The 68,747-nt window shown below is 54.9% G+C and overlaps 4 protein-coding genes across 8 annotated transcripts in view; 2 read left to right on the top strand and 2 right to left on the bottom strand.

Moving 5' to 3' along the window:
- Positions 1 to 18,898: 18,898 nt before the first annotated feature.
- CCDC27 (coiled-coil domain containing 27) lies at positions 18,899 to 33,203 on the top strand. Its single transcript, XM_029227066.1, has 12 exons — positions 18,899 to 19,084; positions 19,619 to 19,751; positions 20,760 to 20,870; positions 21,439 to 21,596; positions 24,413 to 24,592; positions 25,172 to 25,267; positions 25,547 to 25,880; positions 26,097 to 26,227; positions 28,697 to 28,774; positions 29,018 to 29,230; positions 31,443 to 31,547; positions 33,078 to 33,203. Exons 1-12 carry the CDS (start codon positions 18,899 to 18,901, stop codon positions 33,201 to 33,203), a joined length of 1,851 nt encoding a protein of 616 aa, XP_029082899.1.
- A 1,247-nt stretch (positions 33,204 to 34,450) lies between these two features.
- Positions 34,451 to 38,564, top strand: SMIM1 (small integral membrane protein 1 (Vel blood group)). Its single transcript, XM_029229471.1, has 4 exons — positions 34,451 to 34,500; positions 34,835 to 34,961; positions 36,674 to 36,801; positions 37,105 to 38,564. The coding sequence occupies exons 3-4, from the start codon at positions 36,692 to 36,694 to the stop codon at positions 37,229 to 37,231; spliced, it is 237 nt and encodes a 78-aa protein (XP_029085304.1). The 5' UTR covers positions 34,451 to 34,500; positions 34,835 to 34,961; positions 36,674 to 36,691; the 3' UTR covers positions 37,232 to 38,564.
- Positions 38,565 to 39,361: 797 nt separating this feature from the next.
- Positions 39,362 to 53,279, bottom strand: LRRC47 (leucine rich repeat containing 47). Its single transcript, XM_029229470.1, has 7 exons — positions 52,644 to 53,279; positions 44,503 to 44,961; positions 43,674 to 43,790; positions 42,943 to 43,058; positions 42,376 to 42,478; positions 42,030 to 42,119; positions 39,362 to 41,878 (listed from the first exon to the last, which is right to left on the bottom strand). Exons 1-7 carry the CDS (start codon positions 53,256 to 53,258, stop codon positions 41,630 to 41,632), a joined length of 1,749 nt encoding a protein of 582 aa, XP_029085303.1. The 5' UTR covers positions 53,259 to 53,279; the 3' UTR covers positions 39,362 to 41,629.
- Positions 53,280 to 57,903: 4,624 nt separating this feature from the next.
- The window catches only part of CEP104 (centrosomal protein 104), a 55,499-nt gene continuing 44,655 nt past the window's right edge, over positions 57,904 to 68,747 (bottom strand). For 4 of the 5 annotated variants that reach the window (XM_029228794.1, XM_029228795.1, XM_029228797.1 and 1 more), the window contains 7 exons: positions 67,152 to 67,188; positions 66,887 to 66,953; positions 65,971 to 66,079; positions 64,254 to 64,392; positions 64,017 to 64,084; positions 61,056 to 61,146; positions 57,904 to 60,190 (listed from right to left, as the gene is read on the bottom strand). In XM_029228794.1, coding sequence (XP_029084627.1) covers positions 60,075 to 60,190; positions 61,056 to 61,146; positions 64,017 to 64,084; positions 64,254 to 64,392; positions 65,971 to 66,079; positions 66,887 to 66,953; positions 67,152 to 67,188 — 627 coding nt within the window. In that variant the 3' untranslated portion in view covers positions 57,904 to 60,074. Of the gene's footprint in view, positions 60,191 to 61,055; positions 61,147 to 64,016; positions 64,085 to 64,253; positions 64,393 to 65,970; positions 66,080 to 66,886; positions 66,954 to 67,151; positions 67,189 to 68,747 lie in introns of those variants that run through there. The other variant, XR_003794461.1, reaches the window with a different exon arrangement.

The following is a 68,747-nucleotide window of genomic DNA, read 5'->3' as shown; positions in this document are numbered from 1 at the left end:
AAACGTAGCAGGACAAGGCGAGATGGAGCCCCGCCCACCTCCCTGGCCCCAGTTTCCTGGGTGGGGCTCTGGGTGCCCCTTCTCCCCGCACCTCTCAGCCCCTTCCCCAGAGCCGACAACCTCATGTGACAGTGAGCTGTCCCTGCCCCACTGCGGTGACAGGAATCCGCATCACCGACGCCAGCACCTCAGGACTGGACGGGAACAAAGACTCGGGAAGCTTAATTAGAAAGAGACTGCCACCGACGCCACAGCAGGGCCCTGAAACAAGCCCTTTGAGGGATGAGCACGGTAACGCTAGTGTGTTCAGTGCAAGGCGATTTTAATATCTTTGTTGAAAAAAACCCTTTTTTAAAAAAGTAGGGTACTTTTAAAATACACACTTATGTTCAAATATATAAAAACATCTCCCATAGGCTGACGCGTAATTTTTGAAAGATAACCTGGGTTCAGAGCAGACCTGGCACTTTGCAAGGCCCTGGGCTCTGGGGACACTCCCCCGAGTAGCCACCAGGGAGCAGAGGAGGCCACGGCCCCTCGGGAGGAAACAGCATCATCTCCTCTCCCCGTGGGCACCCAAAGAGGAAGGCTATATATTCAGGCAAGAATTTAAAAAAATGATTCTTTAATATCACATTTCCTAAGAATAGTGCTGCCTTATATATTGTGCACCAACTCACAGATGCTTCAAGAAAGTGGTTTGGTTTTTAAAGACGGCTACAACTGCCCCAAGGGGAACCTGCAGCCCCGAGTGCGTGGCACACGGTCTCAGATGCTGAACCAGCCTTCGCTCTGCTCACCACACAGAAGAGGAGCTGCTCAGGGCGGGAGCTGCAGCTTCCGGCCAGTTTACGAGGCCCAATTCCTGCCCTGCGTTCTTCCCAGGCCCCCCGTGTAGGAGACCCTGCCAGAAGGGCGTCCCTCACTCACCAGGCCCAGGCTCCAAACAGAGCAGCAATGCCAACCTCTGCCTCCTGGCTCTGACATCATGCCCTAAGCAATCCCGTTACCCCAGTAACGAAACACACTCGGTCTCCAAAGGATAATGTCACCAAAGGTCCCATCTCTCTCAGCATCGGGTACGTGGGGACGGGCTGTCAGATCTCAGGCAGGGTCCCGGGTTCGAGCCGCGCCGTGGCTCATGGTGCTTCTGTCTTGACCACACGGGCCTCGATTGCTTCATGCCGAAGGTCCATGGCTGACCGGCTCCACCAGGACTGCTGTGAGGCTGCGGCCACCTGGAGTGTCCCGACGAGCAGCTCTTCGGTGACTGCAGGAGCTTCTTTCCTTGGACAGAGTGTGTTTAAACAGAGTTAGGGCGAAAACCTAGACCCCAAGCAGGGACACGACATTCCTTCTTTGTTTGGGGCCATGGGGACATGGAGAGGTCACGGGCCTCCTGGGTTTGTGCGCCGGGGAGGCCCGCAGACTCTACTTGACACACCCCTCCCCCGGGGTCATCTGGTCTCCCTCCCCAGCCACTTTCTTCAAGGACACGTGAAATTCGCCGGATCCCAGGAATTTGGAGTAACTATCGTGTTACAGGCTTCAGAGCTAAAACATTTCTTATGGCACTCCCGGCAACGGGGTATATTCACATAACCCTAAAGGGACACCTACAGGACGGTATCTAAAATACATGCAGTGCCAATGATTATTTAAAACAAACAACTTTGGGGACTTCCCTGTGGTCCACCAGTAAAGAATCCGCCTTCCAATGCGGGGGATGCGGGTTTGATCCCTGGTTGGGGAACTGAGATCTCACGTGCCGCGGGGCAACTAGGCGGCATAAGGATGGAGGGGGGATGAGGGCCGAGAGCACAGACGACTCACGGGCTTCACTCCAACAGGACGAGAGATGGGCCATATAGCTCAGGGCCAAGCAGAACAGGACTTCTTGAGAGCCAGCAGTGCAACACAGCACGACAAGCCCCCCCCGTGCCGGAGCCCCAGACGTGCTGTCCCAGGCGGGCTCTGGTCTCCCACACGCGCGGCTCCCGCACACCTGCTCAGCCAGCCGGATGGGGAGCAGACGTCACCTTCAGTCCTGGCCCAAACACGCACACGGGTGAGCCTCGTGCGTGTCACCTACCACGTACGTTTCCAGTGAGGCCTGGAGAGACCAGGACCCCGACCACAACCATGGGCTGACCCTCTGGCCCCCCTCCCTGCCCCATCTCCTGCGGTTCAGGGTGACACAGCTGAGCCTGGGCCCCCCAGGGTGCCTCGCTGTCGCTGCCTCAGTCCCTGACCGGGCCCTTCTTCCCGCCCTCCCTCTGACGTCTGACCAGCTCTTACTGTGTGCTTCCGCTGCACTGGTGGCCCCGATGTCCCCACCTCCCTCGGGACTGCCCGAGGGTACTCACACCCTCAGGCAGTCCCCGGCCCTGGGACCTGCCACAACCCACAGAACGCCGCAGAAATGGTGCCAGCTCAGGGCCCAAGCCTTGAGAGGCCCGGCTGCTTCCACTCTTGTGCCCTCGGGGGCCCTGAGATGCCGTCAGAAGTGGGGTCACCTGCCAGGGAGACCCGAGGAGGGGCTGCCCTGGGACCACACAGAAGAGAACCCACGTGGGGCTTCCCTGGTGGCGCAGTGGTTGAGAGTCCGCCTGCCGATGCAGGGGACGCGGGTTCGTGCCCCGGTCCGGGAAGATCCCACATGCCGCGGAGCGGCTGGGCCCGTGAGCCATGGCCGCTGAGCCTGTGCGTCCGGAGCCTGTGCTCCGCAACGGGAGAGGCCACAACAGTGAGAGGCCCGCATACCGCAAAAAAAAAAAAAAAAAAGAGAGAACCCACGTGATTGCAAGACAGTTGCCGGCAGGCCACCAGCCAGCTGACTGCATTCGCTGGGGAGCCCACGGGGAAGACCAGCAGAAGGGGCCCCGCTCAGGGGCGAGCGGCGCGTATCGCTGCTTCAGAGCATCCTAGGCCCCCGCCCCCGCCCCCGCCTGCCTGGGATGCCGCCCACAGCGCCTCTGCGCGCCCTGCCGGCTGCCCTTTCCCTCGGACACGGGCCTCTGCCCCCTCAGAGGCTGCACACGGCCTGTCTCACGCGGCGGGGGCTGGAGGAACGTTTACTGAAAGAACGAATCTCTCAGTTCACAGGTGTGAACTGCTTCTGGCTCGACACCTCTTAACAGAGCCTCTGGGGAGCAGCTGACGAGTTCAGTGAGGTCGCCCGGCTCAACCGCGACCCCTCGAAACCGTTTTTATGCATCATGGCCCGCATCACTTTACTCGCCCTCAAATTGGGGACTGGGGGCTGTGGCGTCCTGTACAGGGTCACCAACCGGGGCTACAGCCCAGATGCTGGGGGGAGGACCTTGCGAGGAAAGCCGCACTCTCACCCGGGCAGGGTGTGCTCCCCGGGGCAAACACGGATTCTCCAGGCAATGCGCTGACGCCGATGGCCACGTCAATGGCCACGTCATGCACGGCAACGCTGTAGAAAATCCTACCTGAACACAAGGGGGAGCCACCCCTGGCATCCGGATCGTGGCTACGGGCGCTCCCCACCGTGGGTCCCCGACCTGACGTCCTCAGGAAACCCGGAGAGGCTCCTGGGTACAGACTGCTGACGGTGGTGACCTGATGGACCCTCCCCGGGGCATGGCCATCTCGGACCTTCTTGTGCAGGAACTGGAGAGCCGGGGCAGAGGACCTGGAAGGCAAGGATGGACACCAGGCAGCCCCGTCCCCACTGCCCATCTACCGGAGAAGTGCATCTGGCCAGCTGGGCTCTGGGCCACGGCCCTCAAAACCTTCCCAAACACGTACATTCTGATGGGCTATTAACAACCCTGTCCATGGGGTGCAGCGAGGCGGCAGGCAGCACGCCAGCCACTTTACTTAAATCCCAACCCCATCCTTTTCGCATCCCGATGTTCCAAACCCTGTGTGGTCTCCGGGATGAGATACAGGCTGCTGACTTCAGTAGCTGCCCCCATTTCAGATCGTGAGCTCCTGGGAGCAAAGGCCTTTCTGCTTCTCCCCCAGTTACACCAGCACCCTGCCATCTGCCCATCCAAGCAGGGCAGCCTCTCGCAGAGCACGCCCTTCCCTGGAGACCGCAAGCGGGAAAGCAAGGGTCACAGCACGGAGAGTGGAAGGCCACAGACTGAAACCCCAGCCTGCTTTTCTCTACAGCCACAGACCACCCTGGGCCGGGCAGCTGTCATCCAGAGCCTTATTCCTGGTGAGCGAAGTCGGGCACACTGTTTTAACAGGACAGGACAAGGCAGGGGAAAAATTACATCCACCTCAAAATTGGTAAAAGCAGATGTAATTTCTATCAGTATTTCTCAAACTTGAATAAGATACAGACAGCTTGAAAAAGAAATTCTCACGAATTCCCAACATTGACAACTTATTTTAAATATAACCTACATAACATAAAACCAGGCACTAATTCCTCTTTTTTCAAAAAATATTTTTAAAATTTATTTATTCTTTTTTTTGGCTGCATTGGCTCTTCGTTGCTGCGCACGGGCTTTCTCTAGTTGAGGCGAGCGGGGGCTACTCTTTGTTGCGGCGCGCAGGCTTCTCATGGCGGTGGCTTCTCTTGTTGTGGAGCACGGGCTCTAGGTGCACGGGCTTCAGTAGTTGTGGTACGTGGGCTTCAGTAGTTGTGGCTTGCGGGCTCTAGAGTGCAGGCTCAGTAGTTGTGGTGCACGGGCTTAGTTGCTCCGCAGCATGTGGGATCTTCCTGGACAAGGGCTCAAACCCATGTCCCCTGAGTTGACAGGCGGATTCTCAACCATTGTGCCACCAAGGAAACCCCACTAATTCCTCTTATATAATGGTTAAATTAAAACTATTCTATAAACTAAACATAATATTACAAAACCAACTAAATCCAAATAAACATCTCTCTGATGTGCAGATGCTCTGCCCCTGCAGAGTGGCTGTCATTCTGCCGGCGTCCACAGGGGATTTCAATGGACGAACTCCTGACTGAGGCCTCTGACTCCCTGCTGCTTTTCTCCATTCAAACTGCTGCAGTTGCTTCCCTGGGGCCGAGGGCACCACTTACAACAGAATCCCAAGAAAATGAAAGTCTATTTTTTTTTTTTTTTCCTGCGGTACGTGGGCCCTCACTGTTGTGGCCTCTCCCGTTGCGGAGCACAGGCTCCGGATGCGCAGGCTCAGCGGCCATGGCTCACGGGCCCAGCCACTCCGCGGCATGTGGGATCCTCCCGGACCGGGGCACGAACCCGCATCCCCTGCATCGGCAGGCGGACTCTCAACCACTGCACCACCGGGGAAGCCCAAAGTCTATGTCTTGATGCCAGCATGTTGATGGACTCGACAGCCTGGACACTGAGATTATGTGTCATTATTGGCTACGAAGTGGTCGCCCAGAGCAATGACAAGAACTAACATTCATGCCTGAGCACTTACTGTTAAGGGGGCGCTGCTGACACAGGGACCAACTTCCTTTTCTGTAATGCGGCCGAGGGTGAGAAAGGCACCCAGGGTCACACAACTCTCAGGGGACCGAGCCAGGGTGGGACCCTGGCAGAGTGGCTTGAATCTGTGGCCCCTATGAATGACCAAATGTGGTCTCATTTTCTGAGATCACCAAAGTGCAAATGCCGAATGATGAACCTTTGAGGACGATGCCAGGCCTCAAAGAGAAGCACCCAGCATGAGATGCACAGCGGCCCATTGTGTAGGTGAACATTCCTGTCCCCAGAATGGGCCAGGAAGTCAGTCCCAGGGGTGGGAGCACTTCTGGCAGAAGCATTGTCTGTGGCCTTAAGCAAGGATCCCTGAAACGTTCCTAAAACTTCTTTTCCACAAGCAACTGTCAGCCTGTAGTTCCTGAATAAAAGCTTATGACTTCAGAGCCTTAACTCAGCTCCTTTTGTAGAATACTGAAATATTCAGCTTAGGAAGTTACAGTGACCTTGCTTCTATCTTAAGAGACAAGGGTTGGCAAACCAGAGCTGGTCTCTGTTTTGGACAGCCTGGGGCGCTGAGAATGCTTTTCACGTTAAAAAGAAATTAGTGCCTATTCTACACAAACACTTCCAGAAAAAGTGAAGAGGGGAACACACCCAACTCATTCCATGGGGCAAGCATTACCCTGAAACCAAAACCAGTTATAGATATTACCAAAAAACAACAACAACTATAGAGGAATACCTCTCATGAATGTAGACAAAAATTCTTTAAAAATTTAGCAAATGGAATCCAAAAATGTATAAAAAAGGGTAATACAGCAGGATCCAGTGGGCTTATCCCGGGAATGCAAGGCTGGTTTGACATTAGATCCATCATGCATGATCTCAACTGATGCAGAAAACGCCCTTGACAAAATTCAGCATCCAGTCCTGATAAAAACTCTCAGCAAAGTGGGAACAGAAGGCAATTATCTCAACCTGACAGAGCTTACAGCTGGCACCACACTCATGGTGAAAGGCAGAATGCTTCAGCCCTAAGACTGGGCACAAAAGGAGGCTCTCATCACTCCTATCCTACATCACATGGCAGGTCCTTGCTAGTGCAATTAGACAAGAAAAAGAAGGCATACTGGCTAGAAAGGAGGAAAACTGTCTCTATTCACAAACAACACGGTTGTCAACACAGAAAATCACAAAGAATCCACAACAAAGGAAGGGAAACAAGTGAGTTTAGTAAGATCACAGAATTCAAGGTCAGTTATACAAAAATCAATTGTACTTCTATATACTAGCGATGAAAAACTGAAAATGGAAAATAAAAAAGTACCATCTGCAACAGCACCAAAAAGTCTAACAAAACACGCATAAGATCTGAGCACTGAAAAGTACACAACAGTGATGAAAGTAATCAAAGACGACATAGATACATGCAGAGATAGGTCATGACCCAATATCATGAAGATGTCAACTCTCCCCAGACTGATCTACAAATTTGACGCAATTCCAATCAAAATGCTAACAGGATTTTTGCTGTAGAAACCAGCAAGGTGATTCTAAAATTTACATGGAATGGGAAAGGATCTAGAATAAGCAAAACAACGTTGAAAGTGAACAAGTTGGAGGGCTCAGGCTACCTCATTTCACTCCAACTTACTGGACAGCTGTAGCAATCAAGATACTGTGGTGTTGGGGAAGGAATAGGCAAATGGATCAAAGGACCAGAAGAGAGATGAATTTTTGACGAAAGTACAGAGACAACTCTGGGGAGAAAGGAGTCACTTCCAGAGCATCCCAGCATCCTGTCGCCAGTTTGCCATCAAGGTGACTACGGTGGCAGAGCCTTCCCAACCAGGTGTCCCGACCCCAGATCGTGGGCAGCCTCCTGCTTCTTTGCCTTCCTGGATGCGGCGGAGGTGAGTTCTGAGGTCACTCCACCCAGAGCAGCAGTCATTAATCCTTCCAATGATTGTTCTTTATGCAAGTCTCCTGATGCTTAGAATACCTGCTTTCTACACTAACCCCCGAACGACACAAAGACCAAAAATGATTGGGAGTCTGGAAGAGATACTTGCAAATGCATGTTCATGGCAGCATTATTCACAAGAACCGAGATGTGGAATCAACCCAAGTGCCCACTGATGGACGCCATTTGGATAAACAAAATGTGGTCCATCCATACAATGGGATATTATCCAGCCCTGAAAAGGAACGAATATCTGATCACAACTTGAACACAAGCAGCCCCTCTCTATTTAAAGAGCTTTCTGGAAAGCCAATGACTCCTTCTGCGTGGCTGGGAAGTGCCTTAGCTGGGTTAACCCGGGCCAGGCATAAAACCAGGGCTCTGTTTACAGAAAGCAGCTGCCCTGTGGTGATCAGGTCCTATTTCTAGATTTTGAATGCAGGATGCATCCACGGGTCACAGCTGAGTAAAAATAAAGGTGAAGACAAAATATCTCGGGTCGGGGGCTAATCTCCAAGGGGGCAGAGATCTCATTTTCACCCCACTGTCCCTAGATCCCAAACAAGCCTGGGTTTTTTTTTAACTGGCTGACCTTGAGTATTTACTGAATTAAAGTTTGAAAATAAGCTGGAATGTTCTCAGTGTTTAACTGCACTTTTCATCAGAAAGTCTTAAAAGCCAGAAATGATATTCATTCATTCGACCAAATACTCCTACATGCCAGGCATGTTTTAAGTGCCCCGAGGCTGGGTAATGACGTCTGGAGAGCATCCTGCACTGAATATTGCTGACAGGGGGTAGTTGTTATGGGTTGAATCCTTTCTTCTAAAAAATTCACATGTTGAAGTCCTAACCCCCAGGACCTGTGAATGTGATCTTATTAGGAAATAGGGTCGTTGCAGATGTAAATGGTTGAGTTAAGATGAAGTTACACTGGAGTAGGGTGGGTCTCTAGTCCAACAACACTGGTGTCCTTAGAAAAGGGGAAAATTTGGACACAGACACACACACTGGGAAACGCTGTGTGAAGGGGAAGCAGAGATGGGGATGATGCTTCTAAGAAGCCAAGGAGGGCCAAGGAGGGCCAAGAATCGCCAACAAACCACCAGAGCCTAGGAGAGAGGCCTGGAAGCGTCCCCTCCACAGCCTCAGAAGGAACCAGCCCTACCGACGTCTTGATCGTGGACTTCTGGTCTCCAGAACTGAGACAGAATAACTCTCTGCTGTGTAAGCCCAGTCTGTGGTGCTGTGATGTGGCAGCCCCAGGAAACCAGTACAGTAATACCCGCCACTGGGGATTCTGGCTCCATCCTAGAGCTCTGACACCTTCTTAATGGTCCTCTATCATGAGAAGCGCAGGCCTCAAGGATCTGACCTCTGTTGCTCTTGAGTAAGCCAACCTCGCTTTCACCCTCAGCTGATGAACTGCTTGCTCTGCGGGGGACACTCTTCTCCACACTTCTGCTTTCTGCCTCTATGAGTTTGACGACACTAGGGACCTCCTATAAGTGCAATCATGCGGTATTCCTCCTTCTGTGACTGACTCACTTCACTCAGCGTCATGTCTTCATAGTTCACCTATGTTGTAGCAGGTGTCAGAACTTCCTTCCTCTTTAAGGCTGAACAATATTCCATTGTATGGATGGACCACATTTTGCTTATTCATTCGTTTGTCAGTGGACACTTGGGTTGCTTCTACCTTTTGGCTGTTGTGAGTAAAGCTGCCATGAGACGGGCATGCAAATATCTTCTGCACATTTTCGTCCCTCCCAAAGTGATGAGGATTTTCTTTGAACTCTACATTAACAAAGAGCCAATCCTGTTGTCCATCTTTTCCTATGACCTCTGGGTTGCAGAGAGAAAGGACCGAGTGGATCTGGTTTTTCATCGTATCTCCGCTGGGAGCGCTGAGCCTGGCACACGGGAGATATACTTTGCTGTCATGGGAGAGGAAGGATGACAGGAAACTTGCTGAGGGCTCGCAGAGATTAGGGAAAATATGATGTGTTAAGCACTTTGCTGATCTCGCACATTTTATTGGTGGATTTTTGGTGTGAATCTGTAAAAATGAAATTGCTTATTACTGCATCATGTGAAAATGTCTGCATGGATTCTCAGTAAACGTGAAGGCCGTGTCTAGGATACACTGACTTACGATACAGGCCACGCAGCAGGGATGAATTATATTTCTGGAGGCACCAGAAGAGAGGCAGGGAGCCCTTCTCAAGAGAGTCTGAATAGTTTACAAGAGGCGTGGACCGCTGCCAGTGGTGAAACCTAGGCTTCATGTGGCCACCCCAGGAGCGTGACAGTTTATGCCACCTCCGTGTAGAGTCCGGGGCAGAGAGAAAGCCAGAAGACACAGAGCAGAGAAGAAGATAATCCAGCAGCGGTTAGGAAGTGAAAAACTGCTTGGAGAACAGGAAGCACCCGGACCTGGTGAATGGGAATCAGCTCCCCAGGCAACTCTCAAGCAGAGAGCCAGGGAGGGGCCATTATGCTCATCTTCCTGAAAAGCCCACTTGCCCCCTATCCACCTGGCCTAAGCCCTCCCATCCTTCAGGACTCTCCTTCCGCGTGCCTCCTACAGGAAGCTCTTCAGGATCCTCCTTGCCCTGCTCACCCCCAAGACGGTGGGAGGCCCCTCTTAGGGGTGAGCGTGGACTCTCAGGCCCACCCCCATCACAGCTCTGTTCACGCCCTGCTGGGTCCAAGGGATCTGGTTCCCCAAGATGGCCGATCTTCATTTGTTTCCTGGGGCCACCATAATAAAGTACTACAGACTGGGGGGCTTAAACAACAGGAATTTATTCCCTCACAGTTCCGGAGGCCAGGAGTCGAAAATCAAGGTAGGGCTTTGCTCCCTCTGAAGCCGGAGGGTCCTCCCTTGCTTCTCCTTAGCTTCTGCTGCCAATAGTTAGCGTACCCTGTGGTCACATCACTCCAACCCTTTGTCTTCATGTGGCCTCTTCCCTCTGCACCTGTGTCTAAATTCCCTTTTTTATAAGGACACCAATCTCATGGGGCTAGGGCCCACCCTAATGGCCTCATTTTAACATGACCACCTCTCTAAAGACCCCATCTCCAAATCAGGTCACTTTCTGAGGTCCTGAGGGTTAAAGACTTTTAACATATCTTTCTGGGGGGGGACACAACTCAGCCCAGAACAGTAGGTCTGCATTTCCCCACCCACTTTGTGATCAGGCATGGCCAGCTGACCGGCCTCTGTCTGTAAGATGTGAGCCTCAGGAAGAGGCATCACTTCCAGGCCAAAACGTTGCTTGCTGACATGAGACCTCAGAGTCCCTCGTTCCTGCGTCTGTGATCCAGATGCCAGTGACAGAGGCAGAGCCTCCAGCATCCTGGGTCCCTGACTAACTGCGATGGACAGAGACTCTCCTGGACCAAACAGGCTCCTCCGAGCCCTCTTCTCGACTAGGCTCCACCTTGGCCTCTCATGTCCATCCTTTTTGAGCCCAGTTTTAGCAAAAATCCTGCTAAGTTCAGTTTAGCCAGAATCCCCTGACCCTTGGCATCTGATCAAATTCCGCTTTCCCTGGCCTTTCCTGTCTGAGCCCTCGTATTTGAGTCCTTAGCCTGCCTTTAGCAAGAGTCCTATTAGGCCAGTTTAGTAAGAATCCCCCTACTGTTTTTTTTTTTTTAAGTCTTTATTGAATTTGTTACAATATCGCTTCTGTTTTATGTTTTGGATTTTTGGCCACGAGGCATGTGGCATCTTAACTCCCTGACCAGGGATCGAACCTGCACCCCTGCACTGGAAGGCGAAGTTTTAACCACTGGACCACCAGGGAAGTCCCAGAATCTCCCTACTCTTGATGTCTCCTCCTAGGAATTTTCCATCCACTGACCTCCTCACTCTGCCATTGGCTATAAATCCCCTGCTGTCTTTGCCATATTGGGGGTTGAACTCAATCTCTCTCTCTTACTGCAATAGTCTTGAATAAAGTCTTCCTTATTGTTTTAACAAGTGTAGGAGTAATTTTTCTTTAACACAATCAGTGGTGTGCCTGCAAGGCCCTACACCGGACAGCTAGCACAAGTAAGAAAAAAAAGTTTGTGTGTTCAGCCCCTGAGATGGGAGTTTGCTGACTGTCACAGCATAACTTGGTCTATCTCAATGATTCCATAGTGTCCTTGGGGTCTAGGACCGTGCCTGGCACTTGGAAGACATTCAATAAGTGAGAATAAATGAAAAAACCAAAGGTGCCAAAGAGATAGAGAGGCAAACGTAAAACTAATTTGCTTTATGACCTCCTTGGTATCCAAATTGCTAACAATCATCTTGATGAAGGCTGCATTAATGACTATTATTACATAGGTCAGCATGATTTATCTTTATTAATCACCACTTTTGGTCACATCCTTAATTACTTAGGCAATCCAAATCCCTCTAAGACAGACAAAAAGATGGTGGTGATGGTGATGATGGTGATGATGGTGACGGTGATGGTGATGGTGATGGTGGTGATGGTGGTGATGGTGATGGTGAGCATGATGAAAATAATGATCATAAATAACAATAGCTAATCTTTACTGACTATATGCCATGCACTATGCTAACTCTTTACATATATTTCCTAAATAAATCCTCACAACTCTATGAGATAGGTAAAATTTTTTTTTTTTTTTTTTTTTTTTTTTGCGGTTCGCGGGCCTCTCACTGCTGTGGCCTCTCCCGTTGCTGAGCACAGGTTCCGGACGCGCAGGCTCAGTGGCCATGGCTCACAGGCCCAGCCTCCCCGCGGCATGTGGAATCTTCCCAGACCGGGGCACGAACCCATGTCCCCTGCATCGGCAGGCGGGCTCTCAACCACTGTGCCACCAGGGAAGCCCCGAGGTAGGTATAATTTTTATCTCCATTTTAGAGATGAGCAAATTGGCCCAGGGAGGGGAAGTAACTTGCCCAAGGGCATGCAGCTACTAATAACATTGGAGCTGGGATGTGAACTCAAGCAGTCAGGCTCCAGAGCTGCATTCTAACTGCCTTGCTGTACTGCCTTGGACCCAATCAAAACAGAACCTGGTATATATATGAGGGATAAAAAACAAGTTCCTACTGTAGAGCACAGGGAATTATATTCAATATCCTGTGACAAACCACAGTGGAAAAGAATATGGAAAAGAATATATATGATAACTGAGTCGCTTTGCTGTACAGCAGAAATTAACACAACATTGTCAATCAACCATACTTCAATAAAAATTTTTAAAAAGTCTATGCTACTATAGGGTAGCTCATAATATTATATTTTTAAATATTATAAACCATGTTAACGAAAGCATGATCTTAGTAAATTAAATGCTTAATGATATAAAAAACAATAACAAAATCCAACAACAGCAGAAACCAGAATGTGGTGCATCACACTGGTAACTATTGGACATCCTGTCCAGAAGCCACCCAATTGGATGAAGGGCAATGTAGGCAGGGCTGTTCAGAATATGGACCCCACAGTCAGGTGACCAGGGTGTGGATCCCAGCTCCGCCCCTTACTCACTGTGTGACATTGGGCAGGTTCTGTAAACTCTCTCTTCTTCAGTGTCTTCATCTGTAAAATGGGATCGTACTAGTACCTACATCATTGAGAAATATATGAGTTAATGTATATAAAGCACAATTAAAAATTAACCTAGGAATCCTAGGTGTGAAGCAAAGATAAATGCTTCCTCATCAATTTCAATAGCAAACAGCCTGAGTCACCAGAACCCCTGAGACATACTTACCTAAGGGCTCAGCATGTTTACAATGTCTGCCCCACACTGACTCTTTTTCTTCAAAGGTAAATGGGAGCAGAAGGATTCCTTGCTGATGAAGGTAGCCTAGCTGCTAGGCCACCATGCCCCTCGAAGCCAACACCTGTCAACAGGGGAAGAAGGAAAACAAGTATATTCTGCATGGCTCCCTGCAGCTGCCCACTCATTTGATATCTCTCAGGATTATACTGTGAAGTATTTTTCAGCATTCAATATTTAAAAAATTCTTCCCATGGGATTTTATTCCCAGAAAAAGAAATCTCTTGCAGGTGATTTGTTACCTCTACATCTATGAAGGCAACACACTCTATTTCCCAGATGTCACATTAAAAATCTGTCTCCACTCAGAACTGGCCACCAGTGTTATCTTTTAGCTAGTATTTGGTCCAAAAAAGAAAATAAAGAGAAGGTGCTTTGATGCCAGTCATTTCCTTGAGGAAGCACTTTCTCCTTTAAGGTTTTGAAAAGCAGTATTCAGACCAAGCTCAGCTAGTCCTTCCCACACTGTATCCAATGAAACATTTCTGCCTGGGTCCCCACAGCCCTGTGAGCTTGGGATGGCGGGTTGGGTGCTTGGGTCCTATTCATGGCCTAGTGCAGTGTTTGCTTGGTGATCACCTGATAGGCAGTAATGTTGATGGATGGACAAAGTTCCTTCCTACAAACCTGAGTCTCCATCACCATCTATGTTGTGTTAAACATTTACTTGCATTTTGCTTGGGTTCAAATGGAGGTACCCCCCTATCACACCCACAGGCTCTCCCTCCTGCCAGGAGCCCTTGCTTCTCCCATCTCAGCAGCTCTGGCCATTCTGGTGACTTTCCCAGGATCCCTCTTGTCTTAGTCTGCTCGGGCTGATATAACAAAATACCACTGGCTGGGCGGCTTCATCAGTAGACATTTATTCCTCACAGTTCTGGAGGCTGGAAGTCTGAGATGAGGGTGCCAGCTTGGTTGGGTTCTGGCTCAAAGACGCCACCTTCTCGCTGTGTCCTCACATGGCCTTTCCTCAGCATGTATGCTGAAAAGAGATCTCTCATCCTTTCCTTCTAAGGGCGCTAATCCCATCATGGGCCCCACACTTCATGATCTCATCTAACCCTAATCACCTCCCAAAGGCCCTTCCCCCCAATACCACCATATTGGGGGTTAGGACTTTGACATATGAATTTTAGGGGGACACAGACATTCAGTCCATAACACCTGCTCGTGCTGGCCCATAGGCGGGCACACCAGGTGAGGGCCTTTCCACAAGGTCCTCCCTGCTGTTGGGCACCATGACTTATTCTTCAGTAGATTTGCTGGAGGTCCGTCTATGAGACCCTGGAGAGATGTCCCAAATGGACCCAGGGGGCTCTGTTTCAGAATGGAGGAAGGAGCTCCTGTAAGAGGGACCCTCCTACACCTCCCACAGAAAACAGCTACAAACTAGAGTAAAAAATGCAAAATATAACTACTGAGCATGCCTGAGGATAAAAACAGAAATATTTTGGAGGGGGGTAAAAATGTGGAGGAAGCGACTGGCATGGGTGAGTTCGCCTTTTGGTTGCTTTTCTCTGAGGACAAGCACAGCTGCAGTGTAGGGTGGGGTGATGAAACGTCTGACGGGAAGGTCCCTCTCTGTGGTCCCTCTGGCTGAAGTAACCAGGGGAAAGAGCCAGGGAAAGCACGGCCATTGGACAGCAAAGGAGGAATGCCAGGAAGGAGAGCCAGATGAGGGCACCCTCAAACCCTGTGTATAAACACTGTCCAAGCCTCTAGCTGCCCTTCAAACTACACCTGCCTGGGACAGACAGAACAATCTGCACTGAGGTTGGAGCTGCTGTCCACTGCAGGTAAGACAGACTTGCAGTCTTAGTTTAGCCATGTGAGTCACCACTAATATGAAACCATCAACACTCTTCAGAGGAATATAACAGAACTCAGAGTCTCCACAGCATAACATTCACAACGTCTGGGATACAAACTAAAATTACTCTACCAGGAAAACGCGACCCACTCTGAAGGGAAGAAATTAACAGAGGGCAACCTCAAGATGACGCTGACATTGGAATTGTCAGACAAAGACTTAAAGCAGCTGTTATAATTATGCTTGGTTAGGCAAGTACTCTCCTAATGAATGAGGCAATAGGAGACCTCAGCTTATAAATAGAAAATATTGAAAAAAACAAATGGAAACTTTAGAACTGAAAAATATATATTTGATAAAAAACCTTTTAAATCACTGGGATTTAAAAATCCTGGAGTTTAATAGCAGACTCAAGATGAGAGAGGTAAGAGGAAGTGAGGTTGAAGACAGGTCATTAGAAATTACCTAGTCTGATGAAGAAGAAAAAAGATTTTAAAAAGTGAGAACCTCAGGAACTTGTGGGGCAATGTTAAAAGAGCTAAGATATGGGTAATTGGAGTCTCCAAAGAAGAAGAGAGAAAGGGACTGAAATAATTATTTAAAGAAATAATGACTGAAAACTTTTCAGTTTGGTAGAAAACATATATTTGTAGATTTAAGAGGTTAACAAAATCCAAAACAATGAACACGCACACACAAAATCATGCCTAGACACACCAGAGTCACACTGAAGCCAAAGATAAAAATAAAAACCTTGAAATTCACCTAGAGAAAAATTAAACATTACTTACAAGGGAACGACAATTTGCATAACCACAGTACCCTCATAGGAATTATAGGGACCAGAATCCAGAACACCTTTACGTGCTGAAAGAAAAGCCACTTGTCAACCAAGAATTCTATGTTCACAAAAATATCCTTCAAGAATCAAGGCAAAATAAATATATACCTAGAAGAAGGAAAACTGAGAGGATTTGTTTCCACTAGACCTGCATTGCAAGAGATGATCAATGAAGTTTTTCAGGCTGAAGGGAAATATATGTGTAAATACAAAAGACTATTTCTCCTCTTAATTTCTTTGAAATACTGTTAGAAGGAAAATTTATAACATTGTCTTATGAGACATACAGTATAAGTAGATGTAAAACTTATGACAACTATAGTTTAAAATATGGTGGAAGAGGGGTAAGGATCCAATTGGGTGCAAGATTTCTATATTTTTACATAAAGTGGTACAATATCAACTTTACTAAACTGTGAAAAGTAAGGATGTGTATTGTGAAACCTAGAGCAACTTCTAAGATATAACGCAAAGAGGTATATCTGAATGTTCAGCAGGTAAATTAAAATGGAATTCTATAAAATATTCAACAAATACAAAAAATAAAGAAAGAGGGATAGAGAACAAGAAACATGTGGGCAAAGAGAAAACAAATAATAAAATGGTAGGCCTAATCTAACCACATCAATAATTACGTTAAATATTAATGGGCTGAACACTGCAATTAAAGGAGATTATCAGAGTGAATAATAAGACAAGACCCAACCATATGTTATTTATAAAAGATATAGTTTGAATATGACACAAGTAAATTGAAAATGAATGGATGGAAAAAAATACCATACAATGGGAGCATAACAAGGTAAGAGTGACTATGTTAATATCAGTGAAATAGACTTTAAGGCCAAAAATATAAAAGAGAGAGACCTTTCATAAAGATAAAAGAATTGACTCATGAGGACGACATGACAGTTTTAAATGTGTATGTGCCCAATAATAGATCCCTTAAACACATAAAGCAAAATTTACAGAACTGAAGGGGGAAATGGTTCCATACCATAGTTGGAATATTTCAATACCCCTTTCTCAGCAGATGAAGGGGGAAAAGTCAGTAAGACAAAGAGGACCTTGGGAATTCCCTGGCAGTCCAGTGGTTAGGACTGGCCACTTTCACAGCAGGGGCCACAGGTTCGATCCTTGGTCTGGGAACTAAAATCCCGCTAGCTGCTAGCTGCAAGGTGCGGCCAAAAAAACGAAAAAAAAAAGGAAAAGACAAAGAGGATCTGACCAAGACCCTCGATCACCTTTACCAAATTGCTGTATGTAAAACACTACATCCAACAAATGAAGCAGGGTGGGATCGGAGGCTGCCTCTGACCCAGGGCTGAACCACTCAACAGACAGACTTGAGACCCTAGTACTGCAGAGGTATCAAAACATATGAAGAAGAAATTAGGAAAGAATTTAATAGATCCCAAAGAAAGCATTAATATAACCATCTGGGAATGATCAGTATTTGATTTTCTTACATTTATTTTGTGATGCAGGATCACCCTTGTACTGTCTTTATCTCTAGTGACATGGGATATGAGGCACCAAAATCTTTGCAGTGTTGCCCCTCTCTCGCTCTCATTCACCCGTTTGTTCATATAGGTCCCTCCAGGATGACACACGGTCCCCTGCCGGCCCCCATAGCCTCTGATTGTAAGAGGGACCCTCTCCTTTTAGACTCAAGGTCACAGACAGGAGTGGAAACCCAGATGGCATTTTCATCCTTCTGTGTGATGCAGAACTGAGAACTTCACACCTGGAAACATCCCTCAAGTGGACTGGAGAAAAAGCAGCACAGGTGACACTGAAATAGGTGGGAGACTTCAACTCAAAACAATACTCCAATTTCCCTTGAAACTCTGAGCTGGGCCAGACTAGCGAATGGTTATGGGAGAGGAGGCCATGCAGAGCTGTAGAGGACACACAGGGTGACCCAGAGGGGACTGGACTCTGGGAAGGCACCTTGGTTCCCTTGAAAGAAAGTGAGGCTGCTTCAAAACACAGCTCTACATGCTGCCTGCAGGGGCTGGCATTTTCCATTCCCCCTGAAGGATGGGCTGAAAGAATATGAGCTCAAACTACAGTTATTATTTTAAATTGAGATAAAAATCACCATTTTAAAATGTGCAATTCAATGGCATTTAGTCCATCTGCAGCGATGTGCCACCATCACCCCTATCCAGTTTCAGAACATTTTCATACCCCCACAGAAGGAGCCCCGGGAGCCATGTGTAGTCACTCCCCGTTCCTCCCTCCCTCCTGCCCTAGGAAATCAACGTGTTCTGTCTCGGTAGATTTGCACATTCTGGACATTTCAAATAAATGGAATCACACACTATGTGGCCTTCTGTGTCTGGCTTCTTTCACTGAAGAGAATGTTTTCGACACCAAACTGCAGTTTGAGAAACATGAAGTGGCCAAAAAGAAAATTTTTCAAGTAGCAGCCTGGATGCAGAGAAACATCGACACCATTTCTTTGTGTCCTTTGCAAGCCTGAGGCCTGTGTGTCCAAGAATCGGATGGTGGGAATTTAGCAAAATCACAGTAAGTCTCTCTCCTCTATCCCAATTCCATTTTTAAAAAAGAAGTACATACAGTATTCAGGTGTTAAGAAATATGTCTAAAGTGTGGACTTTAATTGAAAAGGTTAAATTTTCACATCAGAGCCACTGACACAGTGTCAGATTGTTAAATAAGGTGAAATACTAATGATGGGGAAAAAAGAAAACAGAAGAATGGGCTGCTAATGCCTCGGGGCACTTCTCCTGCGCTTGTAACATTCTGTATGTACAGCGAAGAAGCTTCTGGTTCCCCTTCCCAGCCGAAAACTAAGACAGATGACAGGCGCTGTTTCTAGGTTTCTATGGAGACATCTGTGATGTCATAGACTGCTCCCAGGACCCCTTAGGATTTGGAGCTTGGGAAGCTGGTCTTCTCAAGCCTTCTGGCCTGTGCTTGGACCTGCACATCCATGACTGGGGCTGTGTTCCCCTCGACACCCTGCTCCAGACCCGGAGGATAGGTCCAAGTCATCATTCAGGTGGCCAAACTTGGCCCTCTGCTCCACGTTCCCGATGTTACCGATCAGAGCCAGCACGCCCAAGAAGAAAAGCCTGGTGCCCAACTGGATAGAGAAGGGCCTGATCGTCCTACGGCAAGTGGCCAGCCGGAACGAACAGACCCCAGAATGGAAACTTCGCCAAAAAGAGCGCTCCCTCAGCAAGTCAGCTCAGGCCATCAACCGCTACTACAGGAAGATGGTATGGAGTCTCAGGAGAAAGGATGGCCCGGCCACACGCAGGTCATCAGTAGATGACCTGCTTCTCCCACTGGAAGAAAGGCCTTGAGGGTGGGGTCTAATAAGAGCATCCCAAATCAGCTTGGCTGATGGATTACAATGGGTGGATTCTGGGAGTGGATGGAGACTGGGAGAGAAGATGCAGTGTCTGCTATGAGCCTTCCTTAGGGAAGTCTTGAGAAGGAGGGAATGGGGAGGAGAGAAAATAAGGAAGAGAAAGCGCGGGCGGGAAGGTTCAGGCAGGTACCACGCGCTGGGGGAGACTGGAGAGCCACCACACTCCCCAGGGCCCTCCTAAGTGGACTTGACTCTGGGCTCAGCCGACTGCAACTTCTAAAGCAAGGTCCCCACGGCCCTCATCAAGCAGCCAGTTTTCCGGGTGGGGACAGCCCACTGTGGTCGGCACACACGGCAGGCCCTGGTGCTCCGCCAGAAGATGGGAGAGGGGCTTCCCGGGTCCCTCTTCTCCTGCTGGTCTCATTTTCCTGCTCCTCAGAGAGATTTCAACAAGGACACCAGCCCCCAGGACAGCGGCTTCCTGTCTGAAATGGAGGAGCTTTGGCACAAGTTTCTCACACGTCCGGGCTGTCCCCAGTTCAGCACCAGGTCCACGTCCATGACCCACTATGGTGAGCGTGCCCAGCGGGGCCCCACGTGGGCAGCCCCCCCTCCACCCAACCACCCAACCCACCCATCGGAGTCCGGGACCCGGGTCCTGGCACACAGCAGCCTGCGGAGGTGGCCAGAGGGGACGTGTGCAGTGGCCACAACTGCTGCTTCTGAAATTGGCTCTCAGCTGAGGCCAGAGTGGGAGGGGGGAGGGAGGGAAGGAAAGGCCTGTATTTCTGGTCTCCCAGCCCTCTTGCTTCTTCTATGGTCTCACTCACCAAGATTCAATAGAGTTGGGACAGGGGAGGAGAAGGTTGAAGGTTCTGGAAGCTTCAGGAAAGAGGTCCATAGGGCCAAAGGCAGCTCATTAGGGACCAAGCCCTGAAAGGAGCCTTAGCAAGACTCTTGTCTAAGCCTACGTTGCTCTGATATGGATAAGAGGCTCCGAGAGGGCAGCTAAGGTCCCAGCCGTCACCCGAGTGACATCGGTCAGGCCAGGTGTCATCCCAGACCTCCAGCTCCAGGACCTAGGCTACTCCCATTTCCCCACACACGGCATTTTCCTTAGTGGTGTTGACATCGAGGCCGAGTGCCTGCAGCCAGCAACTGGGGTCCTGTCTGTGGATCTCAGGCGGCAGTCAGGCAAAAGTAGGGCCCCGCCCACCCGTCCAGGCTCTAAGCTTCCCTTTCTCAGTGCCAGGGCCTCAGAGAGCAGCCAGCACTCCGGGACTTAGAGGAGGAGCCACTTTTACAGGAGGGAACGGGGCTGCCCTCCAGGGAAGGGAATGCACCAAACTGCAGAGATTAAGTTGCACCTGATCAATTTCAGGTGGACACACCAGTGGTGGTTAGGGGGACAGAATTACGTTTCAATTCAGTTGCAGAGTCCAATCCTATGCATCCGCTGAGAAAACCACCTTGAACCCTCCCCAGCATTTAAAAGGAAAGGAAATACTAGTCTCTGTCCTGAAGGTCTTGGGAAGACTTGGCCTTAGCCGTCATCTGTTGGCACGTTTACCATCCTGCAGGTTCAGCCACGACTCTCGATCTCCCCGAGGACAGGTGCATCAGCTCTGAGACCTGGAAGGTGACTGAGGACCTGCTCTCTGGTCAGGAGGGCTTGGACATGAAGGTGGACGGTGAGGACGGGCCTGCTGGGCACGTGTGACCCATGGGGTTCTCTCCTCGGACCCCAGCCCTGAGGTCCTCTGCCTTCACCTGCAGGGACCCCTGCTCCCCGCAGAGCCACCCGATCATGCCCCATGGAACTCCCTTCCTAGGACCGCCTGCCTGGCCCTATGTACCTTACACAGGCTCCTGGGATGCATCCCTCCTTGATTAGAGGGACCCACATGCACTGTTCCTACAGACAAACACTTTTGTTTATCCAGAGGTGAAATCCACCCCCAGACGTCTCCTTTGCCTGAATTCAAGGAAACTCCTCAAAAGTGTCCCCTGTGCACAGGGCAGAGTCAGGATGTCCCCTCTTGTCCTGACCCCCAGGCTCTGGGAATCTTGAAGGGTGCTTTGATGCCTCTCATACACACTGGGCTGAGTGTAGGGGACGGACAAGGATGTAGAGGAGCCCAGCTGGGCAGGGAAAGGTTTCAGGGGGAATCTTGAAAGGGGGATGTTATGGAAGATCCGGGGCAACTCAGCTGGGGAAGAGTCTGACCGACCCCCCCGCCCCGCCCCGCCTCTTGACAGGCTGCCGGCTTCCCTTTAGTAAGAGTGCCTGCGAGTTCAATTACCTTCGGAAGAAGAGTGAAGCCCAGGTGTTGAGCCCGGCCCCCAGCAACCCGGTCCTAGGGCAGAGCTACCCAAGGAAGTGGGTACCTTGGTACATCTCCGTCATCCACGAGAAGGTACGGCCGAGCGCGGAGCCTGGGCACGGATCCTGGTCCTGGCACCCCGGCTCCACCTCCTGCCCGAGAGGATGCCCGACCCTGGGGGCTCTTGTTCTAGTATCTGTTTGGCTGTGTAAGCAGGTCCCAGACATGGCCTGAACTGACATCCAGACCCCCTCCCATGGCTTCTACGAATCAGATGTTTGACCAGCCTAGGTCCTGCCCATCTTCATCCCTGTGGGGGGGGCAGTTCAGGCTGGCCTGGACGTCACCCACTCTTACACAGCTCCCCCCGTGAGTCAAGACCTTCAACATCCATATATTCTTTAAAATAGTAATAACCAGCTTGATGGGCAATGATCTCCCTACGGGTTGACTCATCGTGGTATCATTTTTTCATACATGTTTATGAGAGGGACTGGCCCATAATTTACCCGCCTTGTCATTCCCTGTTTGCTTTTGGTGTCAGAGTTTTCTGGCCTCATAACAACAACAACAAAAGTTGGAAAGTTTTCGCTCTTTTTCAATTTTCTGGAAGAGTTTGCCTACGGTTGGTGTTACTGCTTTGTTAAATTCTGAAGAATTCATCGTTGAAGCCGTCTGTACCTGGCAATTTCTTACAGGGTTGGTTTTTAAAATAACAAATTCAATTCCTTTTAAGATATTCCAACTTCCTTTTCTCTCGTTTCAGTTTTGGTAAGCGATGTTTTTCTAGGAATGTGCCCATTTCATGTAAATTTTCAAATCTGTGAGCCTAACTCTGTGCACGAGTCTCTTAGTATTATTCCTCCCAAGTCTGGAGAAGATTCCGCAGAACATTTTTGTTCCTGACATCGTTAACTTGTGCCTTCTCTCTTTTTCTCTCCACCAGTCTTATCAATGTTAAAAGTCTTCTTTTAGGGGATTCCCTGGTGGCGCAGTGGTTGGGAGTCTGCCTGCCGATGCAGTGGACACGGGTTCGTGCCCCGGTCTGGGAAGATCCCACATGCCGCGGGGCGGCTGGGCCCGTGAGCCATGGCCGCTGAGCCTGCGCGTCCGGAGCCTGTGCTCCGCATCGGGAGAGGCCATAGCAGTGAGAGGCCCGCGTACCGCAAAAAAAAAGAAAAAAAAAATCTTCTCTTAGAATCAGCTTCATGGGTTGTTTTTTTTTTAACGTTTTTGTTTTAAGCTCGTGAAACTCTAGTGACAATTATGGAAATGTCACACAAAATACTGGGTAGTTGGTGGGCACACAGTGGGGACACACGAGCCATGATAGTGTGGGTTCATGAGTATTCATTTTAGCTTTATTCCCGAAACTGTACCTCTAATTTTATGATAGATTTTACAATTTGTTTTCTTTAGAGTTCACAATTTAAAAAGCATCCATACCATTGGAACAAGCAATTCCACTTTTGGAAAATAGCCTGAGGATATAATCAGATAGCGTCTCACAGGTATACATAAAAGGATGCTCTTTGCAGTGCTGCTAGGAGAAGGAATTCCAGCGGAAGGGCTGCAGGCTGGGCTGCCACCAGGGGCTCACAACATGTCCTCAGGGTCCTCGTTCCCTCACCTCTGTGTTCGTCTGCCCTGTGGTAGGTAGCACCACCTGCAGAAGCAAGGTTGTGCTGTTGCAAAGTTAGCAGCCCCAGAGGAAAGGAGCATCCCCTTCCCGGGAACCATGTCTGGTTTGGACACATGGTGTTTAAATCACCATGGCCTGGGTGAAGAAATGGGATTTCTCCATGACTATTTTATCATAATACTATAAATAATTCCCATATACCCTCCAGATTCCCCGAATGTTAAAATGTTGCCGATTTGCCCTGTCTTCCTCTCCCCCCCTGTACCCCATCTCCCTATATCATCCATTCTTGTCCTGAGTTTTAAAAATTCTCTTCCTGGGCTTCCCTGGTGGCGCAGTGGTTGCGAGTCCGCCTGCTGATGAAGGGGACGCGGGTTCGTGCCCCGGTCTGGGAAGATCCCACGTGCCGCAGAGAGGCTGGGCCCGTGAGCCATGGCCGCTGAGCCTGCACGTCTGGAGCCCGTGCGCCGCAGCGGGAGAGGCCACATCAAAGAGAGGCCCGCGTACAGGAAAAAAAAAAAAAAATTCTCTTCCTGCTATGTTCTTTAGGCTAAATTTCCAGTTCTTTTTCTGAAATCTTGAGATGGATACTTAGATCTTTGATTTTCCATTGTTTCCCCTAATCCATGCATTCGAAGGCTATAAATCTGTCCTTAATCACAGCTTTCTATTCGCCCGTCTTGACGTGTCCAAATGTTTGTTATCATTCAGTTTAAAATATTTTCCAACTTCCTTTGTGACTTCTTCTTGGACTCGTGGACTCCGTGGAAGCCTATCACTTAACTCCTAGTTATCTTTTCCTTCTAGAATTCTGTCTCTGACCCCTTCCCTCTTGCCTGGAGAATCCCCTTTAGTATTTCTCTCAGTTGTTCAGCTCTGCTGGCGACGAATTCTTCCAGTTACTGTTTGTCCAAAAACACCTTTATTTTGTCTTCAGTTTTGAATAATTGAGGGCATGGAGGATTTGAGAGTGGGTGGTTGAGGGGCAGTGGGCCCAGCCCTGACAAGCCCCTTAGAGGTGGCCCTCGGAGGGGGTGCTGGTTAGGTGTCCTCGGTCACACCTGGGGGCTGACCGGGAGCCAGGCCTGGAGATCCCCGGGCAAGGGTGGCCCTTAAGCAGGAGGTGGCTGGGGATGGGGAGTGGGGGGTGCAGGGCAGCAGGCCTGCTCTTCCTGGGCCCGGAGCTGCTGCTCTGCTGAGGGCTGGCGGTGCTGGAGGCGCGTCTGAGTGGCTTGACCGCGCCTGGGGCTGCCCTGTTTCTGCCCAGGACCGGTGCCTGTTTGCACTGGGGAAGGAAGTCCAGCGCCTCTCCGAGCTGGAGGTGCAGGTTCAGAAGAAAGACGAGGAGATCCTGGCTCTCCAGGAGGAGAGGGAGGCCTTGAGAAAGCAGCTGAAATGCCTCCTGAAGAGCAAAAGCCAGGAGGCCTCGCTGAGCGAGGTCATGACGGTGAGCAGAGGCAGGCGCTCCGCGGGCGGCAGTGGCTTGGATTAGCCTGACCTGTTCTGGCTGTGGGGGTTCCGTGTCCTTGCCTGTAACGTCGGGGTGGGCCCCCACCCCTCCCCCAGGTCTGGGGGGCGCCCTGGAGGAGGCGGGTCGAGGTAGGGCTCTGTGTGGCCCAGGGGAGCAGTCGCCGAGTCTGAGAGCTGACTTCTTTCACGTCTGGGGATACAGCCAGTGTTTATGCTGGGTCCTCACGTGAAGTGGGGACTAGAGGCTTCCGACCATCACCGGACCCTCTGGCCGCCGCCAGAAAAGCTACTCAGGCACCGATGGTGGGGGACTGGTGGGCGGGGACAGCAGGAGTCTGGAGACTGCCAGGGCTGCTCCTGGGGGGGGGCGGAGCCAGAAACAATACGGCCCCCCAGGGCTGCCATCTGCACACTGTGGCCCCCTGCCCACCGACAGGGCACCCCTGGCAGGAGGACGCTGGGTCCCCCTTCCAGGAAGACAGGTCTCGGCGGCGCGGCCCCTGGGGGAGCTGAAGGTGCAGACTGAAACCCTGAGGCTCCCACGGGCCTCTTGCAGGAGTGGCCGGCGGAGTCGGCGCCGAAGCTGCAGGGGAGACTGAACACCCTTAGGACCTTCTTCGGAGGCAAGGAGGAGCCGGAGCACAGGCAGCAGGTGCGGGCTGGCCGGGGCCTCCTCTCCCAGGCTGCCCACGCGATGCCCAGGCCACAGGCTCCCACCTGCTGTCCGCACCCGGTGGTCCCCACCCAGGCGAAACCCTCGGCCACACTGGAGGGGAGCAGGGGAGGGGTGATGGGGCAGCTCCTGGAGATGTAGCCCCGGCCCCGCCCCCTGGGGGCCCCCTTCGCAGTGCACCCTCCGCCTCCGTGAATGGCCGAGCCCCTTTCCACAGGGGTCCTGCAGTCCTGCCCAGCATGCCCGTCCCTCCCCCAGATGCAGGGAGAGCACGCCATGACCGACAGAGGCAAGGACCTGGAAGGAGGCAGCTACGAGGAGGAAGAAGGCCTGGAACGGGAGGCCGACCCGGCGGCGGACGAGGGGGCGAGGGCCAGTGCCAGCAGGAAGGGGATTCTGCAGGAGAAGGCGGCAACGGTGGTGGCCGCAGAGGGCGCCGTGGAGGGGGAGGCCGCGGGCGGGAAGAGGGCTGCCTCCATGGCCCACACCTTCACGGGGGAGCTGAGAGCCCAGCTGGAGGGGCATGAAGAGCTGGTCCGGGAGTTCCAGTTCCAGCTCGAGATCACGAGGACAAGACACTCCCTGGCAACAGGTGGGAAGTTGGAGGATGGTGAGGCGGGGCCAGCAGCGAGCATGCCCAGCTCTGTCGGCTTTGCCCTGTGTCCCTCTCAGCCGGGACCATGTGGCGGCAGCACTGGAGTCCCGGGGTGGGAGCCAGCAGCCCTCAGCCTGCAGTCTCAGCCTGGAGCCCCCGGGATGACGCGGTGACCAGCACCCTTTCCTCCCCTCTCACTGTCGCCTCACCCAGGAGCCATCATGTCTTTACAACGACAAGTGGAAATCCAAGAGTCCCAGCTGCAGAGCTTCAAAACGGAGAACGAGGCCTTGCAGAAGGAGCTGCGAGAGCGGAAGCAGCAGCTGCGAGCCATGTCCGACAAGGTGGCAGTGTCCTCCGTCACGTCTCAGGCGTCCTCCCTCGGGGCTCTGGGACCGGTGCCGTCTGTCCCATCCCCCTGACGGAGGCGCTTGACTAGGGAGCTCACAGTGGCAGAGCTGGGGTTCACACCCTGCCCCGCCGTGCTCTGCGCTGCCCTCTGTTCCCAGCTGTCATCTCTGTCTCCTGGGCCACTGGGTTCCTGGCCATTTCTCAAGCGTCTCCTGGCCCCTGGGTCCCAGGGCTGAGACCCCCATGGACCTTAAGGAGATCGCCACTGCAATGAGCCCAGTGCATTGGTGACCTTAGGGATATCGCCAATGCACTGAAGCATTTGTGTTTTTTAATTTAATTTTATATTTTGGCCACGCTGAATGACTTGCAGGATCTTAGTTCCCCGACAGGGATTGAACCCGGGCCCTTGGCAATGAAAGCATGCGTGGAGTCCTAGCCACCGGACCACCAGGGAATTCCCTGAAGCATTTTTAGCTTTTATTTTTATCCAAGTTTTTTGTGCACAAAGCTACACAGCTTAAGGAACCAAACAGTTCCACGGGCTTATTATGCGAAACAGGAGTCTGACCCTTCTCTTTCTCATTTGCCCATCCCCCAAGACAACCGCTTTCAACTCTTCTAGCTGATTCTTGAAGGCTGGCTCTTCGTATCTCGAGATTGCATGCTTACAATGCCCATTCTAGATGTTTCTCCATCTTGGCATCATCTAACGCTTCCCTCTTTCCTCGCTTGCCTCCCCAGCCCGGGAACTCCTCCCCCTCCCTGTACTATTCCATCACAGCGTCAGTGAGTGGACGCTGCATTTACATCATTGAGATGGTTATCAGGTGCACACGCACGTGACCAAAACACACGTTTTGTGAAACAGTATTAAGATCCATAAACCACATTTTAAAGCCGCTGCCATCCACATCTTTTCTCTTTCTTGACCTACTCCCATATTTTCACTGGAGCACATCCTTCAGTAGTTTTTTGAGAAAGATGAGTGAAGGTAAAATTTGGGGGACATCGTAAGGACATTCTGCAAATGTCCTTCTTCTACACATTAATAGAATTTGGTTGGAATAGAATTCCGGTATGGCAAGCACTTTCCCTCAGCAGTGTGAAGGCATTGCTCCACGTGTCCGAGCTTCTAGGGTTCCTGGTGGGAAGCCCAAACTCAGCCTGACTTGTGCTTTCTTACAACTTAGTTTTTGGTGGTGCTTCGTTTCTCTCTGGAAAATTGAAAGATCCTGCCTTTGTCCCTTATGTGCAGAAGCTTCCATAGTTGGGACTTATTAAGGGTCTGTTTTCATTTGTCCTGGGTGCTCAATGGGCAACTGGAAACTTGTGTCCTTCACTTCTAGAATTTTTCTTTGTTTATATAGTTTTTATTTCGTTCTCTCTGTTTCCTCTGAACCCTCCTTCTGGCATCTCCATCAATCGGCCAGTGGACCTCCACTTCTGGTCTCTTTTTTTCCTTCCTGTCTGTTCCCTCCTACCTTTCATCGCTTTGTCTTTCTGTTCTTCTTTTATGAGATTTCCTTAACTTTGGCAACAGCCCTCCTCCTGAGCTTTAATTTTGCTCATTTACAGTTCCCAAGATCTTGCTTTTGCTCTCTGAATGTTCCTCCCCCGCTTTTTTGGAAGCACACTCTCGTTTTGTTTCTCAGTTGCAGTATGTCTCTGACCTCGCTGACAGCGTAAGTGATAATTATGGGTTTTGGCTTCTTGTGCCATTTCTATCTCCTATAAGCTCTTTTTGTAAGTCTGGGTTTGGTTTCTGTTATTCCTGCAAGAATCTTGCTCCAAGGTCAGAGCTGCCTGGAATCTCTGAGCCCCTGAGTGATAATTTTGTGCTTCACGGCAGAGAGCTGGTCTTGGGCGTTTCAGTGGAGAGTTAGTTCAGTGGTCATGTTGTTGGGTCTCTCCTCTTGGTTTGCCCAGATTCTCCTGGAATCTGGGAAACTGGGAAAATTCCTTTCCCGGAAAGTAAAGGCCCAGCTGCCGGTGTTTTAGGACCAAGTCGGGCAGAGGCTGCGGTCTCCACATTCAGCCCCCACAACCTGCGCCTGGAGCTGGGGGTCTCCACCAAGTGAGCCTGGCATCTCCCAGGCCAGAGACCCCCTGCGGCCCCCCGGCATCAAGTCTCCTGCCAGGTGGAAAAGGGGCAGGCGCTCGGCAGCTCCTGGTCAGGGACGAGTCTGCGGCTCCTGGTTTCTGAAACGATGTTCCTCGTCGTGTTGGTTTCCACGTCCAGAACAGCCCAGCACCACCAATTTCTGAGATTTCCAGGGACTCTGACAGCTCTCCCCACTGCTGGCTCTGGAGCCAGCTTCCCAAGTGTGTTTGGTGCCGCCCCTCCTCCCCTCCCTTCCAGCAGAAACCAACCACGGAGCTTTTGTCTTACTGAGGTTCAGGGAGGGGGCTGTCTGGTGTCTCACCCCCAGCCCCTGAGCGAAGCCCCCTCTGCCTTGCAGTTCTCCAACCTCCGGGAAGACAAGAAACACAAGGAGATGATGGGACTGATTGAGAAGGACAACCTTCTCCTCCGACAGGTGCCCGCGGGGTGGTCAGGGGGCAGCTGCAGGCCCGGATGGTGACGGTGGGGGGAGAGGAAGCTGGCAGATCCCTCACCGCTGGGCAGCATCCCATTCAGCAAATCCAGAAGCACAGACACCCACAGGGGTCCCTGCCACGGCCGGGGCCGGGCTGACTTGAAGAGCTCAGGGAGAGGTGGCCGTCTTCAGGGGAAGGAGGCGGGGCAGGTGGGCCTACTGCGCTGTCTCTCCGGCCCCCAGCAAGTGTCAGAGCTGGAGAAGGAACTGGTCAAGCGGGAACGGACCATCTCAGAGTTGGAGGCCAAGGTCAGCCAGCTGCAGGCCCAGGTGAGCCAGAGCCAGGACCATCTGCAGAGGCGGAAGCAGCTGCAGGAGGAGATGCAGAACAAGAATGAGATGATCCAGCGGGCGGAACAGCAGGCCCGCGTGGCCCTGGAGAGCGCCCAGTCCAGGGTACGCCCGGCTCCCCCTCCTGAGGGCCTGCTCCGGGGCCCTCGCCCAGCGCAGCCCAGCGCCGACCCCGGGGACTGTGCACGGGTGCTCTGGCTCACCCCCCACCCCTTGTGTCCAGGAATGCTGGTGGAGGAGGGGGCAAGGGTGCAGTGGGCGTGGCAGCCTTAGATGTAGGAGCCGGAGGGCACCGGGTGTCGGGGCTTTGTCTATGGAGGAGCCCCTTGGGTTGTGCTGTGAAAGGGACCCAGGGGTGTGGGTGGCCAGCCAGGAAGGAGAAGGGCTCTGAGGTGGGAGAGAAGCAGTAATAATAATGCCATCCATGTATAACTTAGAGAGTACTTGCTGTGGGTCAGGTGCTGTTCGGAGCAGTTATTAAGGCATTCAACCCTGTTAACAAAGCTGGGATGTGGCTTTCATGAGTGTCCTCACCTGATATATAGGAACCTGCAGCAGAGAGGGTAAATGGTCTATCTGAGGTCCCAGAGCTGTGTGGACGTGGTGCTAGGGTGTGAAGTGCAGGGTCCCCATTCTGAGATCCCCATTAGATGTGAGCAAACGCATGGGGTGGGGGATTTAGGAGGGACCCGTCAGAGATCTGACTTGATTTAGAATCCAAAACCAGCAAAGGTAAAGCCCCCAAGCGTGCAGGCTTTTGAAATAACATTTTCCCCACTCACCCACCAGGAGTGCCACCTGTAACCAGCCATGTTCTCCGTCCTGTTGGGGCCGGCCTCCTGCTGGCCAGCTGACAGCATCACTGAGCCCCTCCCCCTTGCCTGTTATCTTTTATAAAACTGTGTTTCCCATCCAGCAGCATTCCCAGCTAAATTGCTAGATGGGTGACGGTGTATAGATGGTTCCATTTCTAGTGGGTTTGGTGGAGCCCAGAATGCTGTGTTGAGAAAGATTCTGAGGCTCAGTCTGGGGTCAGCAGGAAGTAGTAGTGCCATGACCGGTGAGTGATGCCTGAGACAGGCCCGGGTGTGGGGCACCGTGGATGGTTGCCCCAGGTGACTACCACCCCTTACCCAGCAGGAGGCACCTCTGGTACAGAGGGCGAGCCCCCATTTCCCTCATGACCCCTGTACCTAGCATGGTGCCTGGCACAGAGCTGGGATTAATCCATGTTGGAAAGAAGGAAAGGAAGCCCTCTGCCCCCTCAAAGTCCAGGGGCTTGTGGCATCCCTGTCCCAGAGGCAAAGTGGACCGACTTGCGTGGCATTAGGCAATGCCACATCTCTCCAGCGTGGCTCTCCCTCAGCATTTCTACATTGGCAGGGCCCCCGGACACTGAGGGTGAGAAGCTGGAGCTGAGCTTGTCACCGTGACTTGGGGGACACTGTCTGAGGGCTTCTGGGGTACAGATCGGAGGAGTTTACCCTGAACTTACTGGGAGGCAGGATTCACTGTCCTCTGTGGAGGTGGGCTGGGGCCCTGAGCACCCACAAGGATGCTGATGGCGGAAAAAGACTAGACAGCCTCAGTGGTCCATTCTGCTTAACGCCTGGTTAACCGTTTAATGCAGATGCCCACAGCATGGAGGAAGGGAGGGCGTACAATGACCAAAGGGGGGCTAACGGAGTCTGCAGGACGTTTTCTGCGCCACTGACAGCCTCCTGGGGGTCAGCAGGAGACTGTGGCTGAAGCTCCTTCAGGGAAGCGGGGGAAGGTCTGGGGGTCATTTGGAGATTTTTGTTGGTTTGTTTTGTTTTTTTGCAGTACGCGGGCCTCTCACTGTTGTGGCCTCTCCCGTTGCGGAGCACAGGCTCCGGACGCGCAGGCTCAGTGGCCATGGCTCACGGGCCCAGCCGCTCCGCGGCATGTGGGATCTTCCCGGACCGGGGCACGAACCCGCGTCCCCTGCATCGGCAGGTGGACTGTCAACCACTGTGCCACCAGGGAAGCCCCGGAGCTTTTGTTTTGTTTTGACCACATGCAGGTTTTGCTTTTTCAATTAAAAACAAACAACAAAAGCTTGGTGTGGTAGAAAGTCGTTGCGCTTTGGTGTTAAGCTTCCTGGGTCCAGGTGGTGATCTGGCACCTTCTAGCTCTAAGGCGACCACGCTGACCTCTCCCACCCTGATTCCATTTCCTAAAGCCAGGAAAAATGAGGCCAGGTCTACCTTCCCTAGAACCTCAGCGAGGTGGCAGGTGTGGAGGATGCTGCCTCCTCCGCTAAAGGCGAGCTTGGTTATTTTCCCTGTGCTCACAGCTCGAAAGACTAAGAAACAAGATCATCCAGGCCACCTTCAACACCATAGGATTCAAGTCCTTGGCCACCGAGATCTCTGACAATGACATCCTGGAAGCCTTGCAGGTATATCCAGCCTCCTTGTCCCCAGGGCCACGTCTCCACGCCAGCGCTCCAGGGTCTGCAGCTGGGGGCAGAGGGGAGAGGCCTGGAAGGGATGCTAGGGACCCCCATTCTTGTCCTGGTGGTGTCACCCTTTTACCGTGACCCCAGAACAGTCCTCTCTCTCTGCTTAGGCAGAGGGGACTAGGTCTCCCTGACGGGTGGCGAGTCCCCGAGCTGCTCTCAGCATTCAGCGCCCAGCAGCAGTTACCGCAAACCCACCAGCGCAGTAGGGAGGGGACCAAACTGCTGGGCCCTGGGCATTTTCCTGCAGCAGGAGCCCATCCCCAGGCTCTGCCCAGCTCAGCCTCCTCCAAGGATGCTACTTTGCAGCTCAGCCTGGCCTCCGCTGGAATCCCTGCTGAGCCAGGAGTCTGGCACGGACCCTCTCCCCGGCCTTGGTCCATGCCAGCTCCTCACTGACAGGCAGAGGCCTCAGAGGGGCAGGGCGGCGAAGGGGAAATAGTGCAGCTTTGGGGCGGCAGGAGTGAATCACCACCTTCTGGACCTTAGCTTCAAAGCTGTGGGCCGGTCACTTGACTTCGCTGAGCCGTAGAGCTTCCCTCTGTACCCGGGACAGCGTGCCTGCCTTCCAGGCACCACGGGGCCCACAGCTCTGGGAGGAAAGCACCTGAAAGACAGGTGCTCCGTGCGGGGCCCCAAGCCTCCTTCGACAGCACAGCCCTAGACCCCAGCAGCTACCCATGACCTGCCACCGGCCCACATTTCCCTGGGGCTTGGTTCCCTTCCTCTGTGAGGTGGGGCGAGGAGTTAATGGTGCTCTTGTAGGGTGGCCACAGTCCTCAGGGCAGAGGGGACCTCTGCATGGGGACCTGGGGAGAGGTCTCTGTTGTTTGGGGCCTGGGGCCTGGTTACTGTTGTTTGTGGGAGGAGAAGAGGGAGGAAGGAGAGAAGGGGGAAGGAGAGAGAAGATGGGAGGGATAGGGGATGGGGGATGGGAGGGAGGGAGGGAGGGGGGAGGGGGATAGGAGGAGTCATCACCATCACCCAGTAGCCAGGGAAAACCCCCTTCCTTTGCCAATGCCCCACACAAACCAGCAATGGGCCAGAGAGAAGGAGGCTGAGGAGGGGCGGGACAGCCTTCCCTGCGCCCAGGACAGAAGGGACTTGAGGTTAAGACTTGACGGCCTCTGAGGTCTCTGGGAGTCTGGGCTCCCAGCAATTCCCAGAGGACTAAGAAGTGCATTTGGGGCAGACTCCAGGGGTGAGCTGACCTGGAGCCGATGGTGGGCATCTCTCCCCAGCTCCGAGTTCTGTGGCTTCACCCCTGTGCCTGGATCAGCCGTGGTGGGAGGGCTTTCAGAACAGAAATTGGCAAATGCTACAAACCAGAGCTTTTTATTTTCTCCTGGAGAACAGGTTGTAAATATTCACCAGCACAGCACTGAGGCAGCGGGCTCTTCTCGGAGAGGGAAGGGTGGTGTCCCAGGAGCCTGCAAGGACTGGGCACACGCTGCTGTATGTCTTTTCTAGAGGATCATCTCAGAGAGAACTGACTACTACAACCAGTTGAAACAGAAGGGGATCAAAGTGCCCCCACTGCAGCAGTCGGAGATCTTATCCCCGACCAGCAAGTCCAAGAAGATAACCTCCAAGTAGGCCCAACTAGGACCCCAGGCGCAGCCAGTCCAGTGGAGGCCAGGACTCAGCCTGGGTGTGCCCTGTGTGCCCCCCCTTCACCTCCGTCAGCCCCCATGGCCTCACCCTTGCGCCCAGATTCAGAATTACACCTGCTGTTGCCCACCGTCTCACCTTCTCCTTCACTAGGACACACAGGGGAGCTTGGGCTACATGGACACCCCCCATTCCAAAACTCACTCGTTGGGGGTCAGCACAGCAGCCTGCACCCCTGGCTCCTTCCTGGGAAGACCCCACGCTGAGCAGGGTGCCTTCTGGTGGTCCCAGGTGTAGGAGGCCTGAGACTGGGCTCCCGTCCACCGCATTCGGTTCAGACCCCAGAGCGGTCCTTCTCTGCCGCACACACCTGCGGCGGTTCCCCTGGCAGGGGCTCCCCAGCTGGGGCACTGTTTTGCTGGTGCGACCCCGTGGAAGAAGATGGGTCGGGCTGCGGCACTTCCGTTCACATCCATCGCTCCTGAGGTGAAAGATCTGCGAGGACAGGCACGCTTGTCAGTGTCCTTCACAGAGACCTGTGCCCGGCACACAAACACGTGCTGAACCTAGTCAGTCCTCGGCCTCTTCTCTTTGCTCTCTACCCTCACCTGTCCACGCATCCTTTCATCCTTTCCTTCGAGCAGCGCCCGCTCGAGCATGGCCACCCCACCCAGGCCTCTGGCCGCTCAGAGCGAGCGGAAGGCCGGCTGGCGGCTGGGGAACCTGATGACTGGGCGCCCCCGAGAACAATCCGGTGTTTCGGTTCTAACCAGGTGCGCTTGCCATCACTCCTCCCCCCACTGAGCCCGCTTCTGCGCTCGAGCCCGGTTCCCGGCGGGGAAGCTGCAACAGTTGCGAGGGGTCTAGGCCCTGGAGAGAGGCGCGCTCTGCGGCTCCTGCGGCCCCGGCGGCCCTTGCTGCCCCTCGCCCCTGCAGCACGCACCTCCTGGAAGGCCTGGGGACCTCCCTCTTGCTCCGCCCCTGCCACGGCCCCGCCCCTCCACCCCTCCACCCCTCCACCAGGCCCCACCCCCGTTCCCGGAGTCCGGCGGCCGCCCACCCACGGCCTCAGGTCCCGCCCCATTTATGCCCCGCCCCGACCTACCTGCCCGGCCCCTTCCCCGGGCCCCACCACCCACCGCCTCGCCCCGCCCACCCCAGCCCTGCTCCGCCCCCTCTCAGGCCCCACCACCCACCAGGCCCCACCCCCTCCAAGGCCCCGCCCCCCTCAGGCCAGGGACACGTCCGCGGCGCGCGGAGCGGCCGGGGGCTGTCGAGCCAGGTGAGACACGGGGTCGTGGTGCGGTTTCCTCGAGTTGAAGGAGATGGTGGGCTTGGTTTCAAGTGGGCAGTGGGCAGAGACCCCACTGGCGAGGCCCAGTGCAGCCCCCCCGCCCCGCTAGGCCGCGGCCTCTGTGAGCGGCCGGCCCGGGAGAGAGGAGTTGCTGGGGTGCGGGCGGGGTTGAGGCTGTCCCGGGCCCACAGACCCCGAGGCTAACTGCCTTCGCCGCTCCTGCTGGCCGCCCGGGACGCCCCGGGGCCCCTTTCCTTTCCCTGCCCCTGGCAGCGCCGCTCGCTCCTCTTCACCTTTTCTTTATTTTCTGTCTTTCTTTAAGGTTGGAGGCATCTGAGGCTCCTCAGGTCCCGAACTGCGGGCTGGGAGGAGGTGAGATCACTGGCCGGGCTCTGACCATCTTCCTGGACCGCAGAGGCTTCGACCCCCAACGCCGGGACTCTCACCTTGTAAGCTGTGGGCTCCTTGGAGGTGCATTGGGGGTGAAGGGGTCTAATGTATATGCAGCCCCTGTGTGCCAAGGACTCTCTGTCCCCCACACACTCCCAGGAGGCGGTGGTACCCCTGAGGGTCCCGGGGCTTAGCAGGTGTCCCTGCCAGGCAGCACAGCCCCAGGGTCCTGTGACACTGTGTGACCGTCCCGTGTGGGTTGGACAGACCATTACAAGCAAGTGAATGAAGCCCTCAGAAGCTCAGCTCCAGCACCTCACCGGCTTCTGGTGGCTTTCTCCAACCAGGACTACTTGAGGGCCACCATCCACGTCAGTCAGGAGCTTGTTCTGCTACAAATAACAGGAACCCACTGTCCCAGGCTTGCACAAATTGAGCTTGACCCTCCTCAGATCAAGAAGCTCATGGGTGGGCAGTTGGTGTGGATTTGGAGACTCAGCACCACTGGGCTGGTGTGGCAGGATATCCAGGTTGCAAAGTGGCTGCTCAGCTCCAGCCGTCACTTCAAGGCAGGAAGAAGGAAGTGGCTGTTCTTTTGTTCATGAAAGCAAAAGCCTCCTACCCCCTGCTGCACCCCAGCACCTTGCTCACATCTGGGTGACATGGGAAAGCAGGGGTCAGAGTATTAAGCTTGTCTTAGCCCATGACTGTCACTTTGGGCTGGCACACTGCTGCCTGGAACAAGATGGGGACTCTGGCCACAGGAGGGAGGGTGGACATTAGGTAGGTAGCTAACAGAGTTGGCCCTTAGCCCCTTTCCTGGACACACCCTGGGAAAGCAGAACCCACGTTCAACAAATGCTTGGCCTTCCCCAGGCCTGAGAGCCGGCCTGCATGGCTACCCCAGAGCACAGGATCCCACAGGAAGGACAGGCTTTGTGGCTTTGAGACAAGCTCCCTTCCTTTGTCCCATGGGCCTGGGATTTGGGAAAGGGCAAACGTGGAAGCATTTTGGGGGTTTAAGAACTGCCTGATTTCCTGAGTTTCTGGGTTCGCTTCTTGCTAAGTGGCTCACTGTGCTTTTAAGCCTCTGCGTCCCAGATTACCTGGACAAAAGGTCAGGTTTTCCCAGGCTGGCGGGAGCTGAGCAAAGTCTCAGCCCCTGGACTCCCAGCAGGGCACAGCAGTGGGTGAGGGAGGGGCTGCGACTCGGACAGGCCGGAGGACACAGCTGCTGCTATGCAGGCCAGGCAGGCCTCCTCCCCCTACTGGACAGGCTGCGCCGCCGCTTGCCCGTCCCCTTCCCTTCCAGCCTCCAGGGATGGCTCTGGGGCCTTATCTGGCAGGAATGGGAGGAGGGAAGGCTGTTAGTTATCAGGCTTGGTGACCTGGCCCCAGCCAGGGGCCCTCCAGGGTGGCAGCAGCTGTGCCTGGAGGCCCCCCCCCCTGCCCTGGGGGAGCAGGCTGGGTGGAAAAGCAGCCTCTCGCATTCCTGAGGGCAGGGTTTGGCAGACTTTCAGACTCCCTGTTGGAATTCCCTCTTGCCTCCTCCCACGTGACCCTGGACAAGTGGCCTAACCCCTCTGCATCCTGGTCACCTCCTAAGCTGGATGAGAGGATGCAGGCGAAGAGCCAGCCCACCTGGCCCGTCACGGCCCCCAGGCAGACCCTCACCCCAAAAGCAGGGCCACACGAACCCTGCCCCTGGCCTCACCCGGTCTGGAACAGTGTGTCTTGGGAGGCTCAGCCCACCTTCTGCCCCTCCCGCCAGAGCCCCGTGGCCCCCAGGATGCAGCCCCAGGAGAGCAGCATCCAGTACAGTAGGTGGGAGGACAGCAGCCGGGATGAAGTCAGCGTGGCCAGCGGGCCCGGCGCACAGGAGGCCTCGGGCTGTAAGAGGTGAGGGGCTGGGAGGAGGGAACCCTGGCCCTGCGCAGGCCCCTCCCATCCTTCCTGCCAGCCTCTGCTCTGCGCCCACTGGGCGCCCACCCCAGGCGGTCTCGGCAGACCCGGGCCCCACACCTTCCCTGGTGTCTCCGCCACTCCCCTCCCTCCTGTCTTCCAGTCCAGAGCGCCCAGGCTGCCCTCCTCCGCGGTCCATCTGCCCGGGGCCCCCTCCTTCTCCTCCCCCCGCCCCCCCTGCCCCCCCCCCCCGCACTGGGGGCCGCCTGGGGGCTCACGTGCCTGCGGTTCTCACTCTAGGGTCTCCCGGAAGCTGTGCTCGGGCAAGCTGGGCATCTCCTTGAAGGTGCTGGGTGGAGTGGCCCTCTTCTGGGTCGTGTTCACCCTGGGCTACATCACCGGCTACTTCGTGCACAAGTGCAAATGAACGCTGCCCAGAGCATGCGCCCAGGGGCATGGGCTCGGAGGGACACCCCGTGTGCGAGAACCCCTCTGTGTACACGGACCCACCAGTCTACACGGACCTTAGTGTACACAGCCTCCCATATACACAGACCCTCCTCTCTATACACAGGCTCCCCTCTGTGTACACAGCCCCTCACCATGCACACAGACACTCTCCCCCCGACCAGTGCACAGACTCCAGGGGCACAGGGGGCACACATATTGGCCTCAAGCTCACGGGGACACCACTGTGCACAGCTGTCACAGGCATCCACAGGCGTACAGCCAAACAGGGACACGGGTACACAAGGACACACACGTGCACACCTGGCACACAGAGCCACCCAGGGGCCCACGTGGCTGGGAGACCGGGCCCAGCCTGAGCTGGGGCTGCAGGATACACCCAGGCTAGGCCCTCAGTCCAGGGCCCCAAGAGCTCCCCTTCTCCCCGCAGCCGAGGGCACAGGCCTGGCAGCCCCAGGGTGGGGTCATCCCTGGGTGGGCATTGTGCGGAGCTGTGTGGCCCTGACCAGGCCCCTGCCCTCTCTGGCCCTTCTGACTCCCATTTGTGAAAGGATGGCTCTGAGGGGGTGTATGTGTGTCCCTCTGTACATCCACCCTCCCCGGGGGCTGAGTCATTTCCTGGGTAGAGGGGCCTTAGCCCTTGTCCCAGACCCACCTCTGCATCTTCCCTCCAGGGAGGTGGACACGTTCCCCAGGGCTGTCCACCTCACAGAGTGGGCCCTGCAGGAGCCCGGCCCCTCCGCTGGCACCCTGTAGGAGGCCCAGACCCTGCACACGGAGGTCGTCATTAAATTTCTGTTGAATGAAAACACGGATGACGGTGTCTCCCGTGGGTCTCCCCGGCAAGGCGTGACTCACGGCCCCTGATGTGAGGGCAGCTGGAGGGCATCTGGACAGCGGCCGGGAGGCCTGGGAAAGGGCCTATGAGCCTCCCGCTGGCTCTGGGCCTTGGGATGTGTCCCGTCCTGGCCAGGCCCTCTGCTGGGAGGTGGGAGCACAGGGGCAGGCCTGCGGGCGCGCATGTGGCTGGACCTGCTCCTGCCTCCCCTGACCATGGACAGCGCCTTGCCGGCTCTGCTCCGGCTCGCTTGGCCCTCGCCTGCTGTGAACTCACGCCCCAGACCCCGCAGACCCCTTGCCAGAAACACCTTCTTAGGGAATTGGTCCTCACCCCAGAACTGCCCAGAACTGAGGGCAGGAGACGAGGGACAGTCAGGATCCCTATGGCTCATAGCAAACCTGGGTGTCAGAGGCCGAGCTGGCAGGGAGGGCAGAGACCCCACGGGACTGGCCTAGGGCACAGCGGGCCCACTGCAAGTCTGCCTGGGCCGGGCGGGCGTGAGGTGGGGCTGCACCACCCAGGTGCTCCCTGGCTCTGAGCCCACTGCTGGGCTGCGGTCTCCCAGCAGCGGTGCTTCAGCAGGGCCTGCTGTGGGGCAGGGGGCAGGGGGCAGGGCAAACAGGTTAAGGGCAGTGGTGGAGGGTCTGTCCCAGCCGCCCTGGTCTCTGCGCCTCAGCACCTGTCTCCTGAGAGACTCTGCCCCCACCTGCTTGGCCACAGCCAGGGAGGGGGCCTCAGCCTAGCACCCCAGTTGGAGTCCCCTCTGGCCATGTCAGGACGGTGGAGGGTGTGGGGAGGTGGGCAGGGGCCACTGGCCTGGCTGCGTGGCCTCCGGGGGCTCTCAGCAGTCGGTGGTCGTCGCTGGAGGTGCAAGGGCTGACCCTCCCCGAGGCCCAGTGCAGCCTCGGCCAGGAGTGGGGCGAGGGCGCGGGACAGAGGGAGGAGGGAGGGGCCCCCGCTGCCCCGACCCCCACTCCCTCCGAGGCCTCTTCGGCTCCAGGGCCGCATTCCCCAAGTAGCCCCTGGTGAGGGGCAGGTCTGCGATGGAGAGGTCACATGTGACTGGGACGGAGCAAGGAGGGGCAGCCAGCAGCGGGAGCGGGGGGAAGAGGAAGTGACCTCGGAGCCTGTCCGGCTCAGCCCGACACCGCTGGGTGACGCCCAGGGTCCTCACGAAGCCTGCTCCCCAGGACCGGGGGGAACCTTACGGGCGGCCGTGGGCCGTGGACGGTGCTGGGGTCTGGCCTGGATCTGGCTGGCCACGCCCTGTGTGCCCCACGGCCAAGCAGGTCTCAGCATGGAGAGCTGGGTGCACCAGCCCAGAGCCTGGGGGATGCGCAGCGCCCCCTGCCCCAGGCCCTACTGGCACCGGATGCCTGGCCCATGCAGGTGGGGGGCTACAGGCAGGGGCACGTGGGGCACACTCCCCCACACGGGCCACCTCAGAGAGACATGCCCCGGGGCCCCAGCTGGACCCGAGTGGCCGGAGTGGAGGTGGCGTCCCGACAGCCCTGGGAGGGTTGGGAGAGGACGGGACAGGACCCTTGGCCTCCCCTCCCACAGGAGGTTCAGGATTGGGGTGGTCTGCTGGAAGCGGGTCCCAGGAACTTGACCCCTTTGGGAAAGCCCCGGGGTGGGGTCCACCTGGTGATGCTACAGGAGCAGGTTCCCAGGACCCAGGGATCAAGGGCAGCAGCTTCTCTGGGCCAGGCCCGAGTGACAGGAGATAACTGCCTCTCACTCTTTGCTGGCAAGAGGGTCCCAGGTCCTCAGCTTCCCCACAGACACTTCCAACACGCATCTCCAGAAATCCCAGGAAGGACTCACGGGGAAGGAGCCGCGATGTTCCTTCTAAATGTTTTTATTAGAGGGTCGGCTGACAAAGAAAAAGAAACGTCAAAGCGGTTTTCTGCTGTAAGTTGAATACGTTTCCAAACCTCACACGGAATCAAACTGCACCAGAGGAGAGCAGCAGGGCCGGCTGCTCCCCAACATCAAGGCGCCCCAGACCTGGTGCCACGCGGCCGCCGAAGCCACAACCTGGTGCCAAGAGGGCAGCTCAGCTGCGGCCCCAACCCGGAGCTGCCAGCAGGGCTTCGCCGTGATGCCCACGCCCACGTCAGCCGCAGCATCTGTGGTCTTGATGGCCCGAGGGTCATGAAGTGACAACCCTGGGCCACCAATGCACACAGATGTCAGGTAGGTTTGGGGAACACCGTCACCTGGTGTCCACTTCAGCCCAGTTAAGCACGGCTGCCCCAGGGCCGACAAAGGGCAGCCCCGGCAGTGACCAGAGAGCTGGGTCAGGTAGGTGTCAAGGCAGCCCCGCCATGTCCTTCGAGGAGGGCTGGCCGGGCCCTGGGGAACCCACGTGGTTGTACAGCAGGCCCGGCGTGTGGGGTGTGGGCCTCACGCGGGTCTGGCTCTGACCGCTACATGCCTGGGTCCGGGGGGGGGCTCTCGCACATGCCTGCCAGCCGCCTGTCATTTTGACAAAACACATAAACTGTCCTTTGCAGGCCAAAGACCATGGAACACGCGTTCACTCAACAAGAAAAAGCTGGCGGGTCATTTTTTCCTCTGCCGGCTGCTCCTGGAGCAGTGAGGTCAGTGAACTGCCGACTCAGAGCTGGAAATACCTAGAATGCCAGATGCTGAGACCCCCTTGTCCGGCACACGCTCCATGATTCCTGGCATCAAACCCCCCATGCCTCCTCCAGTCACCGCCACCCCAGTCCTGGAGCAAGCTGACGACGGCTGACCGCCCTGTCTGAGCATGGAAGCCTGTTTTGCAGTGGGAAACCTGCACACTGACCTCCAGACGCAGGTGTGACACCTCACGGCCCTGGTGCTGGTTTACAGTCGACTGACGCCCCCGCCCTCCCCAAGTCCGGCCAGTGCAGCAGGCGAGTTGGGCCATCGCTCCCGGATGCCCTGCCTCCCACCCCCAAAGCATCCTACAGCAGCAGTAAGAAAAATGATTTTGCCAATTCTAAGGTCACGTTAAAAAATGTTTTTATAAAAAGATTACGGTTTACAACAACTGGAAACCATGACATCCCACATTTCTAAGCTGCAGTGCTGGAACTGTAGGACTTTAAAAGATATTGTATTGTAGAAAAATAACTGTGCAGCTCAGCAAAATGCACGTCGTTCAGCTTCTCAACTTAGAACTAAATATTCACACCAATTACAGTGTCCTTTCCCCCTGTGAATACAGTGATTTGCTGTGTGGCTACATGATTTCAGAACCCTTTGAGCAGTTAGTTCCAATATTCAAGTGATTTCATGAAAAGCACTGGCAGAGTCAATTCGGTGCTGTGAAGGTGAAATGACTTCAGCGCATGTCAACGTGGCACCCCCTACGACAGAATCGACTGGAAAACTGAACAGAGAATTCATATATCTTAAAAACTACCGAGGTGAAGGAATAATTCAGTATCACCACACGGAAGCCCTGCAGAGCCAGTGCGCCTGACAGTGCCTCCCTGGGAGCCTGAGGCAGTGGCCCGGCTGTCAGCGGAGCACAGTCACGTGGGCAGCGGCGAGGTCCAGGTCCGTCTTGGACGGATACACCACCTTCAGGTGGCCCTCCTCATCCACCACCCGGACCTGCTCCACCACCAGCGGGGCGCTCCCAGCCTGCTCAGCACCGGGAGTCGCCCTGGGGCCCGGGACTTGTCCAGGAATGGCATCGACTTCGTGGTCGGAGAGGGAACCTTCGTCTTTGTTTTCCAAAGTGTACTTGTTGATTTCTGCCATTTTCTGCAAATGAAAAATCTTTTCAACCGAGAGATCAGAGGCAACCCAGGGAAGACAGGCTGCCGTCACCCAGATGGCAAAGGGCAGCGGACACGCCGTCTGTCCCGCGGGGCCAGAGCCTCGGTGGGCAGGATGGGTGGGGCAGGGCGCTCACCAGGATGAGGGCGTCCATGATGTCCTTGCAAATCTGCAGGCTGGCGGCGCTCGTCACTTCCAGAAACAGGTCACAAGTGGTTTTCTTAATCTTCAACAGAAATTAGAAAGATTTCAGGAAAGAATCAAGTTATCACAAGCAGACCCCAGCAACTACAAGGTCTAATCTGCAGAAAACCCTGTAAGACGGTGTCACACAAATCTGGACTGTCGCCCGCCTGAGGGGAGACAGACACCGGGGTGCGGCACACGTGGTGAGTCATGGGCGGCAGCGAGCACACGCAGCCACACGCGTGAACACGACACGTGACGCGGTCTCAAAGATGCCAGATGCTGGCACCACTCACCTTCGTCTTCTCGCTGTTTGTTATGGGCGGGAAAGAAATCACGTCGCCGTTTGCATCCACGAGGCACGGGTAATGCTCCTTCCCGTCCAGCAGGTGAAGGTACCTGGGTGAGAAGAAATACCGATAACAGGCACAGCTGTGGAAACACACCTAAAGGCGAGTGGACGAATCGCAGTTCTCTGGACACAGTAGGTGTCAGGTCAAGGGCACGTGACACAGGCCAATTCAGAGGAGATGTTCGCAGGGCCTCCTCGGCGCCCAAGCCAGCCGAGCATGACCTGGATCAAGTACAGCAGGCCTGGCTGCCCCTCATCCGTGGTGCGCTCTCCCTGCGCACCTGGTGGACATGCCGAGGGCCCCCCTCTGAGACAACACAAGGCCTGCACTCCTGGCACCTGCTTCTCTGAAGCCACGCGACACGGGGCTACGGTGGATCCTTCCCCCCCCCCGCCCCGCCGCCCCACCCAAGAACCCGAGAGGAGAGTGAACGAATGCTGGGGAGGTCTCCTGAGTTCGGGCAGCTGCGGGAGCGCCCGCAACGACACCGGCTGATGAAAGGGGCCCCACCTGTGCAGGCCCGACACGTTCTGCCTCTTCTTCTGCTTCCTGTGCTCCTCCGCCTCCAGCTGCAGCTGCCGCACCAGGTCCTTGGCCTTGACTTCCCGGCGCCCCAAGGGGACGATCTACGGGGTGGACACCGCACGTTGGCCCGTCGCTGGGGGTCCCAGCGGGAGGCTTCTGAGAGCTGACAGTCCTCCAGGCGGACGTCCAGCGGGCTGAGGATAGAGGCTGTCCCCATGTCACGTGCAGATATACTGTGCCTTCAGAGATCACCCCGGGGGCTGAATCTGAAACCCGCCTAATGCACAGCCGCGCCTCCATGCCTGTGGCTCTGAGGAGGCCGAGGGAAGAGATGGGGCCAGCGGCCGGAGACAGCCCCCTGGGAACACTCCTCCACCGGGGGCCCGAGGTGCCTCATGCGGAACCCGAGAGACCAGGAGCGGGGCCTTGGCAGAACTCACACTGCGGTCAACCCCAGATCAGGGCGTTTGCGACTGGGATATAAACCACAATTTCTGGTTAAAAGTTAGCGAGCAGGTGAAGGAAACCACTTTCAAATCACCACCTCCTTTGATGAGTTTACTTTTTAAAGTACCTGCTTTATTTTATGTTCCTGCTGGGGGCAGAAAAGGGCCAGATTCTAGCCAAAATGGTCTGACTCAACCACCTGCATGTGTATTTTTTGAAAAACACACAAGGAACACTCAAACTGCAAACACCGGGATGCGTGGCCTCACCCTGAGGTCTTCTGGGGGGCGGGTGGCATACAGCAGGGGCCCCCGGATGGCTCTGAGGTCGTGGGTTGCGATGGTGGCCACCGTCCTCTTCTCACAAAGGTCCTCGTGCAGCTTTGTCTGCAATACAAGTTCAAGGGCAGGCAGAGCTCAGCATGCCAAGGCCGGAGGGCAAGCCCCCGCCACCCCAGCGGCCCCGGAGCAGCCTCCCCAGCCAAGTATTTATTTCGTGGAACCTCTGCTGGAAAGCTGGTATCTGCTTATCAGCAGAATTTCTTCTCACCCTAACTCTGCTGTGCAATGCTTGAGACTTCAAAGAACCCATCTCGAACTGAAATTGATGACTGAATAAACAGAAGTGTGACTTCAAAAGGAAAACAACCCCAGCAAGCGTTTCCTCCAAAACACTGATCTCCCAGTTCTGAGTTCCTGGCTTGGCTTCCTCCCCGCATGCACGTACAGCCTCAGCCCCGCAGGCCACGCTCGGGGTTGCCCACGTGCAAGGATGTGCTTTTTGCTTTAAAAGCTGGGCAGACTTCACAGAAGAACAAACTCTGAGTTTGTCTAGCTGAAACTTCACAAAAACTAAACAAGTCACCCAAGAACACGTTGGCAAGAGCTGACGATTTTAACTCTCTCACGTGACACTGAACATGCCACCTATTGCGGAAGTCAGAAACCCACCCGCACAGCAGAGACTAAGGGACGCTGACTGCGCCGGGTCCCCTCCCCACCCCACCCCACCCAGGCCGGCCGAGGCGCCCCGCAGGAGCGGTGGTCGCCCCGCCCACGGCCCGTCCTCCCCGCCCCCATCGCGGCCGCGGGCACCCACCTGGGAGGAGAGGAAGCGCTTGAGCGCGTTCCCGGGCTGCAGGTCCATGCCCCGCACCACAGCGCCCACGATGAAGGGCCGCACGTCCCCGACCCCGGGGCTCACCCTGACCGTCAGCGGGGCCGGGTTCTCGGCCACGTGCAGGACCCGCAGCAGCAGCCGGCTGGCCTCGTCCACCCACGCCTCCTCGCCCTCGCCGCACTCCCTCTTCCTCCGCTCCCGCCGCTTCCTCCGCGCCTCCTCCCTGTCGGGGCCCTCGGCCTTGCCCCGGCTCCGGCAGCCCCCGCGGCCCCCAGCACGCAGGTACTCCAAGATGGACCTGGTCTGGCAGCCGCTGACCATCTTCTCCAGGCGCTTGTCCCGCAGCCTGTTCCCCCGGAAGTTGATGTCCTTGAGCCTGGGGCAGTCGGCCAGCTCTGCTGGGATCTCACTCAGCTGGTTGTTGGACAGGTCCAGCGTCTGCGAGGGAGACCAGGATGCATCAGACCCCCGGGACCCGCCCTCCTGCCGCCTGCCCCGCCTCAGCCCCACGCCTCTCCCCCAGCCCAGCGCCCAGCACGGATGCAGTGACCCGGGCTCCTCGGAGGAGAGGCGCGAGTGGACTGCCAGTTGCCTCTGTGAAGTGCTGGTCTTGCTTGTGCTGCTTGACCACCGTGTCCCCGTAGTAACAACCACGGCAGAATTTCCCATCGATGGTTAGGTTAGAGGGAAAAAAGACAACAAGGAACGCGGGGAATGTCTGGTTATAAACAAATAAGGACTTTACATGAGAAACAGGTTCCCCACAAAGTAGCGCTGAGACGTCTTTAATTAAATGAGCAAAAAAGCAAGAACAGAGCGAGAGTAACGCAGCACGATGCTCTCGTGCTCTCTCGTATCCTGCGTGCGTGACAGACAGCGAATCAGCGTCAATGCTGGGACGGTCCTGGGCCCTTGGCGGTGACGCGGGAGGAGGGAGCGGGGGCTACTGCTCCTGCGCCATAAGGAGGTTGGTGAAACCCTGCGGCCCAACCTTCTGTGACTACTACTGAGGCTGCCATCAGTGTCGCTGACGCGGTGGAAACGGGCCAAGTGGCCACCTCACGTGGTGGGCAGAAGGCAGGGTCCTGTGCCGCGGGAGGGACTCGGCTGGTGGTAAGGAGGACAGGGCCCCTCCCAGGAGGCCGAGGCGGCACGCAGCCCTGCAAGTAAACGGCTTCTTCCTCGTTCTCCTCCAGGGCCCGTGGCAAGCTCTGGATGGGCCCCGTTCGGCTTCGCTTGGACCTCACATGGAGCCTGGGGAGAAACCCTATAATCTCGTTTGGTGGGAGTAAGCACAGGGGACTGGCATTTGGACAGCGAGGCAGTGATGGGCGGCAGGGGCCTCCCCAGGGGCTGCAGATCCGGGAGCGCTCGGGCAGGCCCCTCCTCGCACTCAGGGAGCAGCGCCCACAGCAGTGTGGCTAGCGAGGAGTCCTGGTCCTGACGGGGACACCTCGGCCCCGAATGACCACAGCTGGGCCACAGCGGGTGGCAGATTTGTCACCAGCTGGGAAGGGGGGCAGGGGCCCTGACTATCCACGAGATGCTGTCTGCTGTGGCTGGCACAGAGGGTGGTTTTAAGGGAGCTTCACAGACCCCGGTTATGAAGGAAACTCTGGCTCAGCAGTCAGGCTGCTGCGAGGCCGGAAGAACCAGGGTGGAGGAGGGGTGTGGCAGGTGGGTGCCCGACAGAGGGTGACAGAGGAGCCTCCGCGCAGCAGGACCGGAGGCTCGGGAGGGAGGGAGCAACTGCAGAGCAGACTTTGATCCTGCAGTCGACCCAGAAATGGAGAAAGAGAAGGTGAGCCTGACACGGTCTCCAGTCACCACTGGCGACCAAGCAATCAGTGGTCACGCGGGCTGTGGGTTAACCGGACGTCACACACCTGTCGCCGTTTGGTGCCTCTCCAGGCCTCTCCCCGCTCTCAGGTGAGACTGGACAGGCGGGCAGATGGGCTGAAGCGTGGCCCTTCCAGGCTTCTCTGTGTCCTGCCCCCCCCATGCTCACGCACGCACCCACCCACCCGTGCACAGGACCTGGCGGTGCCCCCTGCACCCCAGCCTGGGGTCTCCTGGCCGCCTCACTCACTGCTGACGGGTGGCCTCAGCAACAGCCAGTGCTGAGCCCAGGGCTGCGGAGCCGCTCCCCCAGGACACGCCCAGGTGTCAGGACGCACCTGGGCGGGAGGACGGGCCGGGGCCGCCTAGACCAGGTAACCCTGTGTGCACACTCAGCCTGGCCCGGGCCAGAGGAACCGGCCCCCGCCCACTGGCAGGCTGTGAACAGCAGACCAGGGCTGGCATTTCAAGGTTGGGTTTGGACCTGCACACCCAGCTTGGAGTCTCAAGAGGGTGAACTCCACTGGCAACTCTCACTGCACCGTGAAAACACAGCCGCCGCAGGTGGAAGGTCTGTGTCTCCACGAGGAAGAGACCCACAAAGAGCAGCAGAGGAAGGGCCGGCAAGAGTGGGGGAGGGTGGCCCCCAGCCCCGACCAGAGCAGTGTCAGGCCAGCAGCCTGCTGAGGTGGTCTCGGAAGGTGCAGGGGTACTGGGGCGGGGGTCTGTCAGGGGCCGCGATCGCCAAACACTGGGCATTTCGGAGCAGAGGGCAGCGGCAGCAGCCCAGGACCTGCCCCGGGGCCCTGCGGGAGACAAACGGGAGCAAGGGCAGGCAGCCGACAGGGCTCTGGGGGTGCCATGTCCAGCAGAGGCAGGAAGACCACCGACGAGTTCAAAGCGGACCCCACAGCAGGACACGCCACCCGCCGCCAGGCACGCAGAGCCGCAGGTCCAATGGGGAGTGGAGTCCACGGAGGGAGAGCCTGCGGCTGAATTGCTGTCTGGATGGCGTAAAACTGCGCAGGGCAGGGGGCGGGGGCGGGAAACCCACAATCGCCAAAGGGAGAATGAAGTGAATTGAGTGCACATGGAGGGGCCTCCAGGCACCTGCCCAGAAGACACCCAGGCACTCCCTCCCTGTAGGTAACACAATAGTGACACCGGCCAGGCAGGGCCAGCCTCTGACCCTAGACTGTGACTCGACTGCTGGGCCGAGCTGCAGGGAAGGGACCCTAAATCCCTGGTTGTGAGACCCTACAGACACACACTCTACCCCTGGGGGTGCGGAAGGACCCCTCTGTTCCAGTTGATGGTGACCAGGCCGAGGGGACCTGAACCCACCATCTCCAACAGCAACTGAGAAAATAAGATGGAAGGATTTTTTAAATCAGTTTTTCGTCACTGGACAAAGGTTTCATGGTCAAAGTTCCACTTCTCTGTGAAATGTGATTATGGGAGGAGTCCCATAAGTGAGCGACACCAGACGACACGAGCGGGCACAGCTCCTGGCAGGGCTGGAGCGACCCTGAGTGCCGCGGCCCTTCAGCTGACGAACGTGCCGTCCCGGAACAGTTCATAAACCTGGGGGCACATCTGGCCTGCCCGTCCCTCCAGCAGTTCCTGGTGGCAGTGCCATGGGCCTGGGTAATGGTCACTTACAATGAGGGCATCCTTGGAGCATCACAGCCCTGCAGCTGAACCCCATGGGTAACAGAACCCCAGCGGGGAGAAGCCCAGCTGAGTGGGTCTGAGGTCAGGACAGTGATGAAGCCAGCTCTCCTGGCAGAGTTAACTGGGGAGGGAAAGGACAGCTCTCCCTTCAGCTTCCTTGTCCCCGGCAGCTGCAGTGGGGAAGAGGGTCCGACCTTCACGGCTCCCAGGGGAGTGGGCACCAAGGAGCTCTCATTTGCTGTCTCCCGACTGGGAGGTGAGTGGGACAAGCAGGGGCCTGTGTGCTGTCACCTTGGTGGCCCCTACAGAACCACGCCTCCAGGTATTCACCTCCTTGTGTGGCATCTCCCACAACTCCGGACTGAGCTCTACTTACTGAATCAGCAGGTTGCAGTGGATGTGGCGGGCTGCTAGGTCCAGGTCTGTGCCTCAGGAAGGCCTGGCAGCTCCTGCCCTTGTGCTCCAAGGAGCCCTGAGCCGCCATGTGGGAGGTCAGACTACCCGGCGGGGACGGGAGACGTCCCAAGATGACATGGAGAGAGGAGTCAGCCACGCCAGCCACGCCGGCTGAGCCTGGCCCTGAGCCCACGGCAGCTGACCGCAGCCACACGAGTGATCAACAGCAAGGCAGCAACTGTCCAGCTGGGCTGGCCCACAGTGAAGAACCGTGAGCAAACAAAACGACTGCTGTGTTAAGCCACAGCCTTGGCGCGGTGATGCGGCCGCGGAGGACCTGCACCAGTGCTATCACCGTGCTTTCTTCATGGCACCGCGGTCATCCTCAGAGGGGAGGAGATGGGCAGGAGCCCAGGGCGCCGCTACAAGACACTGAGCTGAACCCACACTTTCTGGTTCCCAGCGCAGCTGTCCGACTCCCGCTGTCCCCCCACCTCACAGGAAGGACAGAGAACACCTCTGTCCTCGGAGCGCCAGGGTGTGGAGCGATGCTGCTTCACCCAGTTCTAGCAGCCGTTCCTCGTGAAGGCATCATTTTAGGAAAGGCCCCCAAAGGACATCTAAGTCCAAAAGGGATTCCAAGCAGCTCTGACATGACACTCTCCAAGAAACAGGTCTCTTCATGCGAAAGAGATCGATGGAAGACTAAAAATGGGGAACAGGATGGACTGGGCGAGGGGGGACTGAGCAAGCAAGACATTCTCTTTCACCTGAATGAGGGTGTTCTGGACACAATAAAGGCTACTTTACTGGGCGGGCACCCAGAGGTACTACGGAACATTAACAAAACAAAACAAAACCCAAACTTGAATACTGCTAAGACATTACAGATTTGAAGAAAAATATAAAAACGGTACACTCACATGACACTATGTTAAGTTACACATTTGGTACATCTACCTTCTGGGAAACCAAGAGACGTATGAAACAGGTGATGGAGTAGAAAGGGCTTATGTCATGTGTCACACCACAGCCCTGAAGGGAAGCTACAGCCCTGGGACCAGCATCCCAGGAGTCGTCGGCCACAGCTTCTTCCTGGAAATGCCAGTTAGCACGTGTCACTCTGCAGGGTGGCCTCCTGTTTCTCTTAACTATAAACACACACACGTACACACGCACACAGATACACCCTGACATAAAGAAATCCGTAAAATGAGTTGGCAACATCTTAAGAGTAATTCCCGCTGCAAAGAGGTCAGTTGCTAAACTGCACACGCGTTTCATTGTTTTAAAAAAGTCTGCATTGGGAACCTACCTCAGCATCATAAAGGCCATATACAACAGACCCACAGCAAACATCATTCTCAATGGTGACAAACTGAAAGCATTTCCTCTAAGATTAGGAACAAGACAAGGATGTCCACTCTCGCTGCTATTATTCAACAAAGTTTTGGAAGTCCTAGCCACAGCAATCAGAGAAGAAAAAGAAATAAAAGGAATACAAATTGGAAAAGAAGAAGTAAAATTGTCACTGTTGCAGATGACATACTATACATAGATAATCCTAAAGGTGCCACCAGAAAACTACTAGAGCTCATCAATGAATTTGGTAAAGCTGCAGGATACAAAATTAATGCACAAAAATCTCTTGCACTCCTATACACTAACAGTGAAAGACCAGAAAGAGAAATTAAGGAAACAATCCCATTCACCATTCCAACAAAAAGAATAAAACACCCAGGAATAAACCTACCTAAGGAAGTAAAAGACCTGTACTCAGGAAACTATAAGACACTGATGAAAGAAATCAAAGAAGACACAAACAGATGGAGAGATATACCATGTTCTTGGATTAGAAGAATCAATATTGTGAAAATGACTATACTACCCAAAGCAATCTACAGATTCAATGCAATCCCTATCAAATTACCAATGGCATTTTTTTTTTTTTTACAGAACTAGAACAAAAAATCTTAAAATCTGTATGGAGACATAAAAGACCCAGAATAGCCAAAGGAATCTTGAGGGGAAAAAACGGAGCTGGAGGGATCAGGCTCCCTGACTTCAGACTACACTACAAAGCTACAGTAATCAAGACAGTATGGTACTGGCACAAAAACAGAAATACAGATCAATGGAACAGGACAGAAAGCCCAGAGATAAACCCACACACCTATAGTCAACTAATCTATGACAAAGAAGGCAAGACTATACAATGGGGAAAAGACAGTCTCTTCAGTAAGTGATGCTGGGAAAATTGGACAGCTACATGTAAAAGAATTAAATTAGAACACTCCCTAACACCATACACAAAAATAAACTCAAAATGGATTAGAGACCTAAATTTAAGACCGGACACTATAAAACTCTCAGAGGAAAACACAGAAAGAACACTCCTTGACATAAACCACAGCAAGATCTTTTTTGATCCACCTCGTAGAGTAATGGAAATAAAAACAAAAATAAACAAATGGGACCTAATGAAACTTAAAATCTTTTGCAAAGCAAAGGATACTACAAACAAGACGAAAAGGCAACCCTCAGAATGGGAAAAAATATTTGCAAACGAATCAATGGACAAAGGATTAATCTCCAAAATATATAAACAGCTCATGCAGCTCAATATTAAAAAAACAAACAACCCAATAAAAAAAATGGGCAGAAGACCTAAACAGACATTTCTCCAAAGAGGACATACAGATGGCCAAGAAGCACATGAAAAGCTGCTCAATATCACTAATTATTAGAGAAATGCAAATCAAAACTACAATGAGCTATCACCTCACATCAGTTAGAATGGGCATCATCAGAAAATCTACAAACAACAAATGCTGGAGAGGGTGTGGAGAAAAGGGAACCCTCTTGCACTGTTGGTGGGAATGTAAATTGGTACAGCCACTATGGAGAACAGTATGGAGGTTCCTTAAAAAAACTAAAAACACAACTACCATACGACCCAGCAATCCCACTACTGGGCATATACCCAGAGAAAACCATAATTCAAAAAGACACATGCACCCCAATGTTCACTGCAGCACTATTTACAATAGCCAGGACATGGAAGCAACCTAAATGCCCATCAACAGAGGAATGGATAAAGAAGATGTGGTACATATATACAATGGAATATTACTCAGCCATAAAAAGGAACGAAATTGGGTCATTTGTAGAGACATGGATGGACCCAGAGACTGTCATACAGAGTGACGTAAATCAGAAAGAGGAAAACTAATATCGTATGTTAACGCATATATGTGGAAACCAGAAAAATGGTACAGACGAACCGATTTGCAAGGCAGAAATAGACACAGATGTAGAGAACAAACGTATGGACACCAAGGGGGGAAAGCAGGTGGGTGGGTGGGTGGGATGAACTGGGATATTGTGGGATTGACATATATACACTAATATGTATAAAATAGATAATAAGAACCTACTGTATATAAAAAAAATAAGTCTGCATAAAAGGATGGCAATGAGGAGGAAGAAACAGAGGCCTGCCTCTTTAAGGACAGGAGCCTCTAGACTGGATTTAGGCCATGGTCACGGCAACTCCTGCCCTCTATTCTCTTCCTCAACAGACTTACTGGGCCCTTGTCCCGAGTTGGGACCTGGGGTTCCCGGATGAATAAAATAAACAAGCAGTCCCTAAACAAGAAAGCCTAGACAAAACCCCAACCTATTTGCTATGTACTTTGGGCAACCCCTTCCAGCCTTCTGTAAGACAGGAATAACCACCCCTGCCTTGGAAAGCCGTTGTTGGGGTCAAGTGAACTATCACATGTGAAATCACACGCGTGGCCTTACGCAAATTCCAGTCATTTCACATCTCCACGTCCTGCCTGGGTGGCCCCACGCACAGGGCTCACCCAGTCCTTTCACAAACATTTGGAGATGCAAAAATTTAGACACTCGTCCCTGCTGTTGACCTGCTTCCGACCTGAGCGGGAAGCCCAGTTAGTCCACGATCACGAAACAGTGTGTTGCATGTTAAAGCCCAGTTGTGAGTAGAGTGTGCGGGGCGAGCCGAGAGGACCACCCGAGGACGGAGGCCAGGCTAGTGCGAGGGGACCCGGGGGTGGGCCGGCTTCTCAGAGATACCGACGCTGGGGTGGCCCTTCCCGGCCGAGTTGGGACGGCTCGGCACCGGGAGGAGACACCCGTCCGTGGCTACCACAGGGCCCGCCCCGCCCGCCCCGCTGACCGCTGACCTTGAGCGAGGCCAGGTGGGCGATTTCGGGGCTGAGCTCCCGGAGGCAGTTGTCGGCGGCCGCCAGTTCGCTGAGCAGCGGCAGCGCGCCGGGGCGGAAGAGCGCGGCGGGGAAGGCGTCCAGGCGGTTGCCGGTGAGGTTGAGGGTCTGCAGGCGCGGCGCGCAGCGCGCCAGGTCGGCGGGCAGCTCGCGCAGCCGGTTGCCACTGAGGTTGAGGCTCTGCAGCTGCGGGAAGCCCGGCGGCTCGGCGGGGCCGAGGCCCTGGCCCGGCGGCAGCGCCTCCAGCGCGTTGCCTGACAGGTCGAGCACGCGCAGCGCGGGCAGCGGGCCGAGCTCAGGGCTCAGGCCGGGCCCCAGCGCGTTGCGCCGCAGCACGAGGCTGTGCAGCTGCGGGAGGCCCTGAGCCAGGCCCGGGCCCGGCTCGCGCAGGCTGCCGCAGCCGCTCACCTCCAGGTAGTGCAGCAGCGGCAGCGTGAAGAGCCGCGGCGGCAGCCGCCCCCCCGCCGCGCGCACCCGCTGCTCCAGCTCGGGCCCGGTCAGCAGCAGCTCCCGCCGCCGCTCCCGCTCCGCCAGCTCCAGCTCCGGCCAGGCCTCCGACACCGCCGCAACCGCCATCGCGCCGCCGCTCCCGCAGCCCCTGCCGGGGCGCTTCCGGGGCACGCGGCGCCACTTCCGGTATGGGCCGGAAGGAGTCGTCGAGAGCTGCGCGGACGCTAGAGCGCCTCAGCGAGGGCCATAGAGGAGCCCTGTGGGGCGTGGCTCGAGGCCGTCGCCGGCCAGGTTGGGGTCCTCACCCGCGGGCGTGTGGGTGGGCTCCCGGAGCGCCCAGGCCCACGTAGGGCCGTGAGTGCTGGGCCTCCGGCTGAGTCTTCCTGCCCGCGAGGATGTTGGGGAGCAGCGGGGACGGCCCCGCACGCCGTGCTCTGTGGTCTCGGCCGAGCCCCTAAGACAAGGCCGGAGAGCGAGTCTGCGGACGCGTCCGGCTCGCGGACCTGAGGGAGACGCCCGGGAACGTGGTGACTCCCAGGTGGCCTAGAATTCAGGCTAAACGTCGTCTGAAGGGAAAGGGGGAGGAGATGAGTGGTTCTTAGGGGAGATGAACTGTCCTTAAGAGGACAGACGGGCGGAAGGACCGTGTGACAACGGGGGTGTTATCACTTCTAGTCCCTCCGGGGATGAGCCCGTCTTCCCTGGACGGTGCGCTCCCGGGAGGGGGTCTCTGACGACTGAGTTCCTTTGGGAGGATGTGTTTAGGCAGAAGGGGAGTTCAGACAAACCTCTCCCTGCGTTTACAGATTTCCAAGAGCACACAGCTCAGAATAGGCAGTATACCGAGGTGGTTCATTTCGGGGTGGTATGATCTGAACTCCTAGTCATATTTCGGGGTGGCATCGTCTTCTACCCTTCAAAAACCTAACCAAGCTCCTCTTCGTAATTTCCCATCCGCTGGCTCCCTCTCCCTGCGCTGTGGCTGTATCCCTCCAGCCGCCCTGTATTCAGAGTTGAGTTCACTGTCCCCGCTGCAATCTTGCCTTAAGTCTTCCTTGCTGGTTTTTAACAAGCATACAGTGCCCTTTTTTTTTTTCTTTCTTTCTTTTAGAGGTTAGTGATTTGTGTATTGGAATCACCAGGAAGTTACAAGTGACTGATGCCCCAGTCCCTGGTCCAGAGATTCTGGCCTAACAGGCTGGGCTGCAGCACGGGCATGGGGGTTTTACAAGCTCCCCACGTGTTCTGTTGGGTACGCAAGGTTGAGAGACTGCCAGGGATCAGATCGTTTCCATGTGTTAGGACGCACTAATCAGGGCTGTTTGGAGGAGGAGGGTGGGAGGAATAGTGCTGAGGTCAGCTGTCCTGTTCTCTGCCCCTGTTTGTAACTCCTCACCCCAGCAGCGTTTTCAGTTTTATTTTGTTTTGAAATTCCTGAACATTGTATTGAAGGGTGATGTACATCCAGAAAAGTGTGCACATAGCATAAGTGAATTTTGTCCAGACTGAGCACATCCGTGTAGCCATCACGCAGAACAAGAAACCAGTGGTCACCAGTCCCCCCAGACCCCCCTACTGTAGTTTTGCCGGTTTTTGCACTTCGTGTATAAGGTGCAGGGCCGGCTCTCTGTGCCGGGCCTCTTTCGCCCCATGTCATGCCTCTGGGAGTCATTGTGTGTGGGAGGTACTTGCGGGTTGTTTGCTGTCTGGCATTATAAGTGCGTTGTGACTGTACCATGTTTATTTCTAGCAGGGCCTTTGTGCTGCCCTGACTTTGCCCCCGTCAGCCCCAATGACCCCACACAGGAAAGACAGATTTTTGTCTCGGTTGCTGTTGTGACCAATTCCATCTGTGAAGGGCAGGCAGTGACTGTCCCCAGGCAAGGCCGGGAGAGGTGAGAATGGGGCCCTAGGACCTCTTCCACCTGTGCCTTCTGAGCCGGCTTCCGCGCCCTCTGCGCGCTGCTGGGTCTCCTCAGTGATTTCTTGGAAGGTTGTACACACATGCATGATATCAGTGGCTTTCGGTTCCTGGGACCTGGGTGTTGTCTTGCTTGCTTAGTTTCTCGTGGTAGATTTCTGGGCCGCTGTCCAGCAGCTCATGCTAACACACATCATCTTGACAGGCTATGAGAGTAGTAATAGTTTTACAGTAGCCAACACTGGAAACAACCAATGACCATCAACAGGAGAATGGATAGATAAGTTGTGAGACGTTTCTTCACGTGCATGACCACGTGGAGACCGTGTCTGAGTTGCACGCAGCAGCATGAATGACGGACGGTCAGGCTCGTGATGGGGAGGGAGGAAAGCAACTCACACCGGGATACACGCGGTATGATGCCACGTGCACAGCTTAAAGATATGTCAGACTCAAGATTCTTTTGTCTAGGGATACATGCCTGTGCGGTGTCCGTGAAGACAGCCGAGGTTGGTACTGCAGACAGAGCGGCCAGACCCCAGTGCCACCGCCATCTCTTCTCCAGCTGCGCCGAGCTGCTTGGTCGGCCTGCAGGGTGCAGCTGGTGCATCCAGACCCCCTCTCCATCCCCTTCCCTGCCCTAGTCTCAGTCCCCATCGCTGTCCCCGCCCTGGTCCCCGACCATGTCTCCACCCGGCTGAGGCTGGGAGCTGGAGGCCCTGGACACCTGGCAGTGCTTGCCCTCCTGCCACTGTCCCAGCCTCCCGGGTAATTTGATTTAGGATCCCTGAATTTGGTAAACAGCATTTCCAAGCGTTGTCTCCTTACCCCGTGGGGGGAGAGAGATCTCCATCTAGAACCCTAGCAGTGGTTCCAGCAACGCCTCCCACCTTCAGCAGGACACTGGTCCCCTCCATTGCCAGGACTGGTCCCGGGACACCGGGAGGCACCGAGAAGGGGTGGCCAGGTGACCGGTGTGGAGGCGGCGGCTAGGACACTCCTGGGGAGTCCTCAACCTTCAGGACGAGGGCCATGAAAGGGGGCTTTAGGGATGAGCTAGGCCCCGGGACGCCTGCTCACGAGGGCACTCACCCTGCTGCTCAGTCTGACCTCACTCTCTTCGCCGCTCTCCCTGCTGGGACATCTATTGATGGGGAGGGGCCGCACGCCTCCCCTGCACTTGAGAGCTCAGAGACTGGGGGTGGGGAGGGGGTGGTGGTGCCCTTCCTCCTACGGCTGGCTCCTCCCACGCCCCCCCACCCCCCCGCACTGGGAGGCACCCCTGGGGACCTCAGAGGCCAGAAGGAAGCTCGGGGAGATTTTGAGGCCAGCCGGGCAGGTGGCGGCGCCACACCTTCCATCTCCCCCCACCCCTGCAGGCTCATCACCTTCCCGGCCTGAGATGAAGGGGTGGAGGCTGCCTGGGGGGAACTGCTCTGTGCTTGGGCGCAGGCGCGCAGAGGGCGTGTGCTGGGAACCAGGCTCAACACCTCCCCATCAGCTCCATTCCGGGGTGTGGGGGGAAACCGAGGCAGAGACAAGCGGATCTTGCCTCCAGTACCCCGAACCTGCTCCCGGCAACCCTCACCGCGGGGTGGACAGAGGCGCAGAGCACAGGGTTCACATCTGGGCACGCTGCCTTCCGGTGGTGAGGGCTTGGGCTCTGAGCCAGTTTCCCTGCCCGCAGTGGAGGGTGGGACCAGCTGCCCTGCAGGTCCTCTGACCCTTCCAGAACACGCACGTGGGGGCGTGGGGTGCTCCACTGAATTGCTCCCGTCCGCCCTGCAGCAGCGGCTCCGGGGGTCACCGCCCCAAACCCCGACCCCAGATCCGGGAGGCTCAGCCCCTGCCCCTGGTGGCAGCAGGCTGGGCGGAGACCCCAGCGCTCCGAGGACTCCGAGGATTCGGGGCACACGCTGCTCCAGCAGGCTCTTGTTTTTTAGGACTGGGCTAGGTTTTAAGAGCAAATAAGCAATGGCACGAACACCTAGTTGAAAGTAGCGCACTGAAATCTCTCGGGGTGTCTGACACTAGCAGGTAGAATCACACTCTTCCCTTTGGACAGCGAGCTCTTTCCTCCCACGTTCTCCAGAGCACACACTCACGCACACACCCCACCTACCAAAGTAAGATAAGTAATTTTGCTGTTTAAACTGTAATGCTAAGTTTTAAGTTTATATATGTGTGTGTGTGTATATATGTATGTGTGTATATATATATATATATATATATATAAAGGAAAAAACTATAACTTCAAAATGGAAACTTATAAAACCATCAAAGGTAATAAAAGCTTAAAACCACTCTACAAATCAACAGAGAAAATACTGTATTTTTACTTATTTGAAAAGCAAAATAGCTTTGTTGGCTGGTAAAAGTGCCCTCTTTCAAAAGGGATAAAAAACACAGGAAGAGACTATAAAGTATAAACCTCTGATGGGCACAATTGGAGCATTTATAAAATATTCTCATTTTATTCCATGGGATAAAATTGGTAAAGAACTTTCTCTAATTTATATGTAGCTTAAAATCGTTTAGCTTCTTCAGGAGTAAACCCACAAATAACTTATTTTAGGAACCACACTCTCTCCTGGCAACTTAATACCCACCGCCCATTTCTAAGCAAATCTCAGCAACTCCCTGGCATTTCAGGGCTGAGCTACACCTGCATGTTTACGAAAGGAAATGTAACTTACCGATTGCTTTTTAATTATAATTTTAAAATAAAAGTGACAAGACATTTAGTAATCTTTTTATTACATTCATATACTCAGGGTGAATTAACGCCTAAGCCCTCAAACAACAACAAAAATATATTACTTAGATATTTTATAATTTTGGTACGTGAAATAAAGACAAATAGAAAACTATGTCAAAACATTAAAAAGTTGCGAATTTTCATTAAAAGTGTTTACGCTTGTACTCTAATGTCAAATTTATAGATACAATTCTTTTAAATTAGAATATTTTGAAATATGAAAATAATAGAAATAAATATTGTTAAGTATCCACAACATATTCATGAGTGAAATTTCAATTAAGTACTGTTCCAAGTTTAGATATTTATGAATGGCCAAGGGAGCTTATAGTTCCTTTTTAGTTTTCTATCCTTTATTCTTGGTCCCTTAGTAGTATATACATAACTCTGTAAATATTTTAATAGCCACTGATCACGGCCAGGAATCATCGGAACAGAAGCACATGATTCTTCTGTAACCAGCAAGACTGATCTGTTTTAAATGCACTCAATTTTGTTTGTCAATCACTAAAAATTAAGTAATTTTACAAATATCTTCTTTATGTTACAATACATAGAAAACATTAACTGTATATTTTTTAAAAGTTTTGGAGAGAAAAGAATCATTTCTTGGTTAACTTTTCTCATTGTTCTGTTTAAAGAAGTGTTCTATCTGTACTTCACTCTCATGGGTGAGAGACCATGGCAACATCTTTTTGAAACCAGGAAGGATCATTTTATAATTATCTTGGCATCTGTACTTTGCTCTCTCTAGTAAAGTTTTACGTTATTTCTCCCCCCATACTTTTACATTTTTTTATAGAGTATATTTTTGAAGGTAATTCTCTTGGTCACTCTTATTCCGGGTCAGTATTTTGAGTCAACCATATGAGAAAGCATTAGCCTACCAAAAATGGAAATTGACCGACTAGTACAAATTCATGGTCACTAACATACCCAGGGAGCACATCGCTCAAATAGCTATTAGTTTTAAAATATATATTTTGTTATTTTACATGGTTGGGAATTAAAAATATTCTTACACTAACGGTGTAGTACAAGTTTCGTCATCCTGGAAGCCTGCATCATGCTCAGGAGGAAAGCACACCCTGGGCACGGGGCCGGGTGGGGCGGAGAGGGCCATCTTCTTTCGGTCTCTAGTGGGCTGGGCACCTGGGGACCACAGGTGTGGACGAGAAGGCGGCCTTTCCAAGCACGTTCTGGACAGACACTGGCTCCCCCACAGCTACCTGGCTCTGAAGCCAGGTGAGCCACTGCCACAGGCCAGGGAGGTTGGTTGGCGGCTGGTCAGGAGACTGGATTCTGAGGTTTGGTTTCATCATTTTAAGTGGTTTTTGGTGTTGAAAGTATCATACAAAGTGTTTGAGAAAAGTGTACAGTTGCAATTCCCACGTGGATCCGAGCGGGACGGGCTGACGGGCTGAGCAGAGGCTCGGAGGCTCCTCTGAATGTTACACAGAGTGGGAGTCGCTCTGCCTGCCCCAGGGGTTTAGGAAAGGGCTATTTCGACGGACACACCTGCTCAGGTGAGCGCAGGATCATCGGGGAATGTCGTCTCCTATTTTTCTAGGGCTTCATGTGTGTAAAGAACTTGAAGCCCCCCGAGGAAGGGCCTGACGTGGAGCCGCCAGCATTAACCTCCACTCTGCCTGGTGTGGGCGCCGATGGGGGGGTCAGGTGGGCTGCGCTCCGAGCGTCTGGCAGGCGAGAGCCGAGGGGGCCGGGCCGGGACCTTAACTTCTTGACCTCGACCTTACTTCTTGCTGCTGTGGACATGCAGGCTTTGCAGGCCGACGGCCCCCCTACCCTGGGGAGGAGGGGCACAGGGTGACTGGCCCCCCATCCCATCCCATCCCATCCCCCGGCCTGGCGAGCCCTGCAGACCTTCCACCACGGCTGAGAGAGACCCACACGCAAGAGGTTTAGAGTGAGGGCTTTATGGAAATCGCTCCAAGCAGCAGTGCAGAGGTGCTGCGCTGGGCCTGTCCCTCCGCATGGGCCGCTCGGCGCCGCTCCTCCAGCAGGACCGTCTCCTGTGGACCCCGGGCCCTGGGGGGTGGAGACCTGCGAGCCGGAGCCATGGGGAGATCAGGGCCTCACTCCGGACGCAGGGGCCACGGTCGGGACGGGCGCAGCCAGGAGCCTGGGGGCAGCAGGAGCGGAGCGGGGGTTGCCATGTCTAGAGATGCTTTGAGGTGACACGTCTACGGCTGGGGAAGCTGTTCAGTCCCTTTGGAGACGAGGGAGCAGATGCGGTGCTGTGTCACCGCTTTGTGTACGTCCTGCCGGAGCTTTTACTCAGGCCCCCCTTGGGGGTGGGGATCTTGCTTCCGACCTTGGATCCCGAGGTCCCTGACTTGGTTGCAGCTGGGCCTTTACCTGCAGTGGACACACAGAGCACGGGGGACAAACGTGAGCCAGGGTGCAAAGCCGCAGTGACAGTACGAGTGGCCCGGGGTCGCCAGACACGGGGAGGATCTGAGCACGAGGGGCTGGGACGCTCCGGGTCATCTAGCCCACAGGTGGCCGGGCTGGGCCGGCAGATGTGAGAGGTGGCTGGGCGGGCCACCCTCGAGGATGCACATGTGATGGCAGGAGAGGAAGAAGAAAGAGCCAGAGGAGGAGACTGACGCACGGTCAGAGGAAAGAACTGAGCCGCTTACCTAATTTTTAGTTTCAAACAGCTCCCGAAATGAAGACCAGCAGCCATGTGACCAGGGCCGGTTACCTGGCTAGGAGGCCGGGGCAGCTCCCCCAGCACCTCTGGTCCTCACACGTGTGCATGTGTGCGCGCGTGCGCGCGTGTGTGAGGGGTGCAGCTCCTGCCCGTGCCTGGCGCTGAATGAGCACGAGACACATTTCCTCATGTCCTCGTTGATCACAGGGCCCCAAAATAAAGTCATGTATCCAAGGTCAAGAATAATTTTCTAATGAAAAACAACACTCTTCTGTAAGGCATTCTAAATCCCACAGAAAGCAGCCAGAACTGGGATTCAGAAGTCAGGTCGTGGCGCCGCCTACGGGTCTCCTACTGAACCCCGAGTTTCTGGACACTGGTACCCATGGTGCGGAGGGACACGAGACCCGCGGTGCGCCTGCGAACACCCGCGGTTTGGTTTCTCAACTCTGTGAGTGGGGAAGCAGGACCACACGGAGGGGCTTCGGCCAGAGCTGGTGCTGACGACATGATCGCCCTACTTGTTCGGGACCCAGGGACAGGGCCGAGGCCGGGGCGGATGCTTACCTGGCGGCAGCGTGGGCGCCTTGCGTAACACGTGCGCCCGGCGCAGGTTCACTGTGCAGCCCGCGGGGCCCATGAGGTGGGCCTTCCACGCCTGAAACGAGAGTCAGGTGGAGTGGGAACCAGGCCACCAGAGGGGCCACTGAGACGACCGAGCCAGGGGTGGCGATGCGCTGCGGCTGCGGGCGTGGGTCCTGAGCTCTGTGCATGTCCTGCCTTGGAGCCCCCTGTGCTGAGTGCACGGCCAGAGCACCCACATATCTTGAGATGCTGCCTGCACTTCACACCTCTCCCAGCTCTCATCACCGCTAAGCAAACATGCCAAGACCGCTGTCATGCGGGGTGCGCAATGTGCGACGGTCCAGGGGCACAGGGTGCAGGGGCTGAGGGTGGCCCTGCTGGACAGCCAGCAAGGAAGAAGGGCCCTTGGTCCTACAATGACGAAGAAAAGAATTCTGCCAGCACCTGCGATGGGCCAGGAAGTGGCTCCTTTCCCTGCCGAGCCACAGATGAGAGCGCAGCCTGGATGACACCTCGAGTGCAGCCCTGGGAGACCGCAAGCAGAGGACCCAGCCAGGTTGTGCCTGGACTTCTGACCCACAGAAACTGTGATAGAACAGCGGGTGTTTAAGCTGCTCGGCGGGTGGTGTCACGTTAAGAAAACACGGAGAAAGCAGAGGAGAAGCAGCACAAGCCTGCTAATGCCTCTCTGCAGTTGACTGTGAGTCAGATGCCATCCCCTCAAGGCAGACGCTGGGGGGCTTGGGGGGAGGGCAGGAAGGGAAGGAGGCCACTGCCAATGTCTGCGCTGCTCAGAGCAGGGAGCCGACTGGTCTCCAGAAGGAGGGGCTGGTCACGTACAACAGTAATAGTGTAAAGGTGACAACGACAACAAAAGCTCAAAGGCTCCTAAATTCTAAAAATACACAGGGAGAGAGAAAATGTATGGGCATGTGAGAGCAGTTCACATTTAAGACTAAAATGGATAAACCATAAAAAACCCCTCGCTCTGTAAGAGGAGGGATGGTGGGCAGGGCAGCAGCTTCTGTCGGGTCTTCCCTGAGACTGAGTAAGTCTCATTTGACAGACTTTGGAACCGTCTAAGTATCTCATGTAATTGTAGAGCTTGTGTTTGAAAACCCCTGGGACTTGAACACAGACTGAAACAATGAGGCTGAATTGTTAACAACTGGCGACACAAGCACGTGGAGCAACTCCCGTGACTGTGAAGCAGAGACGCTTTTGCCCCACGTCTCCAGAAGGAGGCACGGGAGGGACACGAAGAGCTGGGACAGCGCGGTGTCCAGCAGCATCTCCCTGTCCGCAGCACCCGCACTGCTGCTCTGAGCCCCCGCCAAGGGGAACGTGGGTCCGAGCAACGCACACTCTGTGACAGTCCAATGGGCATCTCTGGGGACTGTGGGCACTGACTCTTGGGAGGGAAGGAAGGACACACAGACATGCGACGCCAGAGGTTCAAGAAACCCTTACAGCTCAGACTCCGAATCAGGAACGTCACCATGAACTTTTTTTTTTTTTGCGGTACGTGGGCCTCTCACTGTTGTGGCCTCTCCCGCTGCGGAGCACAGGCTCTGGACGTGCAGGCTCAGCGGCCATGGCTCACGGGCCCAGCCGCTCCGCGGCATGTGGGATCCTCCCGGACCGGGGCACGAACCCGTGTCCCCTGCATCGGCAGGCAGACTCTCAACCACTGCGCCACCAGGGAAGCCCCCACCATGAACTTTTGATGGATTTATCTCAACGTTTTCCCCGGCTCTGTCCGCAAAGAGGCCCAGAATGGTACCGAACCAGGAGCAAGGAGCACCCGAGGCACCCGAGGGGGTGCTGGAACGTCATTTCCACTGCAGGGAACCAGGAATGGAAGGCTCGGTGGGGCACCTTGTTGCGACGGCCAGGAGGCTCTGAGTCCCCTGGGCCACCGGCAGCGCCAGGAGCCTGTCTGCAGAGGCTCTGATGGCCAGAGATCGGCTCGTTCGTGCACCACTAAGCACAGCGATGCCAACAGCTGAACACGGCAGACAGTTTTAAGCCGTGAATTCCTGATGGTGGTAAGATCCAACAAGCAAATAAGCCACCACTGGAAGATGCTGGGGACCCAACTTGTCATTCTGAAAACCAGTCAACGATGGAAGAGACCTAAACCTTCACCGTGCCTTCCCCACACACGGCCCGTGAGGAGGCACGTGGTTCCCATGCTTGTCTCTGTTACGTGTGTGGCGTTTTCTGAGAGGGAGAGAGGATGAGCCCTGGACGGCCGGATGGCCGGGGCGCTGAGGGAGCAGTGGGCGGCCGGACCCACCATCTGGCACGGTGGGGCGTCACTGGGTCTGAGCCATCCTATTGGCACCACAGCCCCAGGGCTGGGACAAGGGACCCCGCAGTGGACGCAGTGGGTGGACCGCAGGTGGCCGCGGCTGAGGGGCTCAGGGCAAGAGAGGCTGGGCCTGCTGGGCCCCGCGGGAGCTCAGCATTCAGGGCAGCGCTGGCGTCGTGTGAGCCAGAGTGATCGGGCTGACACCAGAGGACGGGGCGCGTGGAGGAGAGGGTGGGAGACCCTGGCGCCCCCCAGCTAGGCCGCTGTGTCACCCGCGTGGCTCACGCTGGGAGTGGGCGGAGTGCTGGGCACCGGACACGAGGTAGGATTTCCAACCTGGACGGGGCTCAGCTTTATGCATCACAAGGGACCAGAGCGTTACAGAATCTGGCCAGGAGGCCAGTCTAGGCCCCAACGTGGAGATGAAAGCCAAGCCTGGAAAAAGCGAAACCACTTCATGCTTCCATCCCAAAGAGCCGAGACGCTCCCCCTTCCTGGGAGATGCCACAGGCGTGCTAGGCAGGGAGCGCAGGAACCCGGAGACAGAGCCTCACCCCACCCCGGGGGCCTGCCTCCGCCCGACGCCTGCCGTCCCTCCACGCGGCCAGGTCGCCCCGTCAGCCCCTCACCTCTTCTCCGGGGGTGAAATTCTCGTGGCACAGAGGACACCGGTTCGCCAGCTTCTCCGCTTTGGCAGCTGAAACCGTTTCAATGAGACAAGATCTAGTTACTCCTGTGGGGCGTGAATGGCGGCGCAGAGGAACGGGTGGGCAGGGCCACCGGCAGACGCGGGATCTGCCCCCCGACCCCCCAGCCGGGCCTCCGGGGATGGCGCGAGGGTCTCGGGGGGCTGCGGGGGCACTCACGGTTGCAGTCTCTCGTTTTTATGTGTCTGGGCAGCTCTTCCTTTAAAACAGCCTCACTGCAGCGGTAACACTCCCCAAAGCCGTCCTTTTTGTCACACTCCGTCAGCAGGTGCTCCGTCAGGCTGGAAATCTCCACCACCTGTAAGCCACGACGGGACACGTCACACGGCTGAGCACCCCGAGGCGCGTGCGGCCCTGGCCCCTGCACGAGCGCGCGCTTCCTGTCCCGCCAGCACCACTCGGGAAGGGAGGCACACACCTGTTACCTGCGCAGTCACGTACACGTGGCTGGAGACCTCACATCCTGCTTGCCCTGCTACCTCAGGAGCATCCAGAGGCCACGGCTAAGCGGGGAGGGGAAGCGACGGTTCACCCACAACACTAACCCTGCCCTGTACTCTGAAGAGCTCAGGGGTTTACGTGGCCTTGGGTTCAATCCGGGCTCCTGCCCATTTCTAAGAACGTGCCCGGAAATGGGTCACAAGAAGAGACCCTTTCACCACTGTGAACTCTTTGCCAGGAGGAGCTTGTACACACCCTAGAGCTTCACGCCGCAGACTCTCGCTTGCTGCCAGAGGAGCCAGGCCACGCCGGGTGGAGGAGTCTGCACCGCCAGCCAGGGTGGGGGGGAGCTGCTCAGAGGGTGGGGCCTGCCCACCCCGCCCCTGCAGGCCTGAGAGCACCCAGGACAGGAGAGGTCACTCCCCTTCTGGTTCCCCTCCTCTGTCTAAAGGAGGGCTGGCTGCATAGAGGAAAGATGAACAACTGGGGTGCGCGAGGACCCCTTCAACAGGGTGCCCAAGCATTAACCCTAGAACGGGTCAATAGGGTGGACAACATTAAAATGAAAAGCTCCTGCTCGTTGGTGAAGAGGCCAGACACAGAGTGGACACCACACATTCAAGTGGCGAAGGATGCACATCTGGGTGTGTCAAGAACGACTACACGTCAGCAATAGTGGGACTGGCACCCAATTCAAAATATTGGTGAGAAACTAGAAGTGCTTCGCAAAAGAGGTCAGCGAGAGGCCAGCAGGGGGACAGGGCTCCAGTCCAGCATCGTCAGGAGAGTGTGATGGGCGCGTGGCAGGTGGCGACTGCAAGGCTGGCGAGGATGGGGGGCGGCTCCCGCCCGGACACTAGGCGCGTGGCTCACACCGGCCTTCTGCAGCTGGACGCGAGCCCACCCAGCCGTCCTACAGCGAGGTGTGTGCCCAAAAAAGTGCGTCCGCACGCACGGAAGATTACACAAGGGTGTCTGTAGCAATGCTATTCCTAACAGTCTCAGCCCAAACCCAGACGTAGTAGAAAGGACTGATAAATCGCGGTACATCCAAACAACGGAGTACTGTACAGCAAACCCCAGACGTCGTGTATGATTCCACTTCGGTAAAACTCATAAAGCAAGCAGCAGACATGAGGACAGTGATGGCCCTGGGGAGGAGGGTGGGGTACCTTGCGGTACGTGGCCTGCTGGTGGTTACGTGGATTTGTTTATCTTGCGATAATTCAGGAGCTGTAACACCTATGACTTGTATACAGTTATATATATGTTATACTCTAATAATAAAGTAAGAAAAATCAACCCCAACAAAACTTTCCCCATAACTTTTCCTCTGAAAATGCTAAGATCTGGGACATTTTTGTGACTCGGCCTTCGGGAACTGCGTGTCCAGCTCGCCTGCCTGGGTCTGGCCCGCCCGTGCCCAGCACCTGACCTGTTTGCAGTAGTCACATCTCGTCAGCATAAGACAGTGCTTCCAGTAATGGAGATCCAAGCCTTCTTCTGTGAAGGAGTCGCTCCTCTCCCCACAAAAAATGCATAAACTGAAACAAAACAGAAAGGTAAGAAATGAAGCACAGACCCAGTTTAGCCATCCCCATTCTGCCGGCTCCCGGGGAGCTCTGTGACGCCCCCCATGCCCAGCCTGCGGCCACCATCCTGGACCCACTGAGTGGGCTTCAGCTTGACCTGGAGGCACGGCTGCCCCTCACAGAGGGGCCTCAGGAGGGGCTGGGTAGCTCCTCTATCAAAGGGCGTAAACAAGAGTCTTTACCACGTAGGGGTTTGAGATAAAGTAGCTTAAGATCCCTTAGAATTCTAACTCTGTCAGCGTCACCAAGCAGAAAGGATATTTTAAATCACAAGAAAAGATTAGACCAAGACATTTCCCTTAAATTCCTTATAGATTTGTCTCAGCCACAGCACAGGAGAAAGCATTTTGCTGCTGTAACGTTTGAGCCTGACCATATTCAATGTCCTGTGATAAGCCATAGTGGAGAAGATGAAAAAGAACATATATATGTATAACTGAGTCACTCTGCTGTATAGCAGAGATCAACACACCGTAAATCAACTATACTTTCATAAAACACTAAAAGAATTTTTGGCCTGTAACAGGACTTCTGACAAACAGCCTGCTCGTTTCTGTCGGGAAAGAGAGGAAAGGTTATCTTGACTCACAGCTGATGCTCCTGGTTTGGAGGGCAATTTCCTAGCTTTCAAAATCACTGAAAAGAGCCAACTAGTTCATGTAATCCTCATGAACCAGGGAGAATATATTTATCTGATGGCATTTTTATGGGTTAGTCCCTCTACTTATTCTACAGTGGGTTAGAGACAACTTTACTCACTTATCTAAATAGTGATTATCTGGAATTTCTGGAGCATTAGGTGGGGCCGCTTTCCTTCCTTGAGTGTCTAAAGAAATTAAAAAGAAAGCTATTTAAATAACCTTTTGTAGAAAACTATTTTCAAAGTTTTAGTAACCAGTTAACCAGTTGGATGGGAAATACAGTTTAAAAGCTACCAGTTAGTAAAGGTAGTATTTTGCATTCAGCCCTGAAGCATCGGAGATGCAGACATTCGCCGCATGAATAAAAGTGGTTTCTTACGTACCCTGATTCTTGGCCTTCACAGCTTCACTCTCTTTTTCCTGAAACAGAAGAACAGAAAGATCAGGGACAAATGGCTGCAGTGTGAGTGAGTCTACCCAGGGTCTACTGTGATCCTGCAGGCACGACCTCAGGCTGCGTGGCAGAATCTCCATCCGCAAACAACACTTGTTTGAAAGAGTCGCCCTCCCAATCCGTGGGCAGCAGTCTCCTCCGTCCTGCCCTCCACAGCCCCTACCTCGGGCTCCTGCCCGCCCCCCCGTCCCCGTCTCCTTGGAAACCACTCTTCGTCAAGGCCACCTGCACCCCCTCTGGGTCGCCTGCCCATCATCAGTGTCTGCCCACCCGAAGGACGCGCCATGGGCTCCCGGCGGCACGTGACTCTCCTCACCTGTCTCCTCCAGGCCCTTCTGAGTCGGGCTCCCAGGGCGCCCCCTGCGCCCCCTCCAGGACTCAGCCCACCCCCCGTTTGTCCATACAGACCCTGACGGTGCTTTTGCCCAGGTCCCAGGCTGCACACCTATCTCTGTGCTCATGACCCAAACGTTTGTGCCATCACCTGGGCCTCTCTGCTACCCAGCATGTACGTGGGTCTTAACGTCACTTAAATGTGACTTAACCAGACCAACCCCCCCCTTCCCTGCCCACAGGCTCCCCCTCACGTGCGCCCCTCGCAGCCTCTGGCGCAGAGCCCAGAACTGCCAGTCTTCCAGGTATCCAGGCCACGAAGCCTGGAGACCCCAGCGGCTCCCACCCCTCCCTCCTGTTCCAGGTGTGGCCTGTCCCCGACCCATCAGTGAGCCCCGCAGGCTCTGCTTCAGCACCCCAGGAGCCTGCCCTTCCCACCACCTGCAAACACAGTGGCCAGGGCGGCCCGTTACTGCCCCTGTAAAGGGACCCCTGGAGGCTCCACAGGCCACGGCACTGCTCCCCCGGGGGCCCCCCCGCCACGCAGTGTCACGTGGTGTCAGGCGGCGTCAGCTGGCCGCCTCCCTCCTCTGGCGTCCTCTTCCCTTGAGTGGGCACCACACCCTCACGCACCGCGTATCTGCCTCGTGGGTCTTGGCTGCTGGGCGTCCCCACTGTGGGAGGTGACAGCCAGGGAGGCACTGCTGACCGGAGGAAGGACAGGGTGCAGGGCCCTGTGTGTCCATGGCGGGAAGCTGCCCCTCTGCACCGAGCTCTTCTCCTGCCACTCAGGGGCCTCCCGGGGGCTCCTCCTGTGACCAAGCCTTCCTCCCTGCACTGGCCAGTCTGCCCCACCTGAGCCTGCTAGACCCATGTGGCCTGGGCTGCTGGCCACTGGTGGGGGAGGCGCATCTGGGACTTGCAGTTTCACGGGAGGACAGGGACGAGCTGGTCCCCTATCCACGGCATTAAGTGACGCAATACATAGACACTGTCTACCGTGATTGCAGAAAATCAAAGCTTACACGATAGGAACTTCTCTCCAACCCAAGCTCTGAATACAGAAAACACACGAGAATACAATTTTAGGACTGGGGAAGCACTTGACAAACTGATACTAAACTTGCAAATAGGGTTCACGTGATTTATACACCTACCAACTAAAGAAAGCAAACTTACACAAATGGATTCT

The sequence above is a fragment of the Monodon monoceros genome, unplaced genomic scaffold (genome assembly GCF_005190385.1).
Source record: "Monodon monoceros isolate NGI ecotype Baffin Bay Population unplaced genomic scaffold, NGI_Narwhal_1 Super_Scaffold_18, whole genome shotgun sequence".
NCBI classification, from domain to species: domain Eukaryota; kingdom Metazoa; phylum Chordata; class Mammalia; order Artiodactyla; family Monodontidae; genus Monodon; species Monodon monoceros.
The sequence above is the reverse complement of the archived record's forward strand: the minus strand, read 5'-3'. Positions and strand labels throughout refer to the sequence as shown.

Excerpts from the sequence above, each read along its gene's own strand:
- CCDC27 (XM_029227066.1), top strand. The coding sequence starts at position 18,899 with ATGTTACCGATCAGAGCCAGCACGCCCAAGAAGAAAAGCCTGGTGCCC. Across the intron at positions 24,593-25,171 it reads CGCTGAGCGAGGTCATGACG|GAGTGGCCGGCGGAGTCGGC; the intron begins GTGAGCAGAGGC and ends GGCCTCTTGCAG. Across the intron at positions 26,228-28,696 it reads TGCGAGCCATGTCCGACAAG|TTCTCCAACCTCCGGGAAGA; the intron begins GTGGCAGTGTCC and ends TCTGCCTTGCAG.
- SMIM1 (XM_029229471.1), top strand. The coding sequence starts at position 36,692 with ATGCAGCCCCAGGAGAGCAGCATCCAGTACAGTAGGTGGGAGGACAGC. Across the intron at positions 36,802-37,104 it reads GAGGCCTCGGGCTGTAAGAG|GGTCTCCCGGAAGCTGTGCT; the intron begins GTGAGGGGCTGG and ends TTCTCACTCTAG.
- LRRC47 (XM_029229470.1), bottom strand. The coding sequence starts at position 53,258 with ATGGCGGTTGCGGCGGTGTCGGAGGCCTGGCCGGAGCTGGAGCTGGCG. Across the intron at positions 44,962-52,643 it reads CCCACCTGGCCTCGCTCAAG|ACGCTGGACCTGTCCAACAA; the intron begins GTCAGCGGTCAG and ends TCTCCCTCGCAG. Across the intron at positions 43,059-43,673 it reads GCCCCCCAGAAGACCTCAGG|ATCGTCCCCTTGGGGCGCCG; the intron begins GTGAGGCCACGC and ends TCCACCCCGTAG.